This window comes from Salvia miltiorrhiza, chromosome 3 (genome assembly GCF_028751815.1).
Source record: "Salvia miltiorrhiza cultivar Shanhuang (shh) chromosome 3, IMPLAD_Smil_shh, whole genome shotgun sequence".
Lineage (NCBI taxonomy): Eukaryota > Viridiplantae > Streptophyta > Magnoliopsida > Lamiales > Lamiaceae > Salvia > Salvia miltiorrhiza.
Window position 1 is genome coordinate 8,990,374 of NC_080389.1, and position 55,843 is coordinate 9,046,216.

The 55,843-nt window shown below is 35.7% G+C and overlaps 6 protein-coding genes across 11 annotated transcripts; 3 read left to right on the forward strand and 3 right to left on the reverse strand.

Moving 5' to 3' along the window:
- Positions 1 to 2,212: 2,212 nt before the first annotated feature.
- Positions 2,213 to 7,729, reverse strand: LOC131017403 (probable disease resistance protein At1g58602). Its single transcript, XM_057946148.1, has 3 exons — positions 7,390 to 7,729; positions 4,346 to 5,108; positions 2,213 to 4,144 (listed from the first exon to the last, which is right to left on the reverse strand). Exons 2-3 carry the CDS (start codon positions 5,097 to 5,099, stop codon positions 2,415 to 2,417), a joined length of 2,484 nt encoding a protein of 827 aa, XP_057802131.1. The 5' UTR covers positions 5,100 to 5,108; positions 7,390 to 7,729; the 3' UTR covers positions 2,213 to 2,414.
- Positions 7,730 to 16,299: 8,570 nt separating this feature from the next.
- On the forward strand, positions 16,300 to 16,895 carry LOC131018269 (protein WHAT'S THIS FACTOR 1, chloroplastic-like). Its single transcript, XM_057946992.1, has 2 exons — positions 16,300 to 16,463; positions 16,523 to 16,895. The coding sequence occupies exons 1-2, from the start codon at positions 16,300 to 16,302 to the stop codon at positions 16,893 to 16,895; spliced, it is 537 nt and encodes a 178-aa protein (XP_057802975.1).
- A 1,318-nt stretch (positions 16,896 to 18,213) lies between these two features.
- Positions 18,214 to 23,288, reverse strand: LOC131017404 (putative disease resistance RPP13-like protein 2). 4 transcript variants are annotated; one of them, XM_057946152.1, is made up of 3 exons: positions 22,774 to 23,288; positions 20,162 to 20,941; positions 18,214 to 20,083 (listed from the first exon to the last, which is right to left on the reverse strand). In XM_057946152.1, the coding sequence occupies exons 2-3, from the start codon at positions 20,916 to 20,918 to the stop codon at positions 19,053 to 19,055; spliced, it is 1,788 nt and encodes a 595-aa protein (XP_057802135.1). In that variant the 5' UTR covers positions 20,919 to 20,941; positions 22,774 to 23,288; the 3' UTR covers positions 18,214 to 19,052. The 4 variants fall into 4 exon arrangements, with proteins under 4 accessions (XP_057802135.1, XP_057802133.1, XP_057802132.1 ...); XM_057946150.1 differs by having other exon boundaries at positions 20,162 to 20,936; positions 22,774 to 23,287; XM_057946149.1 differs by lacking the exon at positions 22,774 to 23,288 and adding an exon at positions 22,212 to 22,761 and having other exon boundaries at positions 20,162 to 20,936.
- On the reverse strand, positions 18,346 to 18,954 carry LOC131018270 (probable disease resistance protein RF9). Its single transcript, XM_057946993.1, has one exon. It carries the CDS (start codon positions 18,952 to 18,954, stop codon positions 18,346 to 18,348), a length of 609 nt encoding a protein of 202 aa, XP_057802976.1.
- Positions 23,289 to 25,891: 2,603 nt separating the features above from the next.
- On the forward strand, positions 25,892 to 31,207 carry LOC131017405 (putative late blight resistance protein homolog R1B-14). 2 transcript variants are annotated; one of them, XM_057946155.1, is made up of 6 exons: positions 25,892 to 26,021; positions 26,182 to 27,191; positions 28,194 to 28,663; positions 29,160 to 29,745; positions 29,945 to 30,837; positions 30,923 to 31,207. In XM_057946155.1, the coding sequence occupies exons 2-5, from the start codon at positions 26,584 to 26,586 to the stop codon at positions 30,834 to 30,836; spliced, it is 2,556 nt and encodes an 851-aa protein (XP_057802138.1). In that variant the 5' UTR covers positions 25,892 to 26,021; positions 26,182 to 26,583; the 3' UTR covers position 30,837; positions 30,923 to 31,207. The 2 variants fall into 2 exon arrangements, with proteins under 2 accessions (XP_057802138.1, XP_057802137.1); XM_057946154.1 differs by lacking the exon at positions 25,892 to 26,021 and having other exon boundaries at positions 26,361 to 27,191; positions 29,945 to 31,207.
- A 15,812-nt stretch (positions 31,208 to 47,019) lies between these two features.
- LOC131017406 (probable disease resistance RPP8-like protein 2) lies at positions 47,020 to 53,821 on the forward strand. Of its 2 annotated transcripts, XM_057946156.1 has the most exons (4): positions 47,020 to 47,617; positions 50,690 to 52,903; positions 52,998 to 53,024; positions 53,593 to 53,821. In XM_057946156.1, exons 1-2 carry the CDS (start codon positions 47,210 to 47,212, stop codon positions 52,892 to 52,894), a joined length of 2,613 nt encoding a protein of 870 aa, XP_057802139.1. In that variant the 5' UTR covers positions 47,020 to 47,209; the 3' UTR covers positions 52,895 to 52,903; positions 52,998 to 53,024; positions 53,593 to 53,821. The 2 variants fall into 2 exon arrangements, with proteins under 2 accessions (XP_057802139.1, XP_057802140.1); XM_057946157.1 differs by lacking the exon at positions 53,593 to 53,821 and having other exon boundaries at positions 47,033 to 47,617; positions 52,998 to 53,158.
- The last annotated feature ends 2,022 nt before the right edge of the window (positions 53,822 to 55,843 follow it).

Genomic DNA, 55,843 nt, shown 5'->3' on the forward strand with positions numbered 1-55,843 from the left:
TCAAATGAGTTTAATGTTACATTTGAACAAGTTATTTCGTTACAAAATTTTTGAACTAAAAATTATTCCAATTATTGTCTTGCCATAAATGTTTCAATTTTAGTATGACATCTATCTGATGTGGCATTGCCAATTATGTAATCGAATTCGGGTCTTGAGCAGTTGATAGCTATCCTGCCAGGGCTAGTGTACACGTGTGACCGTGAGTCATCGAGCGGGTTGGCCGGTCAAGTGTCCGTGAGAGGTGGCCACCTCTCCGGCACACAGCTCCAGATATGATAGAATACGAAAGAAGTTAAACTACAGTCGAACTTTAAAAATCACAAATGAACTTAGTAAGCTTGGGCCTATTTGACGAAAACTCCCTTGCTGTACTGTTTATGATGGCATGACAATTCACTGTTTCACAATGCAAGTATTTATAGGCATATGTGTCCACTGAGTACCTTTGTACTCAACCCTGCATGTATTTCTAAATGTGCAGGTTGAGCAGTAGCCGGTGGTGATGAAGTGATGAGCGGGATCTCCTTTTTGTCTTAATATTATATGTATTGAAAAACTCTTGGGTATATATCTCCATACATGTAATCAGAACCCCTATTCCGCTGCGTACTCAAAGGAGTCTTATGTTATTTTGGCTAAGTCGGAGATATTCGAACTTACTAGTTTAATTGAATCATTGCGACTAAACTTCTGTTATATTATAAATGCTTCCTTCATTGTCGATGATTAAGTACGATTCTTCACTATTTATTTACCCTTTTTCTACTCCCACTCCTTATCTCACTCCCTTAGTCATGGTTTCCCGGTTTAATTATCCTTAATTAAGTCTGATCGAGACATCTGCAATTAAAGCAATCGATTCTTGCGTCCTCCGCTGCATTTTCTCTCTCATTTGAACTGCTGCAACACTTTCTCTTCTCTGACGCGCAGCCGCTACGCCCTTCGATCGCGGGGCAAATTCGCGCAAAGAATGAAAATTGTTTTTATCTTTACACACTTTCACGCTTACACAAAATGCGACCAAAACACGTTTACACGCTAGGTCGTGAGAGCGTGTAAACGTGCATTAATTAAAATTAATCTAATGCACGCTTACATGTTAGGTCATGCGTCGTGCGAACGTGTAAGTGTGCATTAGTTAAAATTGGCCTAATGCACGCCTACACGCTAAAGAGTAAAATGGTAAGAGTTAATACCTTTTATACTCCCTCTGTCCCAGTTTTTTGTATCCACTTTTAGTAGTATTTACTACTAAAAGTGGATACAAAAAGCTGGGACGAAGGGAGTATATTTTTATAAGTGTGGGTATTATTTGTTTTTGTTATCTCAAACTGAATATTTTTCATTTTGCCTCATATATCATCATCATTTCTAATACACTTAACAATTTCATCTTAAAACTCGTACTCTTTCTTATTAAAAAGTTATTTGGGAAAGTGAGTATTATTTTTATATTTTATATAAAAGGGCTATTAAGAATTAATAAAATAATGGCTATGGATAGAATATCCCACTATCAAACTTTTAATACTAACTTAAGGCCCAACTCATTCTTTGAATAAATCTCAAGCAAAACTTTTAATGTCACCATTATGCAATTTTTTTTTGTTAAATTATTATTACCAAAAAAAGAAAATACACACCGATACTCGAGCTTTCTAGGTGACTCAAACCTGCCTTATCGATTGGAGGAGAAGCGTCTTACCAACACAGACTGCGCTTCATCGTCACCATTATTTAAATTAATATCAATACTCAAATACTATAAAATTAATCTATGTCTTCACATAATACAATTTAATATAATATGCAATGTATAAAAATTAAACTTGAATTTACAAAAAGGTTTTTTTTGTAAATCATTTGTGGAACTAAGCCCCAAATTTATTTTCTTTCATTGGGGCGAAACATCTTAATTATGCTTCAAAGTTGAAAAATTATTCTAAAATTTAGTGGGGAATAACAGGTTATTACAATTAGAAACAATATTGTGATGATAGATTATTGCATTGTTCGTACTTGGATTTTGTTGCACAATATGATGACCAGTATTGCCAAGCCTAATTGAAAGGCAAAACGTGAAATGAGATTTACGAGCTTTTAATGCAACCAGCTTTGTAGCACAACCAACTTATACAGTCCATCTTCGACACTGCCCTCCACCGAAATTGATTGGTTGATATGATTCTCCTAATTATCAACACAATGATAACCATGAAATCCAATATATTCCAACATCAAGGGAGAAACAGAGGATAATTTTTACAAACCTCAATTGTCACAAACCAAATGTCATTTACAAACACACAACCTCCAAGGGAGAAGACAAGGAAGAAAATCTAACAAGAAGCTTTTAAATTAACGCCAACAAACAAAATGCACGTAACAATAATGCAGATTACTACGCTAGCTCATGGATTGATATTCGCGATAATTCTTTTGGAGATTAAGTCTGAATTCCTGATCTTTGCTGCAATGTTTTTGGTTGTCATCATCTTTAACTCCTTCAGATAATAAATCGACACAATCGCTTTTGGGAGGGTATCCAGATATGGACAATTGTGGATTTCTAATTTCTGGAGCATACACATTGCACCTTCTCCAACTTGTACATTTCTCAGATTCCACAACTCTTCCATGCACAAGACTTTGAGACGAGGGAAGCCGTAGCGCAAGCTCACCATTTGTTGACCAGTGAATGCATTCCGCAATTTGAGGTGTTTTAGCCAGGGTAGCTTCTCTAGCATTGGCATGGGGTCTTCATCAAGACAGCTATTAACCAACTTCAAGTGCTCAATATATGGAGGGAGATCATTTGGTAACTTGGCAAGGAGTCCATCCAATTTGAGCGTACGGAGTCTTTGTAGAATAGCAAGCTCATCCAAACAAGGCATGCTTCTGAAACGATACCCTCTTAACATTAGATAATCAAGATACTCCAAGTCAGCCAATGACACAAAGAGCTTGCTTACATCTGAGTTTCCATCCAATCCTTCTATGCCCAATTTCTTAAGAAAAGTTAACATTTTTAAGCCCAATAGCCCATACGTCCAATTATCAATTGAGACGTAGGTTAAGGTCTCTAGAAACAGTAGCGCGTCTATCTTCAGAGGCTTTCGGCAAATAACATCAGACAAGTAGAGGTGGCGAAGGCTACGCATTTCCCATATAATATCTGGCACATCCACCATAAAGTTTAGAGCTATATCAAGAACCTCGAGGTTTTTCAAGCACCCCAACGAGTTTGGCAGCTCTTGTATGTGATTGTTTCTCAATCCCAAGTATCTTAATTCCATCAATGTGCCAATACTTTCCGGTAAATTCTTCAGCCCAAAATCTTCCAAGTCAAGTATCTTAAGTAGTTCAAAACTCTTCCAATAAGATGGACTAGTGTCGAAGTAGCCACCTCCATGGAAGAAGAGAGAAACAAGATGTTTATCTTGATTCGTGGAGTAGTTGAACTTGTCTCTGCTACAAATGATAACACGATGATGACGAGGACTCTGAGAGGGTTGATTATTTCCATTGTTCCTAAGGATCTCAAAACCTAATTCCTTCTCTGCTTTTTGGATGGATAGCATGTGTAGCAAAGCATTCATTTGATACTTGGTGCCCTTGTTCTTGACTTCAATAACTGATTCATTAATTAAACCATATAAATATGAGCAACATTGATGTACATAATCCACTACTCCTGCAACCCAAATCTGTGTCAACTTTTCTGCCCTCAAAGTTGTACTTTTCTTAAAGAAGCACATAGACATGAAACATAGCTCCAGTTTGGGATCCAATTTATGATAAAACGATTCCAATAACTTCAATGTTGAACCAAAATCAACTGATTCAAGAAGTTGTTCCCATTCATTACTCCCTGATAATTTCCTTTCCGCTAACTGCTTTCCCACCTCTTTTATAGCTAATGGCAGACCGTCACATTTTCTCAACATTTCTTTTCCCATATGCTCCAAGGACTTTGGGAATTTGTGCTCACCCGTCAACTTATTGCCATGGTTTATTGTTTTCAAAAACAATAGCCAGCTCTTTTTAGAATCCAAAGGTTTCATCTGATGAACATCTTCTTCGCCTACACGTATGTTGATATGGGTGGTGTGACTTGTGAGCAGCAATCTACTTCCATTCCCTGCTTACATAAGAACAAATTTAAATTGTTTGATTACTTGATTCAGTCATAAATTTTAAACAAAAAACAAAAAACCATTGGACACTAATAATATTTGGAACTTTTATTTTAAATTTAATAACAAAAACTTTAAATTTTGAACCAACGCTAACTTAAAATCAAAGAAAGCGCAACACAGCTAGATCATAAGCAAAAACATACATCCTCGTGGAAGAGCTTTCAAGAAAGACACCAAGTGCGTTTGTTTGGGCAAATCGTCGAGAACTATAAAATATCGCGTTCCTTGCAGGTGTTGGCAAAGCATATCTCGGAGCCTTCGGTTGTCCATATTCTTCAATAGCGAAGATGTATGGAGATTCTGAGGAACTACCTGTTGTATTAGTTTGATAAGTAGCTCTTTAAGAGTGAAGTCAGGAGAATTAGATACCCAAGCACGACGCTTGAATCGCTCAATGACGGTTGGATGGTTGTATATCTCTCTGGCAAGAGTTGTCTTTCCAGTACCACACATCCCTTTGATAAGAACAGTCTTCCGGTATCCTGTCCCACCAATAATCCTTGTGCGAAGCAACATTTCCACGTCTTCCTCCAATCCCACCACATCTTCATCATCAACATTTTTTGATGATCTCATGTTGGACTCCATCTCTGCCCCGTTATCTCCCAGTTTAAGCATGCGCTCTTTGATCTCTCCAATCCAACTATGGATGGAATCATAGTGGAAATGATGGAGTTCGTGTCGTTTGCAAAGTTCGAGGCCATCGTCAGCCACGTCGACGAGGTCACTTACAAAAAAATTTAGGCTTCTCCCGTCTTCTAATTTCTTATCCCTCACCATATCTAGAATCTCTATCATCTCCGTAATTACCCTTTCCATTTGCTCATTTGTTGCCTTGTGCTCTCGATAATTAATGTCCAGCTTCTGTATCACTGATAAGAGGAGGGCCTCCGACATGTTTTTGCCCTAATAGGCAGTTTAACAGCATTAGTAGCGAATAGTGATGACTATATGGATCCATGAGGTCCTTCCCCGTTTGGTGGCTTAGACAATTATAATATTGGTACTATAATTATTTCTTAAAGAGGAGTAACAAACATGACTACAATACCAAAAAATAAAAATAAAAAAAATAACAAGAATGTAAGTTTATTCGGGCATCCAAATGATTCTGGGTTTAAAGAAATCTCCTGAAGTGTAAGATTGCAAAAAAATAATTATTTTGAATTAAAGAAAAAGAAAAAAAAAACACCTTTATGAAAATATTCTGGGTTTAAAAAAATATACTTCTGAATGAATCCTCCCTTTTCCATAGTTTCATCTTTCGTTTTTTGATATAGGATTCTAAAAGTCCTCTGTTACAATAGAAAATAGAAAAAGATTGATTTGGTGGCTTAGACCATTGAAATCTTTCTATTATATAAATTCATTATTTCCCGCATCCTGCTTTTGTCGAGAAACAATTTGTTGACTAATTGTTTCTGACATAAGATTGTAAAAAAAAAAAGTTAAGAGAAATCCAAATAGTAGATCCAATATCGATCCTAGCACCAAAACAAATTAATATTGCTTCTACTTATTAAATATTGAAGGTTCGCAAGCAATGACGCATTTTCTGTCCAACTTAGCGACTTGATTAGGAAATGCATACCTACATGTCAAAAGATTACTTAATTGTATTTACTAAAATGATTGTTGCAGATGAGATCCTTTGTCCCATCTCTTAGCTTTAAGTAGTATTGTAGATCTCCTAAAAATCCATAATGTTGAACACAAAAGTGCATATATAAATTCAAAAATGCATAACTGCATTAACTCTAAAAATACATTATATATATAATGCAATATCAATTGATGCATATATATAATAATGCATTGTTGCATCACCGCACGCAGGCGAGAACGCCGGGCATGTGGGACCAACAAACAATCAAACAAACAATAATACATCACCACCTAAAAGTGGGAAAACATCACCGCCAAGCGGGATCGAACCCAAGACAAAGTGGGAAAACATCACCGCCAAGCGAGATCGAACCTAAGACCTCTCACAGAGGAGAGTCTTTGGATGCCTCAGCTTTGCCACTAGAACAAGGCCTCATCGGCAATCCTATCCCTATTTCTATATATTCATTTTTCACATTACTATTTTTTTTCTTTTTCTTAGGCAAGTATATTACTATAGCCTCTATATTCATTGCTCAGGCCAGCACCCACACCGGGTAATTCTTTCTTTCTTTTATTATTTTTTCTTTTCTCATCTAGCACATATATTTAAGTTATTGTGCATCATCTAAGTGCTGAAACATCTTATAAACTGTTGAAGCTTCACTACAACGTATTTTGCCAAACACCCCTAAATCTATCTTGACAAGTTGAATGCTCGATTCTGGATATTTATAGACTTTTAAGACTTTTATTTTAATTATTTTAAGACTTTTAAACCCATAATTTATATATTTTTTAAATTTATTTGGTGTAATTATCTGTTGTTTAAAATTATTATGAGGTTTTTTTTTTGTGTTCAGTGTGAGGCTTACGCCTCGAGGCTTACCGCCTCAATCTCGCCTTAAGCTTTTCACAACATTGACTATCAAGTATCAATACTCTCGTGGGACTCTTTCTATACTATCAATATCAATACTCTCGATGTGGGACTCATTTTGCACTATCAATATCATTTGTCCATTATCAATACCTTTAACAACCTTTTCAATAACTTTTTATTATAATCCATGTCAAAATATTCCATGCATAAATATGGAAGACAAAAGGAGTAAATTGTTATTGGCGCTTATTAAAAAGTAGTTGAAACAACCCTATTACAGCCAAACTTGGTGGCGCTTGTTCAGGGCGTTGGACTTTCGGTTCGATATTTGACTAATCGGAAAACTAAAAAAAAAAAAAAAAATTTGAATTTCAAATGCTCAAACACAAACCGAACAGTTCAAAAAGCAGCTCAATTAGTAAGACATTTCTCCCTCCGATCATTAGGTTGGAGATTCAAGTCACCACGGAAGGCATAATGAGGAAGGATTATTGATCCTTGAAAACAAACACAAACAGAACAGTACAACACAATCACACTCTCATAGACTCATAAACATCTTCTTATCTTATGATATTTTCAATTGATACAACTAATTTTTTCAATTTTGATAATAGCAAATAAGCAAGCATTGTAAATTTGTCGAAAAGAAAAAGAACACAGGCTGGGTATTGGATTTCCAGAGTGAAGATAACATACCTGGGCTGCTGGCGGCGAAAGGAGGTGTGGTGGCGCCGAGCGAGCAGCTAAGGAGCTGTAGCGAGGAACGGCTGGGGCGGCGCGGCGAAATCCGGCGGTGTTTACTGTGATTAGATTTGGGGGTCTGAATAGTGAATTTCGTTTGTGTAGAACTAGGGATTTTGAATGTTAGAAAGTTGTGAATAATTATATCTACTGAAAGTCCGGTTGAAGAAGCCAAATAATTATGTGCATATTAATAAGATAATAAGATCACCAGCTTATATCGAGCCACCTGAAGAGTTGACTTATTATATAGGCACATGAAGGTCTGTTAAACATACTAAAAACTGAGAGAAAAGTAGAGAAGAGATTTGGAGAGAATGATTTTCTGTATTCAAAGACTTAACCAAATACAAAGTATTTACAAAATATATAAGCGAGCAGAGTAACCGCTCCTAACTACTCTAACTGCTTCAGCTAACAATCTAACAAACTAACAAACTTGCTGACTGGACTGCTGACTAGACTGCTGACTCATAGCTGACTCAGCTATGCTGACTCGTACTCTTAACATACTCCCAAAAAGATTTATCTATATGTAATCAGCCTGGTTGTACAAGTTTTAACTTTGAACGAAGTAAACAAAAACGAGACTCCGGGAGTGGTTTGGTGAAGATATCGGCGACTTGATCTTCAGTTGGAACATGTCCTACTTCAATGATTTTCTCCATTACTTTTTCCCGAACGAAGTGGATGTCGACCTCAACATGTTTTGTGCGCGAGTGGAAAACAGGATTGGCTGAGAGGGCAACTGCTGCTGTGTTGTCACACCAAACTTGATGAGGATGAGTAAATGGAAGTCCCAACTCTTGACAAAGCGACTGAAGCCACATGAGTTCAGTGGCAACATTTGCAAGGGAGCGATACTCCGATTCAGCACTACTCCTAGAAACTACAGGCTGTTTCTTTGAGCTCCAAAGCAATAAATTGTCACCTAAGAAGACACAGTGACCTCCGGTAGAACGACGATCATCGGGACAACTGGCGTAGTCCGCATCCGAAAAACCAGTAAACTTGACTGCAGAGGAAGAGGTGAACTGAAGAGCAAGTTGAGAAGTACCCTTGAGATAGCGCAAAACTCTTTTGCAAGCAGCCCAATGCTGATCACATGGAGATGATAAGAATTGACTCAGTTTGTTGATGGAGAAAGCTATATCTGGACGAGTTAAAGTGAGATATTGCAATGCTCCAACAGTGCTGCGATACAGCGATGGATCAGAAAAAGGTGTACCATCAGTTTTAGAGAGCTTTGGAGAAGTTACCATAGGTGTGGGACATGGTTTACAGGAGGTCATACTGGTTTTGGCAAGAAGATCATGCAGATACTTTAACTGACCGAGATTGTAAGTGGAGGAGTTTGGCTTGGCTACCTCTATGCCAAGAAAATAATGTACCTCACCAAGATGTTTGAGAGCAAAAGTATCATGAAGTTGCTTGATCAGTTGGAGTACATAAGCCGAATCATCCCCTGTGACAAGTATATCATCCACATAGACAAGAATTAAAGTGAGAGCACCACCTGAATTTTTGTAGAATAGAGAGAAATCCGAGCTAGAACGTTTGAAACCAAGTTCATAGAGGTAACCCCTGAGCTTATCATACCAAGCACGAGGAGCCTGTTTGAGACCATACAAGGACTTCTGTAATTTGCAAACATAATCAGGATGAATGGGATCCTCAAAGCCTTGTGGCTGCTTCATATAAATGACATCTTCTAAATCACCATTCAAGAAGGCATTGTTAATGTCTATTTGTTGCACAGACCAACCTTTGGAGGCAGCAATACTGAACATAAATCTGATAGTAGATGCCTTCACAACAGGGCTTAAAGTTTGCAAATAGTCAACACCCGCAATTTGCTCAAACCCCCTGGCTACTAATCGAGCTTTTAGCTGATCTAGAGTGCCATCAGATAAGGTTTTGACACGAAAAACCCATTTATTGCTTATAACTTTGTAGCTGGGATCAGAGGGTAAGAGGATCCATGTTTGGCAGAGAGCCATCCAGGATGAGCAAGTGCCTCCTCCACAGACTGCGGTAGAGAGGGAAGAGAACTGGAATCCTGTTTAGAACTGTCAGGTAGAAACTCATGGACAATGAGATCAGTAGAGTTAGACTCATTATTCACTTCAACATAAAAAACTTGAGCTATAAAGCTTTTTGGTTTGAAAATCCCATGTTTGGCTCTGGTAATCATACGATGAGCATTTGTATGTGGTGGATGATGAGTGACAGTAGGTGATGGTGAATGGGAAGTGACAGTAGGAGGAGTTGGATGAGCAGATGGTGGTGAGGAGGAAAAGTCAGGGGAAGATGTTATGGCATCGGAGGATGTAGATGATGAAGTAGTATGATGTGTGGAAGGAGAGGCTGAAGAGCCTTGAGTGGAAGGTGGAGACGAGACAGGAGATGGAATTTGTGGAAGGTGAGGGAGCTCTGGAAAAATGAAGGAGGAAGAAGGGCTGGGAGATGGGGTGGGAATAAAGGATGGAAAAAGTGTAGAGTAGGGAAACTCAGACTCATTAAAACTCATTGTATCTGTAATATAAATTCTGTTATCAGCACCAATGCATTTGTACCCTTTATGTGACTCACTATAACCCAAAAATACACACTTAGATGATCTATATTGGAGTTTATGCTGTCTATATGGTCGTAAGTAAGGAAAGCAGGCACAGCCGAATACTTTTAAGAGGCTATAGTCAGGTGGTTTATGAAATAGGAGTTCAAAAGGAGTACTGTGATTAAGAGTTGGTGAAGGAAGCCTATTGATGAGATAAACAGAGGCTGAGAAGGCATCCCACCAGTATGTAGATGGAAGTGCAGCTTGAGCTAAGAGAGTAAGACCGGTATCTACAATGTGTTGGTGTTTTCTTTCAACTTTTCCATTTTGTTGATGGATATGAGGGCAAGGATGTTGAAAATGAATGCCTAAAGTTTTGAGATGTTGAACTAAGGGTCTGAATTCACCCCCCCAATCAGTTTGTAAGGCTTTAATGGTAACACCAAATTGACATTTGACTAAGGCTATGAAGTTTTTGACAATTTCAGCAGTTTGAGATTTGACAGTGAGAGGATAGATCCAAGAGTATCTACTGTAGTCATCAACAAACACAATATAGTATTTATACCCATGTAGAGAAGAAACATAAGAGGGACCCCATAAGTCAGAGTGAACTAGCTCAAAAGGTGAAGATGTTTTAATGGGCTGTGTAATGTGAGACTTTTGATGTAGCTTTCCCATTTTACAAGCATCACAGAAGGTTAGTTTAGATGAGCTAAAAGGTATTTTTAATGTAGCACATACTTTTGCTAGGGTATGGGGGGCAGGGTGTCCAAGACTTCGATGCAAAATATCCAGATTTTGGGTACAAACACCAGCAAATTGAGAAGTTTTATTACAGATTACAAGAGCTTGATCAGAGTGCAGAAGATTCCTACCTCTAGATTCTCATACAGAACAGATGTTATCAGAATGATTACATGAGATTGAAGTAGATGAGTTACAAGGCTTAATGGAAGAACTCTTGCAAAGAGAGGAGAGATCAAGCTGATACAGCCCTTTATGCAGATGGCCCTTCAAGAGAATCTTGCCGGTTTGGAGATCCTTGACAAAACAGCAAGTGTGATTAAATTCAATTGAAACTTGATTATCTTTGGTAAATTGTGAAATGCTAAGCAAGTTTTTGGTGATTTGGGGAACATAGAGGATGTTGTTGAGTAATAAGGACTGTTTTGTGAAGGTAGGAGAAGGAAGAGAAGTGCAGCCTATAGAAGAGATAGGGAGAGAATTACCATTGCCAACCACAAGATGTTCTTGTCCAATGTAGTCTTTGCTTATAGCCAAGTTTTGCATGTTGTTGGTGATATGAGCAGTAGCTCCACTGTCCATATACCAGTGAGGATCTCCCTGCATATCATCTTGAGGAAGATTAGATTCATTAGACAATCCAGTAGCATCAGAGTAAAAAACTTGAGGAGATGTAACAGTGTTATCAGTGAAGTGTATGTCAAATTTTTTGAAACACTTTATAGCAACGTGGCCATTGCGACCACACAATTGGCAGGTGATGATTTTTCTTGTGGCTGATGATCTGCCACCTCGATTTGCCATGCCTCCACGGCCAGAACTTGGACCTCTACCTCCTTTGTAGGCAATGTGGGCAGTAGGTTCTAATAGAGAGGTGAGTGGAGAGTGTTGTTGCAGCAGCCGAAGTTCATAAGCCTGAAATGCAAATTGAACTTCCTGCAAGTTCTGTGTGTCAGAGTTATTCATGATGTTTACCACTAATGCTTCATATTCTGGACCAAAACCAGCCAGAATGTACATGATTAACTCCTCATCATTCACAATTTGCCCAACCGCAGAGAGTTGATCATCATATCCACGCATCTTTAAGAAGAATTCTTCAACAGTGAGGTCGCCTTTTTTTGTAGATTGAAGAAGGAGACGCAGTTGCATTATGCGCGCCTTAGACTGAGACATGAACAAGCGTTCTAGAGTATGCTAGAGCTCACGAGCGTGGGAGCAGCGAACGACATGTCCAAGCATGGACTCACTGACTGAGGAGAGAAGCCAGCTGAGTAGAAACTGATCTTTGCGGTGCCAAAGAGCATACTCTAGATTAGGAGCTCCAGAGGAAGACGGAAGAGAGCGCGATGGAGAAGTAGCAGTAGATGAGATCAGGTTGTCGAAACCGTGAGCATAGATGGTGGCGATAGCTTGAGCTCGCCAGAAAACATAGTTCGTGCGATCTAGCTTGATGATTGTAGGTAGATGTGGTAGATTTGCAGCGGAATTGCGATTTTCCATGGTGAGTGAGAGAAAAATCGGATCGAAAACTAGAAAACTTGAAGGAGAAGAAAGCTCGATCTAGAATTGATCGAGAGGATTCTGCAGATTTGCTGCAAGGAGCGGTTTAACTGGCGATTGATACCATGTTAAACATACTAAAAACTGAGAGAAAAGTAGAGAAGAGATTTGGAGAGAATGATTTTCTGTATTCAAAGACTTAACCAAATACAAAGTATTTACAAAATATATAAGCGAGCAGAGTAACCGCTCCTAACTACTCTAACTTGCTTCAGCTAACAATCTAACAAACTAACAAACTTGCTGACTGGACTACTGACTAGACTGCTGACTCATAGCTGACTCAGCTATACTCAGCTATGCTGACTCATACTCTTAACAAGGTCGTATCCACAAGGATGGATGAATTTAAAATTTTAAATACTATTAATAAGTTGTTTTCAATATATTTAGACAACCAAAATCAAGAGATGTTGATAACTAAAACAAAACTAAATTAAAACAAGTAAACTAAATAGCAATAACATAAACTTAGTTAATAAGTTGAGGAATGACTCGAATGAAAGTTATCCTAGGGACTAGATTTCGATAGATCGTAATGAATTTCAATCTAAATCAATATTAATCTTGATATAGTCTACTTATCTAGGGCCATCTCCCCACTAGTTTTAGCCTTCTCCCGGACGACTAAAACAGTAGATTACGAGTCATAATTGTCGTCCCCTATCAATTTCTAACCTATAACTCCCAAGAGCACAAAAGATCAACAAGCCCTCACCTAACTCTCAACCTCCCGGTTATTGAGATGATATGTATCAAACTCCTAATCTATTGTAATTATCCTCTCCTGATTCAAATCACAAATTAGAAATGCACAAAAGGTGGTCAACCAATCATACAAGAGATAAATCTAGGGCTTGAAAAGATAACAATAAGTACAATCAAGATATATGTTAAACAAATAAATCAATCCATTTCAAATTCATCTAATCTAATCCCTAAGATAAGGGTTTTAGCCAAGTATATTCATAATAAAAATAAATCCCAAGTCATAAGAAAACATAAACAAAGATATAAAGAAATAGAGATTCATAGACAAATCTTATAATCTTGATCTTCAATCATGTAGTCTTGATGAGCTCCTTTCCAAGTCTTCCCCTTCTTTCTATGATTTTAGTGTTGTTTAGTGTGTGGAAGAGAGAAAAATGATAGAAGATGGAGGCTAGGGTTTGAGATGGATTGTTGGGGAAGATGAAATTGGGTGTGTGGTGAATGATATGAAAAGTGAGGGAATAAGGGGTATTTGGGGCTGAAAATCTCGTCTGGGCCCACAAAAGCGCACAATTCCACCTTTTGGTCGCGGTCACGGCCGTGACCGCGGTACAGGATCATGGGGAAGCTGTTGGAAGGGCCCGACCGTGGCCCGGACAGCGGGTGCCGTCTGGCGATCTGGAGGATTTTGGAGCAGAGGCCCGCGGTCGGGCCCATGACCGCGACCCGGGACCGCGAGGTACTGGGATCAGTGCGCAGTCCGCTTGTTCGGCTTCATTCTCCATTGTCCGAACTCCGATTTGGTCACCGTTTGCACTCATGAATTCCTCTCGAGACGTACTTCAATCTCATGTCTTAAAAATCCTCCAATTAATCCTTGAGTTTCCTTGAAATTACTCCAAAACTACACCAAGGCATCAAATCTTCATAAAACTAAACATTCTGCCACAAACAAGCATTCACAAGCAAAACATGATGGGAAATGACAATAAATCATGTGAAATTAAGGTACAAAAACTATGTTTGTAAACCCCCCAAACTTAAAGCGTTGTTTGTCCCCAAACAACAAAGAGAAGAGAAATAAAAGATAGCAAACATGTGAGAATGAATTGGTGTCATTTCAAGGGCTTCAAATTTTTTCAATAATCTTTCAAAAGTGTATCACAAGTAGAAATGCATTTCAAAAAGTCACAAGTGATAATAAGATCAACATTATAGCCTCCAAGCGTGAATTCTCACAAGGTGGATGTTCCAATGATGCACTCAACTCTCAAATGTTTAAAATGAACGTGTTTGCACTCAAATTGAAACAATGTATGCAATCTACCAAAAGCTTGCCATTTATCCTAACTCTCTAATGTGTTACAAATAAAGATCAAAAAGAGCTTCTATTTAGGTTGCAATGAGAGCTCTTTGGTGAGGTGAGGTGTTTATAGGCAAAGTGACTCATATCTCATACAATTCCCAAATTGAATAAGTCATATTCACCATTGTTCTTTTCTAATCAATCAACCAATATCCCCACATTTCTTCTTTTTCACCCTATGAATACTTATCAAGACCATGATTAAAAAGACAAATCACTCCCCTCTATACTATTTTATTTCAACATTTCTTTTTGCTTTCTTTTTCTTTTCTTTTCTTTTCTTTTGGAGCTCAGAGGAGACTAGTGATTTTCACTCAATCAAAGTTAGACAAGTAATTTCAATCATTTTCCAAACATTTTCGTCAAAGCAACTACTAACAATCTAAATTCTATCCCTTTATCATTGGTTAATTCAAAGAAAGGCTATAAGGCACAAAGAGAGAAACTATGATCATATGAGAATTTGGACACAATTTAAGTCAAGTGGCTAACAAGAATGGCCTTAAATCACTTCAATATTAACAACACATCTACTTTTATTTTCAAGAGAGGACTCATGACAAGTCCTAGAGATCAACAAACATGCCCAAATGATTTACACTCAAAAATAAAATGAGATTGTGAATGTATTACAATCAATGGCTCAAATCTTACAATCTCATTTTCAAGTTCTTAGAGGCAAAACATTTAGCTCATTAATCAAAAGTTTAAACTTTTCATGCAAAAATCCACATGTGAAACAGAACAATTTCTCCAAAAACAAATATTATCATAAGCTCATCACACACTTCATCCAACTCATGTTTTTGAACAATCAAGCTCAAACATAAAAGACATGGAAATTTTCAAAAATAGAGACAAAATCTCATTATTATAACAAAACTAAAATAACTACTCCTTCCGTCCGCCAAGATTATGTCACAATTACTATATCGGGCGTCCGCCAAGATTATGTCACTTTCCTTTTAAGGCAATGGTCCCACCATCCTCTTTAATATTTTTATCCTTACTAACACTCTTTATTTATAAAAAATCCACCCAAAATTCAATCTCAACCACACATCTCATAAAGTGGTGGGACCCTTTCTCCACTACATCAATATCATCATCAATTTTATTAAATCCCGTGCCCAACCAATTTGACATAATCTTGGCGGACGGAGGAAGTAAATAACTAAATAAAAAAAATAAATAAAAGATAAACAACGGGTAAACGTAAGTAACCCATCTTCACCATCCCCCCAAACTTATTTCACAGAAAGAAAAAATAAGTTTGGAGGAAGAAGAAAATGGTTACTAGTCTCGTACTCACAAGTAAGGTGGAGGCTTAGGCGGTGGCCATTTTTCATCAAATTTGTATGCTCCATCTGTTGCCACCCAAAAATATGGTGGCTTAGCAATTTTTGAGACATCACGAGAGTCATAGTAATCTCATTCACCATCTAGAGTATCACCACACTCAAATAATTCATTATTAGACAAACCAAAGTGAAAATGAAAAGATGAAGATAAATAAAAGTGAAAAAAGCAAGCCTTCGTAGAATCGCCCGTGTCGAGGTAAGGATCGATCAAATTTTTGACTTTGCATTCTTTAAAGCATATGAAGTCTTCATCTTTTTGGAATTGTAGAGGTTGTGTTGGAAAAGTTGGGCTCTCAACTTCAAGGGGTTTGGAAAATTGATCATCATCTCTCGTTTCTTCATACTCTTCTTCAACTTCTTGATGCTCTTTACTTAGCATTGGCATTGGTTGCTCAAACAAGGTTTCATTTTGTAGGCTAATGGCCATGCACAAATCATCAATTCATCATTTTGTAGGCTAATGGCCATATCTCCTCCGTGGCTGCTCGATACACCTACTTCTGTTTCTCTAGGATCCCATTTACTCGTCTCTACCCACCCCCCGGTCTGTCCTAGCCATGATCCGCCGCTATCCCACTATCTTCAAGCTCTTCTCTATCCCCAATCCTCCTACTCCGTACGTTCCAAGTTCCACGCTGCCAGCCCTCTCTCTCAGCTTTGCGTCCCTCACCCCTCCTGCTGTAGCCCTTGCTAAAAAGGAGTCTGCTCTTAAGAAATCTATGTCTATTTCTTTGGCAGCTGAACTCCAAAAACTGTTAATGCTTGCCTCCCTTATCACAGCCCTGCCTGTCAACTTCTGCTCCCCCGCCTCTGCAATGACCATCTGGATAAGTTTAAAGTTGTGGAAGCTTCTTATGGGCGCGCTCTTGAGCTTGTTTCGTGGGACAACAGTTTGGCCAAAGCTTTGCCATGGCATGATGAGGACGAGTCTCTGGAGCTGATAGTTGACAGGCCGTTGAAATTCAAACATCTAAGACTGAGGAAAGAGCTGAATATTAAGAAGTGGCATCATGATTATCTGATAAAGTTTAAGGAATTTTTGGATGTGTGCCCGTACATTAGTAATCTGAAAGAATTGGTGAAAGAATTGATAAGGGCGGGGAAGACAGCTTGTGGTGTGGTGAGGGAGGTGTTAGGGATGACTATGGAGTAGAGGACATTAGTGGACCATTTGACACATTTTAGGAAGGAGTTTGGGTTGTCGAACAAGGCGAGACGAGTGTTGGTGAGGCACCCGGAGTTGTTCTACATAAGCTTTGATACGCTAACCATGGAGAAATTTATGCAACCAGCTTTGAAGACTGACCTTAACAACATAATGATGACCATGAAATTCAAGAAAAACACCATTCTCAGCTGTAAACATAGAAATACTTAACAAACTCTTAGAAATCTAAGAGACGAGAATAATATTGTCTGCAGTAGCTTGGGCAGGTGCAGCCAGGGACGGAGCCAGGGGGGGCTAGAGCCCCCTCCCAAATTTTGAGTTTTTAAAAAATATATATATATATATATATATATATATATATATATATATATATATATATATAGGGAGCGGTTCAATTGAGAAGCTATATATTGTTGAGAAGTTGAGAAGTAATCTAATAGATGAACATGTCAATTAATTTTTGTGAACGCGGGTTTGATCTGGGGTTCGATCCTTGGCGATGGCGTATTTTTTAACAAATTAAATAGATTCGTATGTTCGTTAGTTATATTTGGTATGTTCAAAGAATTTATTGATCTGGGGTCTAATTGCCATGTTCATCAAAATGTATTGACATGTTCATCTATTAGATTGCTTCTTAACTTCTCAACAATATATAGCTTCTCAATATAACCACTCCCTATATATATATATATATAGATATATGTTTATACCTATTATAAAATAATTTTGTTTTATAAAAGAGTATTTGGTTATTATATTCTCTCATATATACTTAATTTAAGGATAATTTTGTTATTTAAAACTATATAATCTATGAAATATTGTTTGTTATTATTACTATTATACTTGTCTTTTAATAAAAAATGCCTAATATGTATGAAATGCTAAAAAAAATTATAATGTATTGAAACTAATTTGTAATATATAGAAAATATATAATCTATGAACATGTTGTTTGTTATTATTATTATTATTATGCTTGCCTTTTAATAAAAAATGTCTTAAATATACGGAATGTCCAAAAAAAGTTTTGTGATATATTGAAACTATATAATCTATGAAAATATTGTTCGTTATTATTAGTATTATGTTCGTATTTTAATAAAAAAATACCTTAAATATACAGAATGCCCAAAAAAAAATTCTCGGGGGCTACCGGCATACCGCCCCTGAACCCCCGTACAAGTTCAGGCCCCCCGAACTTAATTCCTGGCTCCGTCCCTGGGTGCAGCGACCAATATATCCCAACATCGAGAGGATACTAAATTTCGCACCCAAGCAAGATATGAAGAAACCACGATTGCCGCAACTAAATTTCATAATTTCATTTATAAAAACACAACCAACAAGGGTAAAAAAAAAAGGAAGAAACTATTCAAATAAATCCAACAAACAAAACGTACACAACAATAATGCAGACAACTGCGCTAGCTCAAGGGTTGATATTCACCTTCCATATCTTGGAGATTAAATCTGAATTTCTGATCTTGGTTGCAATGCTTTTGATTGTCACCATCTTTAACTCCTTGAGAAGAGTCATAGACCCAATCTCTTCAGGGAGGCTCTCCAGACTTGGACAATTCTTGATTTCTAGTTTCTCAAGCGAACTCATTCCACCTTTTTCAATTTGCACGTTTTTCAGATTCCACATCTCTTCGATGCACAAGACTTTGAGATCAGGAAAGCCGTCATGCAAGATCACCATTTCTCGACCGGTAAATGCATTCCGCAATTTGAGGTGGGTTAGACTGCCTAGCTCCCCTAGTAATGGCATGGGGTCTTCATCAAGACTGTTGTTAACCAACGTCAATGATTCAATATCTGAAGGGAAATTTGGTAAGCTGGCAAGGAGTCCATCCAATTTGAGTATACGGATTTGTAGATTATGAAGCCCATCCAAACAAGGCATACTTCTGAAACGAAACCCTCTTAAGATCAGATGATTAATAAACCTCAATTTAACCAATTCCATAAAGAGCTTGCTTATATCTGCGTTTCCATCCAATCCTTCTATCCCCAATTTCCTAAGATAAGACGGCATGTTTGACCTCTCTTGCACATATGCCAAATTATCAACCGAGATGTAGGTTAAGGTATACACGTTGTATAGCGGGCATGTGTTCAAAGGCTTCCAGAAAATCAGATCAAAATCAGATCAGAGATGTAGAGATGGCGAAGGCTACGCAATTCCCATATAATATCCGGCACCTCCACCATAAAGTTTTGAGCTATGTCAAGAACCTCAAGCTTTTTCAAGCACCCCAACGACTGTGGCAGCTCTTTTATGTAATTATTTCTCAATCCCAAGTATATTAGTTTTACCAATGTGCCAATACTTTCTGGTAAACTCTTCAACCCAAAATCTTCCAAGTCAAGAATCTTAAGCTTCTTAAAACTGTTCCAGTAAGATGGACTAGTGTCGAAGTAGCCACCTCCATGGAAGAAGAGAGAAACAAGACGTTTATCGTGATCCGTGGAGTAGTTGAACTTGTCTCTGCTGCAAATGATAACACGATGATGACGAGGACTCTCAAAAGGTCGATTATTTCCATTGTTCCTTAGGATCTCAAAACCTAGTTTCTCCTCTGCCTTTTGGATGGATATCATATGTAGCAGAGGATTCAAGCTATACTCTGTGCTCTTGTCCTTGACTGAAATAACAGATTCATTGATTAAACCATCTAAAGAATGTCGACAGTCAGGTTGTGAACCAGCTCCTCCTGCAACCCAAATCTGCATCAACTTTTCTTTCCTCAAAGTTGCATTTTCCTTAAAGAAGGCCATACACAAGAAACATGACTCCAATTCAGGATCCAATTTATGATAAAATGGTTCCAATAACTTCAATGTTGAAGTGAAATCAACTGATTCAAGAAGTTGTTCCCATTCACTCCCTTCAGAGACTTTCTTTTCCGCTAACTGCTTTCCCACCTCTTTTATACCTAATGGCAGACCGCCGCATTTCGTCAACATTTGTTTTCCTCTTTGCTCCAAGTACATTGGGAATTTGTGTTCACCCGTCAATTTATTGCCATGGTTGATTGTTTTCAAAAACAATTGCCAGCTCTCTTTAGAATCCAAAGGTTTCATCTCATGAACATCTTCGACTTCTAGAGTTAAGTTCGTATGCTTCATGTGACTTGTGAACAGCAATCTACTTCCATTGACTGCTTACATAAGAATAATACAAAAAGGAACAGTTAGCCCAACACGACTAGATCATAAACAGAAAGATTGATCATACATACATTCTTGTGAAAGAGCTTCCAAGAAAGACTTCAAGTGCACTTGTCTGGGCATGTCATCGAGAACTATAAAATATCGCGTTCCTTGCAGGTGTTGAGAAAGCATATCTCGGAGGCTTCGATTGTCCATATTCTCCAATGAGGAAGATGTATGGAGATTCTGAGGATCTTCTACCTGTTGTATTAGTTTGATAAGTAGCTCTTTCATAGTGAAGTAAGTAGAATTAGATACCCAAGCACGACGCTCGAAATGCTCAATGACGGTTGGATGGTTGTATATCTCTCTCGCAAGAGTTGTCTTTCCAATACCAGCCATCCCTTTGATAAGAGTAGTCCAACTGTTGTATCCTTCCCTACCAATAATCCTTGTGCGAAGCAGCATTTCCACATCTTCATCCAAGCCCACCACATATTTGTCATCAACATTATCTGACGATCTCATGTTCGACTCCGTCTCCGTCTCCGCTCCATCATCTCCCAGTTTAAGCAAGTACTGTTTGATCTCTCCGATCCAACTAAGGACGGACTCAAAGTAGTAAAAATAGATTTTGCGTTGCTTGAAAAGGTCGAGGGCATCGCCGGCCACGTCGACTAGGTCAGATACCAAAAAATTTAGCCTTCTCCCCTCTTCCAATTTCTTATCCTTCACAATATCCAAAATCTCTTTCATATCTTTGATTACGACTTCCTCATTTATCATGCCCCTTTGATGATTGATTTCCAGCTTCTCTATCACCGATAAGAGGAGGGCCTCTAACATGTTTCTGCTTCCACCAAACTGCCCTAATAGGAAATTTAACTGTATTAGTAGCTAGCTAAGAAATGGAGTAATAAATTCCAACAAAATCGATAAATAAAGGTGTTTGGTTTGGTGGATGAGATAGATAAGATTGATAGGATTGTGGGGGAGTGATTAAATAATCCACCCACCTTTTTGGCCTGATAAACAATCACTCGTTTGGGTAATTAGGGTGGATTATTTTATCAATCATGTCTTATCACGTAAACCAAACGCCTAAAAAATGTAACTATATAAGAACGTCATAATATATGTGAATTCAAAAACGATTCAAATCTAAGTAGAATGAAATTAGCTTTTTGTGATTCTTCTTATCTTTCATACTCAATCCTCCCTTTTTCTCAACTTTGCCAGCGTGTGTGCTTTGTATCGTAGAGTGAAATTGAAAATTAACTTATCAACTAATAAAATTGAAATTAAATGCTAATTAATTAAAATACAATTATACTACTGTGTTGAATATATTGTTCGATATGAAAGTATTGAAGTATTTTCCAAAAAGTTGGAAGGCAAATTTAGCATAACTAGCAGAGAAAGTGTGCAATGCACATAATTAGCATTTGCACCCTGTGCAATACACGAAAAATATTTTTATATCTCTATATTTATATAAAATTGATACCAATCCAATTATCATTTTTATAAATTTAATAAAAAATAAATTTTAATTGAATATATTTGAGCTTAATATTGATAAAATAAAAAAATAAAGAAGAATTCACAATAAAAATTGATATTATGAAAAGGCGAAAAAAAGTTAAAAAAGTTAAAAATAAAAATAAAAAAGAATAGAAAATAGATTTATTCAAAGAAAGACGAGAGATGAGAGAGATTTTTTTAAAATATTTTAATCTTTAGATAAGTATAACTTTTACATTTTAAATCAAATATTTCCATAAAATATAATAAAATAAAGCTCTTATTGTGATCTTTAATTTGATATGCATATTAAATATTTTATAATTAGTTGAATTTCAAAATTATATAAAGAAATAGACAAAAAATAAGAAGATAAAAAAAAGAAAATAAAAAGAGAACATAATTTACAAGTAAATATTCAATTTTATTAAAAAAATTATTATCAATAATGAATTTTCTTAAATTACAATATAATATTATGATAGCCTACACAAGTTTGTTTGTTTTATTTTTTATTTTATTTTATTTTATTTTATTTTTCTTGATTTTCGATATAAAAAATCCGCATGTGAGTTTTCATATTATTCAAATCTAATTAAGGAATATGAAAATTACCTTTTTCTGAATTTTCCTCTTATCTTTGCTCGTCTTGATTAAGTTTCCTATTCAATCTCCCTCTTTCCTTATCTTCGCTTGCATATTTGAACAAAGCCAAAACAGAGTTGGGAGGGATATTGAACCAAACTCAACAAGTTATATAGTATTTCATTTAGTAGGTTAAATAGAAACAATAAATACTTAATTTTCAACAAATATAGTGTAGCTTGTAATAGATAGCAGAAAGGGGCCGGGAGAAAATTAACTGATGCAACTACCTGATATCCATTTTATTACTACTTTTATCCAGTTACAAAAAAAATGTAATTTTCTTAAATTATCTTTTATTTTAAACATTATTTACACTCAATATTTATAAAATATTCAAACATTTAACACATCAATTATGATAAGTCATTTTATTCGCTCAATTTTAGTGGACTCCCTTCTACACTTTATGCACAAGATTCATTATTCTGATTCTATTTTGACAATAGATAATAAGCAAGCATCATGTATATTTGTATTCGAGAAGAAAAAGAATACACGTATTGGATTCAGTAAACCAGAGATAACATACCGGGGCTGCCGTCGACGGACCAATGATGGGAGGAGGTGGTGGCGCTGAGTGAGCAGCGAAGGAGCGGTGGCGAGCAACGGCTTACTGTGATTAGATTTAGGGCTTCGAATAGTGAGTTCCGTTTGAGTAGAATTTGTGATTTAGAATGTTATAAAGTTGTGATTCATTATGTTGAATGTCCAGTTGAAGAAGACAAATAATGTGCATTAAATTATTCATATATATTATGTGTATTCACAAAGCTACAATTACACTTTATGGTCAAACTCAACAAGTTATATATTTCAAGGGGGACAATGAAATGCTTAAATTTCTACAAATATAACTTAAACAATTGTAATAGAAGCCAGAAAGGGGAGACAAACAGATGCAGCCACTTTCTCAAAAAGTTGTTGAAACAACCTTATTACAGCCAAATTAATTAGGGGTCTCGCTAATTTCATTTTTCAGTTCTTCTTTGCGTAAACATTAATGCGTTATTCTTAGCTTCGGTGAATCCTTTAGTAGGTGATAATTGGTATGATGGAATGGAATGAGGGTGGAATGCAGTGGAATTAGAAATGGAATGAGATGGGAAATGAATGACAAACCATAGGTGATTCATATGCTTGGTATGTACAAGGAATACCAAAGGAATGAAATTGTGGGTTCTCAAAAAAATAAAAAGGGAATGGAATTGTAATTCTTTGTTTGATTCCATTTTATGATTGGTAGGTAGAAATAAAGTTTATGAATTAACTGAAATTATTTTATTTTAGTAATTTACCTTTTACATCATTTTAAAAGTATAAAAATTATAATTATAATTGAGTCGATAAATATTTTATTGATGTATTTCACGAATAACATTTGCAAAAATTTAAATTAAAATTGTAATTTTGTGGATGTAAGTTACGAATCAGTTACGAATATTTTAGTGAACAATTTTCAAACTGAGTGAGATAAAGTTATGAATCAGTTCCTTCTGCTGAGTGATGAGATACCATAGCCCTTATAATTAGGCAGAGAAAAAAAAATGATTACTGGAAGAGAATTTCAGTTCTTCATTGTGGGCTGATATGCAGGAGCATAATTTTTTAGGTGAACTGGTAAGTTAGCAGACAATGGTTTGAGCAGTTCTCCGGTTGAAGCAAGAATGCATATCAATTTAGGGATATGAATTATAGGGTAAAAATGTAAATGTACAATTACTTATTATTATTATTATTAGTATTATTATTATTATTTTAAATGTAGGGTTATAAGGAGTAAAATGTGGACTATGAATAGAACCAAAGACTTAATCTACCAAATTGAAAAAATTGAGTGGGCCAAAAAGCCTAAAGACCTTGATGGGTTTTTAGCCTCGAAGTCCAATCGGTGCGGTGGACCGTTCGCGCGGGCATTTTAGATCTGATTTTTTTTCGAGCTTCTATTTTATCAAGCTCAACCCAATCCTAAATCTTGGCGGGCTAGCTCTAGCCACAAGTCATTAATTATTTCTAACATATGTAAACTATATTTTAATTTCCAAAATCACCCTTCGATCTTTTTTTTTTTTTTTCTGTATAATTTGTTGATTGATAATGAAGTAGTAAAACAACCTATGCTTTAGGGGCTAAATAGTACAGTTTCCTCAACTCAAAACTTATCACACCAGCTTAGTAAATAAATGGACTTTAATGTGAATATGGTATTACTCCACCACCTTTGGAGTTTTTATGATTGTCAAGCGTAGAATCGATCACCTACTCACCGTGGGCAATGATAACATGCCCATCACTGATATGTCAATTTTAATTAGGAAAAAGAATTAATATATTTTACTATAATTAGAATCAGTGTTGGGCAGCATGTTAATCTTGTCCAGGTGATCGTTTTTATTGTCAAGTGATAATCATGATGTTCCACCTAATACTATTTCCCAATAGTAATCTATATTTTAGCAATATCAAAATATGGACTATATATTTTAGCTTCAAGTACTGTATCATAATTTCAACTTAGCTGTCTCCGCGTAATCATTTTCTATATGTATTTTATCAAAAAGTAGTTAAATATTTAGTAGAGATCGAAGGGTTAACAACCCACCACTATTACAGCCGAATTAAGGGTCAACTTGGGGCGGCTCATTATTTTAACTGTGCTATGGATATTTAAGTAAGGGAATTTAATTCATTCCTTGAGAAACGGAGGATGCAAGTGGCTAGTACAAGAAACTTAGCATAGAGTATCAACAATACATATAATAATCGGTTGAACAGTAACTTTATATTTTCTTAAACAAGTTAACACAATAATATTTTTTATCCTCCCCATAAAATATGTAAACACAAAAACTTGGGTACAATCTAGTTTACCGTACAATCGGATTGAACCGCACTCAAACCCGAACTCGCATTCTGACCCAAATCGTATAAACGACACTATTCAGTTATATAAATTACACTGCTTATAATTGACTCTATTCGGTTATATAAATGACATTGTAACATTTTAACATGTTATATAATGTCATTTTCAATCTTATAGTGCCGTTAAAATATTATAGTGTCAATTACAGAAAGTGTCATTTCTATTTATGAATAGTGTCAATTATACACAATGTCATTTATAATGTTATAGTATCATTTATACGCAATGTTATTTATATAAAAGAATAGTGTCATTTCTATAATCGAATAATGTCATTTATACGATTTGTGTCAGGATGTGGGTTCGGATCAAGACACAAGTCAGAATCTATCAATCCGATTGTACGATACATCCGGTTGTATCCAAGACCACCTCACATGTCAATCGTAGATCAATGCACCCTTATCACAGGTATAATTTTTAATTCGTTTTGTTAGTTTCTAGATCCACATCATTAATATAATTATGCACTAATTTGATGGAATGGAAAACTGAGCAATATATTAAAAAAAATGCAACTCGCCATGTTTCTTAACGTAAGATGCAACTTGTTTATTAAACAATTCGCATTGCATTACCAATTAAATTTTGTGGCGCTTACATATAATAACAAAATACAAGGTGTAAGTGTGTAAACTAACCCAATATGGTGGTTAGATATAATATAAAGTATTACGTGATAGGGATTTTTTATATAAATACATGTGACAACTCATTTTTATGTGCATATACGAGTCAATGGCTGTAAATACGTCTAACAACTATCTATTACTATTATAAAAGTTCGCATTAGTACACATATCATATATCTATATAATATTTATATTATTTTTTAATGCCTAAAAATATACTCCGTCCCAATATAAATGTCTTATTCATTTTTTGACAATATATTTTCTCTCTATACTTAATATTTAAATAATTTCCACCAACCCTCTTTATCTACATTCTACACATTTCTTTATTTTTTTAGTGCCCAAAAATTATGAGACATTTATATTGAGACGGAGGGAGTAATAATTTATTATATATACTCCATCTGCTCAATTATATATGCTTATTTTCCTTTTAACCCATATTTGATTGACTGTTTTTAGAGATTGAAAAGTGATTCAATTAATTGAATTCATTACTTGTTAATTATTTGGTTTGAGTTATCAGTTAACTATTATCCTTACTTGAGAGTGATCCAATAACCTGCGTTCATTTATTGTATCGTGTTGACTAATTACATGTTATATTTACTCTAAAAGTTGAGGTGATGCTACAAAAACTTGCGTGCAAGTGCAAGTATGCTCCAATACAGTTCATCACTTCCAAATTAAATCGTTCTACATCTTCCATCCTTACTCATCAACACCAAATTGTTACTTTGAGATCTTCAAATCTTCCTTCTCAAAACAGTGAAAATAAGAGATGGCTTACGCAGTTCTGCTTTCACTAACCCAAACAATCACCCAAATCCTGAGGCACGACGACCACCCCATCTCCGTCAACGGCAAACAACAGATGGAAAAGCTCCGCGAACAAGCCATCCACCTCCAAGGATTCCTCAAAATGTTCCCCAAGGAATCCCTGAGTTTGGAAACAAGAATCAGAGACACCGCGAATCAAGCAGAAGACGTGATGGAGCATTTCATGTACGAGCACACCCGGTCGAGCCTCAAAGCGAAGAGATTGGAAGAGGTCGGACGAGCCGTGAGGCGTACGGAGGATATCGAGTATGATTTCCGCGAGCTGGAATATGTGACGAACGAGATTAACTCCATCGCCGAACAGGCAGCGGCCATCGAGAAAGAAGCCGGAGGCCGTCCAGCGACGCAGCCTCTGGCGGCCAGCTCGGCGCCGAAGCCAGCGCCGGTCATCGACACCGTCACCATCGGCCTCGAGAAGAAAGTGGAGGATATAAAAGGGTTGCTCTGCAAGGGGCAACCCGAACGCCAGGTCATCCCGATCACGGGGATGGGGGGCATTGGGAAGACCACGCTCGCCAGGGTGCTTTACAACCATGACGAGGTGACAAGGTGAATCTACCAATAATTTGACTCCATAAATTGCAAACCAAATTTCGCATACAATAAATGGATTGGAATGAGATCCAGTGGAGTATATTTTATGTCTCACTTTATGTTCCACTTTGAATTTTATTTAGTTTCTTATGTATATTTTCTTCAATTTAAGCTTTATATGCTTTAGTTTAATTTTGTGAATATTAACTAGGGTTTATTCGGTCAATATAGGGTATATAATTATTTTTTATCATTTAATTTTATTTTTATTAGCTAATAATAGGTTGATAAATTCAAAGTCATGGTATATACTTTTAAAAAAAATAATTTTTTGAAATAAAACTTCAATATAATTCATAGTATTATAATAAATTTTATTTTTATAAAAAATATTTTAAAATAATAGATATAAGCATGAGACACAGTGACACATATAAGATTGTGGGACACTGGACATGCAGCGACATTGTGGTCATCCATAAATTATTTAAATTGATATTTTTTTGATTTATTTAATTTATTTTCTTGAAATAAAAATAGGATTTAGTTTTTTTTATTGTATTTTCTACATTATACTCCCTCCGGCCACTTCACTTGGCCTATTTTCCTTTTCGGGTCGTCCCACTTGACTTGGCCTATTTATTTTTTAGTAATAAATTTTCACTACAAAAGACACGAGTCTACATACTTTACTTTACGCTACAATCTTACTCTTCTTGATAATCGTGCAAAAAAGAACTAGGCCAAGTAAAGTGGGACGGTGGAAGTACTTATTTTTTTAATTTTTTTTGCATTTTTATTTCATTTTTTAATAAAAATAAAAAAAGTTACAAAAAAATAACTGCAACGTATAGATTACAATGAAATAACCAAACTTTATTTTCATTTTAAAAAATAAGTTACAAAATTAATATTTTTTCAATTTTAAATAATTTGTGGATGATCACAATGTGGCTGTTTAGCATCACTCTTGGTCAAAACTATCTGATTATGCTCATGCTTTGTCATGTTTTGTAGGGCGTTTCCGCTTCGCGCTTGGATTGCTGTGTCACAGAATTACAAACCTGAAAACATCTTTGCGGATCTGCTGTTTTCGTTGGAAAATAAAAACACGAAAGCACTTGTGCAAGATGGCGACACAACGGAAGACAAACTCCACAAGATCTTGACGACAATGAAGTACCTTATTGTATTGGATGATCTGTGGAGTGAGAAGGCTTGGGACGACATCAAGAAAGTATTTGGCAACCCTCGTAAGCGTGATGGAAGTCGAATCGTGATAACCACAAGGAATGAGAAAGTGGCCTCTCATGCCGACTCTACGAGCCGTCTTCAGAAGATGGATCTCATGGATGAGGCCAATAGTTGGGCTCTGCTCAAGCACAAGGTGTTTCCAAAAGAAGAGTTCCCATCCGATTTGGAGGCCATCGGAAAGGATGTTTCCAAGAACTGTGGAGGATTGCCCCTTGCAATTGTGCTTATTGCAGGTATTTTTATGCTTCCTACTTTCCTTTCTCCTATCCTATGGTGACTTGAATAGCCATTCTTAATTACATGAGTTCAAAATAGACTGAATGGATTAATTAAATATATTATGAATTGAGACTGATATATTGAAACATTTATATTATACTCCTTTCGTCCACAAAGATTGTGTGTTTATTACTATTTTCGTCCGTCCACAAAGATTGTGTGTTTTCCCATTCACACTCAATATTTATAAAATACGCACCCTTTAACACTAAAATCACATCTTCCAATTTTTTTATTAAAACTTGTGCCCTCCACTCTCCAGCACACACTCTTTGTGGACGGAGGGAGTAGAAAAAAATTAAATACTATTGTAGCCAATAAAACATGAAAAATGAAATGAATTTTTGTAAATTAAAAATAAAATTATATGCACTTCTTTTTCTTTTCGCCTCAACCCCAAGTTCTCTTGGTCTTACAATTGAGCTGCCCTTCGTTGTCTTGTTGTCGCAGGTATCTTGTTCAACGTGGACAAGACTCGGACTGCGTGGGAGGAAATTGCGAAAGACGTCCGTGCTGCTGTTGAAGGAAAAGAGGAGTTCGGGAAGAGAATCTCCTTGAGTTACACCCACTTGCCTCTTAATTTGAGGCCTTCTTTCTTATACATGGGTGGTTTCCCAGAAGATCACGAGATTCGAATCTCCAAGCTTATGAAGCTGTGGATAGCTGAAGGATTCGTTAAAAATGAAGTGGAGGCTGAAGAGTATCTGAACAATCTTGTGACGAGGAATCTGCCAACCGTCACCACCAGCAAGTCCGACGGAAAATTTAAAAGCTGCAATGTCCATGATCTGGTGCGTGACATGAGCAAAAGGAATGCTCTAGATGAGAACTACGAGCGGCGGCTGAGCATCGCTCATCGTGATCTAACGCGCCTGGCTAGATCTTACGCCTCAACAATCCGTACTGTTTTGAGCTTCCAGCCCAATGAGAGCTCATTGAGCGGCCTGCGAAAGTTCAAGCTGTTGAGGGTGTTGGATGTGGTGGATACCGATGCCTACTCGCTCCCGGCTCCCGTGTTTGAGCTCTTTCATCTGAGGTACTATCGTTGATATGTCTTGAATCTCAGTACTATATATATATGGTTTTGAGATTAGTAATCTGTAACCTAACCGCATAATAAAATCTATTCTCCTCTCTGTCCGTGGATGTAACCAATTTGGTGAACCACGTAAATCTGTGTCTTCTTTACATTTTCTGTTTGTTTATTGCTCTGTAATCCTATTCTGTCACAACAGGTACCTAGCCTTCGGCTGCCCCATGGAGGTGCCGTATGCCATATCCAGGCTTCAGAACCTTCGTGCTCTGATCATCCGTCCCAGCAAGAGGCTGAGGCACCACTCAACGGATGAGGTGTATCTACCTCTGGAGATCTGGACGCTGCCGCTTCTGAAGCATCTTGTCTCCTTTTTTGATCTTCTACCAAATCCAGAAGAAGCAGCTTCTGCTCTAAAAGAGCTGGCGACGCTGATTGTGGTGAAGAAGCTGATATGTACAGAAGAGATGATGAAGATGATTTCCAATGTGAAGAAGCTGGGAATCACTTATTTTGGAGATAGATACAAAGAAGACTATCAGCTCCAGAATCTTGTTCTTCTGCAGAATCTTGAGAAGCTGACATTAATTGTGAACAAAGAGTCTCCTCTTGATCAGCAGAAAGCTAAGCCTGTTTTCCCAAAGACGTTGAGAAAGTTAACCTTGAGCGGCTGGCGATTCCCCTGGAGATATATGAAAGCTGTTGCCTCTCTGCCCCATCTTCAAGTGCTCAAATTGAAAGATCATGCCTGCGAAGGCGACAAGTGGGACATTGATGAAAAGATCGACGGCGAAGAGAGTGATGAAGAGAGTGATGGAGAGGCAGATGTGTTTCCTGAACTCGAATATTTGCTAATTGAAGAATCTGATTTAAAGGTGTGCGTGATGAAAAAAGGCAACTTCCCAAAACTGAAGCGCCTAGTGTTCAATGATTGTGATAAGCTGAGTAAGATTCCAGATGACGTTGGAAATATAGCAACACTTGGGCTGATTGAGGTTGATCGTGACAACACTTCTCTTGTGGCTTGTGTCCAAGGGATCCGCGAGAAACAGAAAAAGGAATATGACAGGACACTAAAGATTCGTGAATTATAAGGTTAGCCGATTCTGCTAGTTGAGTTCATTTAGTTGATAATGAGCCAAATTTGTTGGATGATTATCTTTTTTGTTCTACCTTTCAGGGCTGTTAAGGAAGTATTGGGATAATTAAGCTTGATTTGATGATCCAGATTTGAAATCAAGTGTTCTGGAGAAGCATCACCCTTTGTGTTTTATTTACTAAACTTTGATTTACTTATCTGTTTTTGAAAACCCTGTTTATTCAGTATCTTATTTATGTATTTCTTGATTCGGATGCGTATTTTAGTAGACAAAAAGCTTTGTTCTACAAACTCTGAAAAGTTCCATTGTAATCTGCAGACATGCGTTGGATTAATTAAGTTACATGGAGCACAACTTTGTTATTATTATGTTGAGTTTTCACGTTTACTTAATTGCTATGTTATATACTTCCACCGTCCACGAAACATATCTCTAATGGTAGTGGATGCAAATTTTAAGAAAAATAAGTTGTGTATTTGATGAGTAGAGAAGGGTTTCTAAAAATTATAGAAAATTATGATTAGTAGGATGATAGTTAATGGGGTTGTTTACCAAAATAAATTAGAAAGATGTTTCGTGGACGGGAAGGAGTGTTACAAATATAATTTCTAGTCTTCGTTGTGGTTGTCGAATCTCTAGACGACTTATGCAAATGAAGATTATTGCAATGACCTATGTGAAGATACAGAACCGATCACCTACCCACCGTAAGCAGGCATAATGTGCCCACTACTGATGTGATAATCTTAATTAGAGTAAGATAATTTTAATTAGAGTAAGATATGTTAATTTTCTTTCCAAATTAAAATTATCACATCAGTGGTGAACACATTATGTTTGTCCACGGTGGGTAGGTGATCGGTTCTGTGTGAAGATATTTTAGAGAGGTCTGACAGTTATTGATGTTCTAATGTGTTTGTGAATGTTGGCAAAACATAAATATGATATTGAGATGTGATGTCTTAATAAGTTTGTGTGACTATCTATTGGAACAGAATCCACTCTACATTTGTATATACTTGGGAAATGTAAAGAATTCAAGTTTAATTCGAAGATTAATTGTTGAGAAAAAGTGCCTCCATCGTACGTTCTATGCTCGGAAGCTCAGCTGAGAAAGCTCGAAAGCATTCAATTTCTTAAAGATTAAGTTTGGTGTAGCCACCACATCTTAAACTGAAGAGGTTAATCACTAACTAAGAAAACGATAACTAAACTAAAATAGCAAACAAAATAAATCAATAATAAAACAGATTCAGTTTCAAATAAATCCACACTAGTCACTATTTTAATCATAGACGCAAAGATAAATCAATTCCCATGGACCAACTAGTTATACCGTATCATAGACGCAAAGATAAATCAATTCCCATGAACCAACCACTTATACCGTGAATGCAGCGAACGTACCACAATTCTACTTACTTTATCGATAGTTAGCTGTAGACGCCATACCTAACTATTTCCCTTATCAAAACACAACCTAGTTGTAGACGTCAGATCTAGATTTAATGTTTCAATAGCATTAAGGTGGAGGAACCCAATTTAGACAAATTATCCAAAAACACAAGTAATAATTTGTCTACCAATTTATTCTCTACTAACGATACGATAGCTTTGTCACTAATTGACACTAATCTGAATTAACCTAAGATAATCAAGCTCAAAAAAAATAGATTAAAGCACTCTGCTCAGGGGACAAATCAAAATCTAATTAAATCAATTAACAAAAATTAGGTCTCACAGATTTTGAACTAGTACTGTTTCATTATTCTCACCGAATCAAGAAATTTAGTTGCTCATGCGAATGAAATAAAACACAATGAAAAAACATAAGTAACAATTGAATGACGAAATAAATAAAATTGTTACAAGAAACTGAAGAACAAATCTTGGAAACTCAAAATAAGTCTAAACTAGGAAAAGAAAATAAAACCAAGAAAGAAAACTTCTACTGCCACCCCCAATGCGCTACTGCCCGTCCCAAACTCCAGCCGCCAAGATCAACCTCCAAAGTCAAACTTGCCTCTAATCTCCTAACACCTAATCGTCTTCTAATGGCCAAGGAAATATAAAACAACGTCTTCCTAATTTCTAATGGTCCACGGCCTTAAATCTAATGGTTAGACAAATAACTAATTTAAATATAAGCCCAACAACTAATGTTTCGTCACTCATGTGCCTTAATATTTAAATAACAATAATCTTCAAATTTTGCATCAAAAATCTCTTCCTTTCCATCATTCTTCTATTCGACTCCAACCACATCAAATTCTTCAATTGTTACATTAAAAATTACCTAATTGTGTATATTAAATTCCATTAAAACACAAATAATTCAAGAATATGAACAACTAAAATACACATCAGGATAATAAAAATAAAAAATAGGAGACACATATTTTGATTTCTGAAACAATCATGTTTATTTTATTTTTTTACTTATTGTGTAATTTAAATGATATTTTATCTGTCCACAAAAGAACTTCCTAGAAGAGAGTGACACGAGTTTTAAGAAAAAAAATTGTTAAATGTATTGAGAGTGGAGAAAATATTGTTGAGTGTATTGGGAATGGTGAACAAAAAAAATGTGTTTTAATTAGTATTGAAAGTGATGAAAATGTGAAAAGTAAGGGTAAATGAGATGACTATATGTGGTGGGATATAGTTCAAAAATAGGTAGTAAGTTACTTTGTGGATGTCTCAAAAATGAAAAGTTTGAAGTTATTTTGTGAACGGAAGGAATATTATAATTATGTTAACAATATTTTTTATTTGATTTAATTTTTTTTTACTGAAAACAAAATTTGAATTAATATAAGCTCCCTTTCCCTTTCAATAAAATAAAAAAACAAAATTTGAATTCCCTGCATTGAAAGTTTGGCTCGGCTACGATTTATATTCTAATAAAAATTAATTCCCACTATCATGGCTAAACAAAACCATGCGGATAGTTTATTAATTATTACTAATAAAAATTAATTGTCAGTATCATGGCAAAACAAAACCATATGGATAGTTTATTAATTATTACTTGACTTCACCACCACTAGCAGTCCGTAGGTCATGTGATACAATATTAATTGGCAAGTTGGTGTTTGTTTATTTACATAAAACAATGTTGATGTCACTAATACTTTTTTTAATCGAAATCATATAATACTTCGAAATTACAAAATTGCACCTTAGCACTTGATTTTTTTTTAATACAATCATTCGTTGATAGCCAGGCTATCCAAACATAAAATGTCAAACGTTCGGTAGAACGTCTATCCATATATTACATAAAAATGAAAGCAAATATCTTTGCACATTCAGATGTATGAAGCATCCACTTAATTAATAATTAGGGTTCATAAATCCTCAATCAAAAGTTATTAATTTTAGTGTCAATATATAAAAGTATCCACTTTCATATTGTAAAATTAAAATCTAGCCTATGAAATAAAAACATAAAATTTTAGCCAGTTTTTGCGTGAAAAGACTAAAATGCCCCTCCTTAAATATTTGCAATTTCTCTTTCTCTGTCATTAGCACTCTCTTCTCTCTTCTCTCTCTCTCTCTCGGCGATTCACCGGCTTCTCTCTTCTCTCTCTCTCTCGGCGATTCACCGCCAGATTTCCGCCCATTCCTTCACCGCCATTCACCTCCGTGAAGACTATGGTTATTTGCGCCCCGCCGCCGCCTTCGTCTTCATCGTCGTCCGCAACAGAGTTGGCGATTCCGGCGGCGTGGTGGTCGCAACACCACCGCTGGCGAAGATCTCCCATTTTCTCTCTCTGGCGGACAGATCGAAGTTGCACCGATCTGTTGGACGGATAGCAAGCCCCTCCCCAGCCGAAGTGCCTCTATGGCAAGGAGGCGGCGGCGGACGAGGGTACGGCGGCGTGGTGGCCGCAGCACCACCGCTGGCGAAGCTAGATCTAGCTCCTCCGCCTTGGTCTCTCTCTTCACCCTCTGCCGCGAAAGCGCCGCCGCCCCCAGCCTCGTCGCCTTTGCCATCTTCTGCTTCACCCCCCACCGCGAAGCGCCGCCGCCCAGGCCTCGTCGTCTCTGCCCCGGCCTCGTCGCCTCCGCCATCTCCGACGTCAGGTAGGGGCGGCGCTCCTTCGGCTTCTTCTTCTCCTCCTCTTTCACGGTACAACATCGACTGCAATTTCTCTTCGTTTTGAGCCATTGCCGAGTAATTTTGGGGATTTTTCAGGCAAAAAAAACCCTAGTTCCATATCTGAGTAATTTTGGGAATTTTTGTTTTAATTCCTTGAAAAAAAAGTTTAGATCTGATACGTCTGTGAATGATTTTCGTTCTAAGATCTGTTGATTCGGAGATTGAATGTTGAGATTGTTGATTCGAAGGAATTGTTGTATTTTAATTGTAGATTGAATTGATTTGAATAATATTTTGTTGTATTTTTATTGTTGATTTAGAGGAATTGATGTATTTTGATGGTAGATTGAGTTGTTGTATTTTGGTGTTGTACAGCAATTTGATTGAGCTGTATAATTATTTTTTTAATATTCTTAAATTCACAACCAAATTTATGAATTCACAATTTAATGTTCTTGAATTCACGACCATATTTATGAATTCACAACTAGATTTAAGAATTCACAACTAGATTTAAGAATTCACAATCAGGTCGATGAATTCACAACTTAATGTTCTTGAATTCACAACTAGCTCGATGAATTCACAACTTAATATTCTTGAATTTACAACCAAATCTATAAATTCACAATCAAAATAAATTACAGTTTTAATTGTGAATTCAAACTTTAAAAACTCAAATTCACAACTACTTTAATTAACAATCAAAATAAATTCTAATTGTGAATTAAATTCAGGTTGTGAATTCGACTGATTGTGAATTCACAACCAACATAAATCTGGTTGTGAATTAAATTTTGGTTGTGAATTCGTTTGTTGTGAATTCACAACCAAAAAATTCTAGTTGTGAATTAATTTTTTGTTGTGAATTCGACTGGTTGTGAATTAAAATTTGGCTGTGAATTCGACTAGTTGTGAATTCACAAACAAAAAATTCTGGTTGTGAATTCGACTGGTTGTGAATTCTCAATTCACAACCAGTGTGAATTCACAACCAAAAAATTTTGGTTGTGAATTCACACTGGTTGTGAATTGCGGGATTTTTTAAAGGGGTGATGTAAAGTGGCCATTTTTTTAATTTTTAATGTGGAAGGGTATTTTGGTAACAGTGGCCATTTTTTTATGTTTTTATTTCATAGGCTAGATTTTAATTTTACAATATGAAAGTGGCCATTTTCAAAATCCACTCTTAATTTTAAATAAAATTATTAATTACAATTAAAATGGCTGCATCAGAGTGTACCCCCAAAATAATATAGAGGATTTGATCCAGCCTAAATAATTATATGATGGAGTGGATGGCACGAATTTTAACAAATAAAATGAAGATATGTATAGTGTAAAAAACGATCCACTAAAATTGAGTGGAGAAAGGAATTCATTAAAATAGATGTTTTAAATAGTTGAGTTTTTTTGTAAACATTAGGTGCATGTGAATTGAGTTTAAATTACAAGGGATAGTTTCCAAAAAATAAAGCATGCAATCTTTGTGACGGACGAAACAGTAAAAAATCACTACTACAAAAATACACATACATAACACTGCATACATAACGGTTTTTTTAAAAAACCGTTATGTATGAGCGCATTTTTATAAAAGACAACGGTTTTTACAGAAATCCGTTATCTATGTAGTGTTACTCATAAGCATAGATAACGGTACGAAGTAATTCGTTATGAATAAGCGTTATCTATTAGGTGTATACATAACGGTGTTATCGAACCGTTAAGATAACCGTTATCTATGAGTATATTTTTATAACGGTTGTTTTAACCGTTATGTATGAGCGCTTAAATACTGTTATGATTACTTTTTATATTTATTTTTAATTTTAACTTTAATAATATTATAAAAAATAAAAACCCTAATTACATAATTCACCTTCTTCTCCCAAGTTTGAAGTCTCACCCACCACTCTCTCTCTCTCTCTCGCCGTACTTCTATCTTCTTCTTCTCTCTGCCACCGCCTTACTCCCTTCAAACCCTGGCTGAAATCTTCCAGAAACTGCTATTGTATGTCACTGTGGTATAATTTTTAGTATAGGTTTTGTTAGATTTGCTTTATTAGCTGCAGTTTATAATAGTACGAGAAATCCAATTGCTTACAATTATCTTGCCACCATATGAAGCAGGGATCTGGACATTTGTAGTTAACTTTTTAATAATTTGATATGTGAAGTGTTTAACATTCTGTTATATTACTATGCATCAATATTTGATATAACTCACATGTTGCCGGATTTTTTTAATTCTCCAGCTCATTAGTGTAATTGAGTTTATCATCTTGGCAGATCAAGTAGATGGGAGTCGATGAGCTATGAGGACTACTACAAAAGAGAAGGCTGAAGCAGAGAACGTCGTTTCAAATGTCTAGCAAGTTGCGCGCATTTGTAATATTTTTTAATTAATCATATAGCTAACTAGAATATTTGTGTTGTTTTCATTATATTTGGATGATAATGTATGAATATTTCGGATGTTATATAATATATGTTATCGATGGCAATGCCATTTGTTGTTTTAAAATTATTAATTTAATTTTTTAGATAAATAATAGGAAAATAAAAAAAATATATATTACAGTTATAAAAAGTGTAAAAAACTGTTATAAAAAATGCGAAAAACCGTTATGTATTTCTATCAAAGATAACGGTTAAAACCGTTATAAAAAGTGCAAAAAACTGTTAACTATGATGGAAAAAAAAATATATATATATCAATACATAACGGTAAAAAACAATAATACATAACGGTAAGAACCGTTATGTATCACTTGTAAAGATAACGGATATTAACCGTTATGTATGAGCGCAGAATACCGTTATCTATACGACTATACATAACGGTAAAAACAATAATACATAACGGTAAGAACCGTTATGTATCACTTGTAAAGATAACGGATATTAACCGTTATGTATGAGCGCAGATACCGTTATCTATACGACTATACATAACGGTTTTTTTACCGTTATGTATGACTGTATCATAGATATCACCACTATACTTATCGGTTTTTTGGGGTCATAGATAACGGATTTTATCCGTTATCTATGAGCGTTTTTGTAGTAGTGAATATACAATCTTCATAAATAGAGGGGGTATTGATTTCAAATTTAACATCGACTTTTTAATATAATACTTCTTTTATCCCCGAAATAATTTCCTAACTTTACCTTTTGATTCGTCCCCAAAAAAACTTTCCTTTCAATTTTTGAACATTATACCACTACAATTAATTCCCAATTTACTCTTATTATTCATATTTTCACCACTTTCAATATTAATTACTTTAACATATTTCACCCTCTCAATATATTCAACAATTTTGTTTTATTAAAGCTGATCATGACCCTTCCTCCTAAACATTATTTGAGGGAAAAAGATAGTATATATTCGCATAATTTTGATATAATATTCTTAAGGATTCATCATAAAAAGGTAACAAAATATAACAATTTCACAAAACAAATAATACTCAGACAAGGTGTAAACTGAGCATGTCCAAACAAATCCAACTTGGTATTAAACAAATCCGATTGATCCCTAAAATCAGCCAACACAGCTGGCCTCTCACATTCAGAAACAATAAAAAGAAGAAAAAATCAGTACTATTCTGAGCTCAGCCGACGCTTCCGACTGACTAATTCAAATATACTTATTGTAATTGATTAATTAATAATCATATTTAAAAGTGAATTCACACATAACCACTAGCCGTTGAATACGGTACATCTGTAGACAAATTAATTAATAATCATATTTAAAAGTGAATTCACACATAACCACTAGCCGTTGAATATGGTTCATCTATAGACAGATTAATTAATAATTAATAATCATATTTAAAAGTGAATTCACACAAAACTACTAGCCGTTGAATATGGTACTTCTATAGACAAGTAGGGTGTTTGATTGAGGTTATAAGTTGTTTATGAACTTATAAGCATTTTCAAAGTGTTTGACAAAATAAATGTTTAAAGAGCTTATAAGTTTATTCACCCCAATTTATTTTCTCATAATCTTATAAGCAACATCTATTTTACAAAAATAATTCAATTATAATTTTTTATTTTCATCATATATCATTTTAATTTTATTTTTCTTCAATTTTCTCTCTCTAACTTATAAACTCAATTACCCAAAAACTTTGACAACTTATAAGCTCTTGAGAAACTACATCTTATAAGCTCTTTAAAATAAGTTTAGCCAAATACCCTCTAATTAATGCTGGAAGAACACACGTTTATATTTTTTTAAAGCTCACTTGCATGATACCGCTGCAGGCACAAGCTTGACTCAACTAGTGCAAAATAAATTGAATAATAAAAATATTGATCCAAGTGAATGTATAAATGTTATAAACCTAGTCATTCAACTTATTGACTAAATTACTAACATAATCTAGTCCTGGTGAAATATCAAAATCCTATTCATATATAATCTTTACTTTTTTTTATTAGTAAAAATACTTTATTGACATAAAGGAAAAAATCATAGGTACCAGAGATACCTAAAACATTACAAAATAGAAAGTTTGTGTTTGCATGAACACCAAGAACAGAAGCGAACATTCACATCAACAATTTGGTATATCTTGTTCCAACTTCAAAGTCTACCCTTAATCTCCAAAACAAGTTGCTTAGCATCCCACACCCTGCCCTCAAACCTGCTCCCGTTTTTGCACTTCCAGATCAGCCAAACAGTCCCGACCCATAGTGCAAGAAGCAATTTTCTCCCTTTTTTCCTTCTAACTCCAAGGACAAAAGACTTAAAGTGTTGTAAAATACCTTTGGGTTTGGCCGTTTTTATGTCGAACCATTGGTAAATTTGGTCCCAAACCATCTCGACTTTGGGGCAATGAGGAAAGTGATGTTCCGTCGTTTCTTCTCGCATCACACATGAGTTACACCACCTATCTTCGAAGCCAATTGAGACATTTCTTCTAAGCAAGTTATCACATGTAGGAAATCTATCGATCAAACCTCGCCACGCCGTCACCTTATGTGGTGTCTGAGCCTTCCAGACTTGAGCTGCCTCGACCTCCTCCTTCGGCACCTGCCCGCTTTTTGATGCCGCAATGGTATCATATGCCACCTTTGTTGAAAAACTACCGTCTTTTCCGGATTTCCAGCGCCAGTCATCTTCCTTACCTGCGCAATGAGTAACTTGAGATATTAAAGTCCTCAAAGCCTCCCACATCCCTCTTTCCCTCTCTCTCAACTCCCTTCTCCATCCGATCTCCCAAACCCAATCTCCACTCTCCCCAATAGCCCGATTCCCCCACCAAACCTCTTTTATTAAGACATAAATTGAATAATCTTGGAAAAACAAATTTCAGAGGTTTACACCCTACCCAAACCTCCTCCCAAAAGCTCACCCTCATCCCATCACCCACCCGACGACAAATGTTACTCGAGAACCATCTCTCATCAATCTCCCCTCCCTTCGCAATTATTTTCGCCCACCATCCCTTCCCGCTACCCATGTTCTCCAGCCTACACTCTCCCTCTTCCCCCCAACTCACCTCACCGTAAACAGATTTGACCACCCTCGCCCAAAGAACTTCGCCCCCCATCAAATATCTCCAAAGCCATTTAAATACCAACACCTCGTTAAACCACTCTAGATTCCTAAACCCTAGCCCCGTCTCTCGCTTCTTGTTACAAAGAACACTCCATTTGACCCAAGCAATAAAACCCGACTCCCCATTTCCCCCCCCCCCCCAAAGAAATTTACAAAAAAAAAGAATTAAGCCTACTCAACACAGCTTTTGGGATAAAGGAGAAAGAAAGTTGAAACACCGGAATGGCTTGCAATACCAATTTGACCAAAGTAATTCGCCCAGCTAGCGACAAAGTTCTTTTCTTCCAACCTCCAATTTTCTTAGCTACTTTGTCAACCAAGAAATTCCAATCCCCAATGCTATTACATCGGTCGCCCACTTGATACCAAGGTAGTTGCAAGGTCCGCGCATTCCCTTGCATTGTAGGATTGTTGCCCATCTCAAAACTTTTTCTTCGTTCACCGAAACTCCCATGATGCTACTCTTATCAAAATTGACCGCCAACCCTGACAAGTACTGGAAGAGTAATAATAGATTCTTGATTGCCATCACATTCCTCTCATCTTCATCGTGAATAAAGATTGTGTCATCTGCATCTTGCAAATGAGATACTAACGAACAACTATAAAAGTAGATTAATTAATTCTCTATCACATTCAAGTCTCAAGAGAATAAATTAACTCTCAAAAGCATGTAAAGAATAGTTTCACATAGTCCAGCTATCATGTTCAAGTCTCCAGGTAAAATTATACTCCCTCCATCCCTCAAACATCTTCATCTCTTTCTATTTGGGATGTCCTGTAAACATCTTCCTAATTTACTTTTAGAAATAATTGCATTTACTATTACTCTTACAATCTCTACTTTTTGTGGGACACATTCTTCACTTATCAAATACATAATTAACTTTTATTAAAACTCGTGTCACCTTCTCTTAGAAAGATGTTTGGGGGACGGAGGGAGTATGATAAAAAATGATAAAAAAAAAATAATTAAAAAGAAAGTACTCGAAATAAATAAAATTGATAGAACAAGAAAATAATTCGGAATGAACACTTGAATCTTCAATCTTGTAGAAAATAAATCTAAGACCGAAAAACTGTGAACCAAATAAATTCTAAAAAAAACTAAAAAAATAGAAAAAAGTTGGAGAAAAGATGTGTCTAATAAGCTAATAAAAGTATCTATATATCGGCACAGGGGATAAATACAATGCAAAACTCGAAAATACTGATAATATTCCGAAGTCTCGCAAAAACCCAGAAACTCGACGATCACTATTCACTACTTTGTACAACTTTCTTATTTTGATCATATCTCCCTCATCTTTTTCGATAAAATGAACAAATCGATACATTTTACGAACAAATCAACATAATTAATGAATAGACGTATTTAGTAAAAGTAGAGAAAAACTTGTCACCATCAGAATTTGAACCCATGGCAAAATATTTTTCATGCGGTACATTGATTTGTTTATCAAAATTATAGACCTGTTCGTTTTTATTTCACGAATTCTCTATTATCTAAATATTTAGCATTGTCTGTTGAACCTTTCTATATATATATATGATGTGAAAAAAGTGGGTATTATGACAGTGAGACCCATGAAATAATTTTTCTTTCTTTTTTGATAAATTTATAATATTACATAAAGAAATTAAATGATCGCGCCATAGGGGACTTGAACCCAAGACCTTTGGCATTGTGCATTAACGCTTTACCGCTTGGCCAACACACACACGCATGCACGAAAGTAGGATTGTGAACAAAATTTAAGAAAAATTGAAATTAAGAAAAATGTTAATGTAGTAGTGACGTGGCACTACAGTAGAAAAGCACCACCGTGGATGTTTTTAGATAACTGATCCGATCCAGAATGCATTCAATAAATTAAATTCATACTAATAACCCTCGTCATGCTCATTAGGTCATGACAATGAGCTAATGTAGGACCAGTTAGTTACGCATAATAACGTTTGAATTCGAAATTTAAAATTGACAAAATATTCAAGTCGGCCAGAGGTTTCTGCCAAAAGTTTGACATTTTATATGTTTGGATAGCCTGGCTACCAATGAATGATTGTAAAAAAAATTCAAATTCTAACGTGCAATTGTGTAATTTCAAAGTACTATATGATTGAATAGTCATGTGGTAGGTTCATTTTTTCATGTAAATAAACAAACATCAACTTTCCATTGTATCACATGACCTACAGATTGCCGGTGGTGGTCAAGTTAAATACTCTCTTTGTAGTGTTCCACTACAAGTATCATATTTTTTTTAATATATTTATTTAAGAGAAAGTTAATTAGATTATTAAATGATGTAAGATAGATTTAAAAATTAAAGAGATGTTGACCTCAAATATTCTCACTTATTGAGCTTAATTTTTATCATAAAATATAAATTAAACATTTAGGGTGCGTTCACTTTGATGGATGAGAAAAGGAGGGATAATACAAATTTATGCCTTTAAATATCTTCTTTTTTATCCACATTTTACACAAAAGAGAAGCTCACAAATTTTCCTTCCGTATTTTCACTTCAATGAGGGATAATATTATCCCTTCATTTTTTAAGGTATAATATTATCCCTCCTTGAAGTGAAAATAAGGAAGGATAAATGGTGAGCTTCTCTTTTGAGAAGACATTTAAAGCTATAAATTTTGGTTATCCCTCCATTTAGAGGAATAAAAAGCAAACACACCCTTAGAGTAGAACAATCTAAAAAGGAAACAAGATATATATTTGAAGTGGAATAAAGAGAATAATAGTTAATAAACTATCCACATGGTTTTGTTTTGTCATGATAAACTGGCAATTGATTATTATTAGGCCATAGAATTGGTTGACATTATAGACAATTTGGAAGAATTGGTCGATATTATGAGTGTGATCTGGCCGGGTGTAATGGCTAAATTTAAGGATCAATGCGATTTTTTTAATAACAACTTGCATTTCTTTTCATACATTGAGTTTACACTCGTCAGATTACTATATAGATAATGATAATGCTTCGGAGTTCTGACAGGAATTAATTAAACGAATAAAAAAGAGGGGTGATCTAAAATAAATTAAAAATACCTCTTACAATATAAATATGAACTCATCAAGATCTACGGTTGATCCATCACTTTGTTGAATGAATTCATGGTCCCGAGTTCGAATCTCATAGGTAGCGAATACTTTGTTTTTCGCAATTAAGATATTTACACAGAGAATTCATAAGTGTTTTACATAGAATTCATACATTTTAGTTAGTTTGTAGTTTATATATTAAGAAGTGTTTATACCGTAGTCCTCCCTAAAAAGAGAAATTTTTTTTATATAAGTTTGCTTCTTCCTTGAAACTACCAAAACAACCCAACAAAAGTATCTATATACATGCTTCTTCATTAAAATTATATATATTTTAATTAAAAATTACCTGTAATGAGATAAAACGATAAGAAAGTTTAAGTGAGAGTTACATTAATAGAGAGTTACAACTGACAAATTCGAATATAAAACCTCCGGGTACATATATAATGATTATTCAACTACCGCAAAAACTTGCTTGCGGCCGGTTTGAAAGTTTACATTTCTTCACATTAATAATGTTTACTTTTATTCATAAGAACTTATACTTTTAGTTATTTTCACTCATTAATATTTATATTCTTAACTATTTGTCGTAATAAAAAGTAATTATTGCTACAATGAAATATAATATTCTTAAAGTATTACATTTATTCACGATAAGTGTTACTTTTATTCATGAGAACTTGTACTATTACATAAGTATACATTCGTGCGAACAAATGTATATCTTATGCTCATTAAAAGTAACCGACTGCATATTATGCGGCCGGCCGCATGCAAGACCAACCCTTCAACTAATACGGGTTTTTCTCTCTTTTTTCTATATATTTTTTAATGTTATTTAAGTATTGTCCCTTATTCTATTTGATTAAGATGCAGACAAGAATCATGCATATTATGAAACTTTACGCCTCACATCTAACTACCGTATTACGAAACTCTAATTCTGGTAATTAAATGATTATTTAATTAAAATTTGTCATAATTCAAACCACTGTGACTACCGCTTATTTAGGAAGGAAACAATTATAAACACTTAGGGTGTGTTCTCTTTGGTTATAAAATTATCATAGGAAAATGAGGGATAACCAAAATTTCACTTTTTAAGTCCTTCTTTTCTTTTCCCTCATTTCCTATTTGGAGGATAATATTATCACACCATTTTTTGAGGGATAATATTATCCCTCATTTGTAGTGTAAAGGGGGAATAAGTAAGGGTCAAGTAGGAAATGAGGAAAAAGATTGGAATGATTTAAATGGTGAAATTTTGTTTATCCCTTATTTTCCCATGATAAATTTACAACCAAAGAGAACGCACCCTTAATCATAATTCTTATGATAAATCAGTAGCAGGGTCTCAAAAATCAACGATTTTGATGGGTATGATGGGTTCTTAGTTTTCACACATATTTATAAATCTCATATAGGAGAGAGCTATTGTATAAACAGTACTTCTTAACATATAAAATACGAACTATCTAAAATGTATGAATTCTATATAGAACATGTATGAATTTGTTGTGTAAATGTATGAATTGTGAAAAATAAATTTTTTACTACTTATGGAATTCGAACTGGGGACCTTGAATTCATACAAGGCACGATCTCACTATATCTATACATGTGTGTGTGTATATATATATATATATATATATATATATATAGGGTTAGTTCTATTGAGAAATTTGATTTTTAAGAGAAATGAGAATAATGAACAATTTAATAAATTCTACGAATAAACTAATATAATTGATGAAATAGACATATCAATCTAATATGTTAAAAATATCGCCTTCTTTAAGATTTGAACCCTAGATCAATATGCTTGTTAAAAAATATTATGGACTATTCATAAAAATTATCGATCTGTGTAAATGCATTCTAAATTTCGCAAAATATTTAATTTTTCAATAAATATTTTCTATATAAAATTCAAACATTTATATAACGAATTCAGACGTATTCTACATAACCTCAACCGTCCTCTATGGTGTAACCTTCTACCTTGTGGTAAATACTGTGTGTTAAAATTAACGAGATATAAATTGGTATTGATTTTAGCTATTTCATAACTAAAGATAGGCTTTTTTTTTCACATGCTTAATGTAACCATGGATGAGCATGTGCATCGATATTGCAAATTACATCACATGCTAAGATGCTTAATTTCTAAAAGTCAATTTGTTAGTAATTTGGGTTTGTGCAAGTTATGCAACCACTTGCCATTGAATATTGCGTCACATCTATAGACTAATTTTATTGCGGAATCCCCATCGATACGGTCAATGAGCTGGTAATAGGGGTGAGCAAAATCGGACCAAAATGGATGGATCGAATCGAATCGATCGGTTTTGGTCCATGTATTGGTCCGGTTCGATCCTATTTTCTTGGACCGAAAATATTTAGGTTCCGTCCCGGTCTCGGGGAGGCCAAAACCGACGAAAATCGGATCAAACCGAATATATATATTTTAAATATATATTTAATATTTTTATTAATTTCTAATATCTTTATTAATATTTTTATTATTTTTATTAATTTTTAATATTTTAAAAATGGTCGATTTTGGACCGAACCGGACCGAGAACCGATGGCGATTTCGGTTCGGTCCTAGGGTTTCAGCTGATCCGATTCGATCCAAAAAATATTGAAAATTCGAAAATCGGACCGCTCACCCCAAGCTTCGGACCGACCGCTCACCCCTAGCTGGTAATAATAATGAAAGTTATCAATCCATTGAAAAAATGGAAGTAAGACAAAAACTATCGGTGACGAGGATTCAAAATTTTCTGAAAATATCTATTGTTTATCTTTTCGTGAATTGAGATTTTTTTGGGGGCATATATAGTTAGTTAGTAGGTATAGGAATGAAACAATGAATCAATTCCCAAATTTATGAATGATAAGCTTTTTGCAGTAAAATTCATCACTGTTATGAATATAAAATTAGTCATTCCTTTCCTCCCCATACTATTGCAGTATTGCTCATTCTCATTCTATGTTTATTGCATTTATTCTCGTCATCATTTTATTGCTAAATTCATTTTAATCCTACCTAAATCTATATCTATAATATATTAAAAATGCAACTTTCAATTTAAAATCAATTTCAAAATTCAAGGTTTATTTGGGCCGTACCAAACTCGAAATTAAAAAAAAAATGTTTATATGTCGGGTCAGACCGCACTAAAAAAAAAAAAAAAATTGGGTCGGGTCGGACCGGATTCGAAACAAACGGGTCGAATTGGGTCTGGGCCGATTAGGTTCTGAGTCTGAGCGGGTCGGGTCTAGAACCGGAATCAGAACCAGAACTATTATTTGATAGCTCAACAGATAATGAACGGTTTCGGATCGGTCCGAGTAAAACCCGCCCATTGACGTCCGTAGACTACCAGCATATAGTTTTTCAATACTTGTGACAACTAAGTGGCACGTGAGCATATATACAAGTGGATGGGTATATGAGCATTAATTCTGCGGCAACCATGTCTATTTAACATATTACTCATCCCTCCATCCCATTCTGCGCAAACAGAAAGATACAGAGAGAGCAAACAAAGAGAGTGTTAACCACAACGTCGGAGGTTCAACCCCTCTTCTTCTGAGAGAGATGGCGGATGCTGCGACTGAGTTCCTGCTCAACAACCTGGCGGACCTAGTGAAGGAACACTACAACAAAATCAAGGACGCCAAGGGCAACATCGAGAAGCTGCAGAGGGATCTCGGCCTCTTCCAAGCCTTCCTGAGGGACACGGTGAAGAGGCGGAAAGAGGAAGATGTTGTAAAGAATATGGTGAAGGAGATTCACGATATTGTTTATGAAATCGAAGATATCATCGACGTCTACGTTACCAAGACCGTCGATACAAACCACAAGCGTTTCCTTAGATTCTTTAAGAAATCGGCCGATCTGCACAACGTCGCCACGAGGGTCGAGGGGATCAGCGGAAGGGTCGCGGACCTGAGGGCAGAAATCAAGCTCCCCAGCATCACCCAAGACGCAGATGAAAAACCTGAGGTTAGCTCTCCATGCTTTTTATCTCATCTTTGCTTATATTCACAAAACAGAGAAAATCTTCAAAAAAATAAATAAAATACTTTTAGATTTCGAGCGATGATTTCAATAAACAGGAAAAATAAGAGAAAGAAATGTTCTTCAACATCAAAGTCAAATAAAAAAGATTTTATGTGAATATAGAGTCATATATCGAAATAGTTTAAACTCTTAATAATGCTGATTTAATTTGTTTTTAATATTTTTACTAAAATTAATGACATAGCTGATTTTGTTTTTAGTCTCTCTTTTTTTTATTATTAACATTTGACATTTCGTAAATAAAATGGGTATTTGGACAAATTTTATTCACAATTATTTTCTCATGATATTTTGAATGTTGCAATGTGATGGCTCCAAGTGGTCTTAAAAGTTAGTTTTCAAAAGAGTTTTGAATCCATTGGCTAATAATCTGCAAACAAGTGCAACACACTTGTACTATGCAAGTTACAAAAAAAGTACTCCCTCCGTCTTCGATTTAAAGCCATATTTGCACTTAAATTTTTGTCCACCAATTAAAGCCCTATTTCTTCTTTTTCAATATTATTACCATTTGTCACTGATGGACCACCTTACAATAATTTTATTATTTTTATATTCTATATTTATTACACTTTATCACTGATGGACCCACCACACAATACCTTTAACACTTTAGTCAAAATACTTTATCACTTTAGTCAATTATCCTTATATTTCATCCACAACACCATTTTCAGCTTTTTTAGTCTCCGTGCCCACCCTCAAATAGGGCTTTAATTGGTGGATGAAGGGAGTATATATTTATCATGAGAAAATGATGGATATATAAATAATTTTATCACTTAATTAATTTTTAAAAAACATGTGAAAAGAGTATAAAATTGGTGAAAATATATATTTTCAACCTTTTTTTTCATTAAAGAGAACGCTACGTAACAAGTCGTCGTTTACATAAATATATCATATGGTATTGGTGTTAGATTAAATATTGACACTATTATATACTCTCTCCGTCCATTAAAAAATATCTCTTCATAATTACACAAATTTTAATATATTGATTGTGTGTATTGTGAGTGGAATAAGGGTCTCACTCGCACTTTTATTGAAGTTTTAAATCGGTTAATTGTTTTTAATATTCACACGGATTTTAATAATTAATTATGTGTATTGTGTGTGGATTAAAGATTCCACTTTTATAATAATTTTAAATTGATTAATTTGGTTGAGTGGTGTGTCCATTATTGTAATCCATACCTATTATACAAATAAATAGGGTACATATTACGTATTCACTAAATTATATATTGATGTTATCCTACCTTGATATGTATGTGTTTGAAAATTCAGTATGAATGTTAGATTTCTCAAAAAATATAGTAAAACATGTATAAATTAATAATGTTGGGACCTAAGGATTTTTATTAATTTAGAGAGATATCAATATATTAATTTTTCAAGTTTATACACAATGCTTTTTTTTGTTCAAAAATTTTAAATTTAAATCATGTTGTAATGTGTAAAAACAAATTAGAGATAATATTTAAATTGAATAAATATTTTGTATGTATTAATTCATTGTGGTTGATATTAGTGGAGATCATAACGAGGATGATTCAATACTAGGTTCATATTTTAACAAGTTACCATAATATTCATAATTTAATATTTTAAGAATTATTAGTTTATAATATGACATGACCTATATATTTGTGAAGGGTTCTCTAAAAATTAGTACTCCCTCCGTCCATGATTTAATGCCCTATTTGGGTGTGGGCACGGAGACTAAGAAAACTGAAAAAGGTGATGTGGATAAAATATAAGGGTAGTTGACTAAAGTGATAAAGATAGTTGACTAAAGTGATAAAGGTGTTGTGAGTGGGTCCACTAGTGATAAAATGTAGTAAATATAGAATATAAAAATGATAAAAATGTTTTAAGGTAGGTCCATTAGTGACAAAGGGTAGTAAATATAGGAAAAGAAGAAGAGTAAAAGGGTACAAAAAGCAGAATAGGGCATTAAATTTTGGACAGATTTTTAAAGGCAAGTAGGGCATTAAATTGTGAACGGAGGGAGTATTATTTTATTATTTTTTGAAAATAAATGAGTCTTGCTTTTAAGATAATGAGAAAATAGGTTACCGGTTAGGTTGGGTAGATGAACTTATATTTTGAGAGCTTATAACCTCTTAAAGCTTATTTTTTACAACTAATTAGCTTTTTATGAGCTTATTTTACCAAACACTTTGAAGAAGCCTATAAGATCCTAAACAGTTTATAAGTTGTTTTAAAACCCGACACTTTCTAAATTCCTTCATTCTGGAACCATACGATGGTGAAGTGATTAATTATTTTTGTAACCAATTGTCTTAAGTTTCAATCCCACCTTGGGTATCACAACCCGGCGGACAAAATTCAAAAATTCATATTTTTTTCGCACCAGTCTTCTTCTTTTAAGATCCATTCAATGCCGAAGAAGATTCTTCTTCTTCTTCTTCTTTTAAGATCCTTTCAATGCGGAAGATTCTTCTTAATTCTTCTTCTTCTTCTTCTTCTTCTTTTAAGATCCATTCAATGCCGAAGATTCTTCTTCTGCTTTTAAGATCCATTCAATGCTGAACAATCTTCTTCTTAAGATATCCATTCAATGTCTGAATCATCATCATCATCTTCTTCTTCTAAAATCCATTCAACATGGAACCACCATCATAACAAACATAACAACTCCTCCTACTCCTCTTGCTCCTCTTCTTGAAAATTTTTGCTTAGAGGCTCAAAGCACGAATCAACATATAATATTCATTCCCCAGCTTTTGTTCGTCTCATAAATTTTAGGAGCTGATGGTCAGCACCGTACGTGCACAAGCACAATGGCATGCATCGTTGGGATTTTAGCCTTTTAGGTTCTTGCACTAGAATTTCACGTTTGGCCAAGGAATTAATCGTGCCATATATATTATATTTGAACTTTAAGGAGATTGAGTCTTAGACGTTCTTGTACTTTCTTCCGATATCTCTTTGAATGCGTGCCCTGAAATCAAACTTTTCAATCAGCCTCGGCCACCAAGATTGAAAGACGTGGTTGGCTTCGAAGATGTGATGGAAGAACTCAAAGATCGCTTGAAGCAAGACACCGACTATTTTGATGTGATTTCTCTGATTGGTATGTTTGGGCTGGGCAAGACGACGCTGGCATGGAAGGTTTTTAATGATCCAGATATCAGCTTCAAGTTCACCACTCGTATATGGCTTACTGTCTCGCAAAAGTTCACACAGAGAGAATTATTTCTAAACATTCTCAAACATTTAAATGGGACTCTAGACGAGAGAACACTTTCCAAAGAGGTCCATGAATTAGCTGAGATAGTCACTGAGTATCTCAAAAGAGGAAGATTCCTGATCGTCATCGACGATGTATGGACGGCTGAAGATTGGAGAAAACTTAGTGAGGCTCTTCCATCTGACAATGCAAGTGGTAAAGTCCTCATCACCAGTCGTCATGAGGAAGTGGGGAAGGTCGCTAGTAAGCCCAGACGTCACTACAACCTGCGTAACTTTAAATTCGAAGAAAGCTGGGAGCTCTTCCGGTTGGAGGCACTCGGCACGCTGGTGTGCCCAACTGAGTTGGTAGATGTGGGAAAAATTATCGCAAGGAACTGTGATGGACTGCCACTTGCGATAGTTGTCATAGGAGGCATCCTTGCCAAGTCTTCGAGCACGAACATAAACACAAAAAGGAAAGAGTGGGATAAAGTGTCCAAAGACGTGATCTCATATCTCTCTGAGAAAGACAAATCACAACGGATGCAGAAATTCATATCTTTGAGTTATGACAATTTACCTTACCACTTGCGCGCGTGCTTTCTCTATCTGGGGTTGTTCCCAGAAGACTATGAAATTCCAGTGTCGAGATTGATCCGCATGTGGATTGCTGAAGGGTTCATACCACAGAAGGTTGACACCTTGGAGGAAACTGGAGAAGGGTATTTGGAGGATCTCATCAGCAGAAACTTAGTGAAGAGTGTCAAGTTTAAACCTGATGGTAAGGTTAAAACTTGCCAGATTCATGATACCTTGCGCGATTTCTGCCGCACTGAAGCTGAAGCTGAGAATTTCCTCCAGGAGATCAAGTACCAGAGCGAAGGAGAGTTTGTACCTTCAGTTTCCCAGATTAAAACATTCCGCCGTCTTTCTATTCATTCCAATTGCTTGGAGTTTATCCAATCCAAACCTTTTGGCCCTCGTGTCCGCTCATTTGTTTGTTTCTCGAAAGATAAATGTGTGGTGTCGGCTGAAAACAGTACAAAAATCACTGCCGCCTTCACACTGTTGAGAGTTTTAGATGTTCTACCTTTCAAATACGACACCATTGATAGTGACCTCTACAAATTGATTCATATGAGGTACATTGCCTTGTCTTTCAAGTTGTCAATTCTTCCTTCAGACTTCAACCAGCTTTCAAACATACAAACTCTCATCATTGCCACTGAATCCGATACCCTTGATGTGAAAGCTGATATATGGAAGATGAAACACTTGAGGCATTTTAAGACGAACGCCTCCGCTACCCTCAAGCCACCTAAAAGTGAGAAAGATTGTGCACACGAGCTTCAAACACTCGGCTTAATCTCGGTGGAGAGTTGCACGGAGGAACTTCCTAAACGGGCGCCCAATTTGAAGAAATTGGGCATCCGTGGGAAGCTATCCCTGCTGTTCGAAACAAGGAATGTATCTTTTGATAATTTGGGGAACATGAAACATCTTGGAAAGATGAAGCTAGTAAACGATGCAACACAAGAAGCAGAGCGACTGCATTGCCTTCCTAGATATGATCGGTTCCCATCCGGACTTACCAGCCTCACTCTATGTGCCACTTCCCTCAGTTGGGACCATATCTCAACCCTTGGATCGCTCAAGAAAATCGAGGTGCTCAAGCTAAAAAGTCGGGCATTTACGGGTGACATCTGGAAGGTAGAAGATGGAGGTTTTCCCACTCTTCAGTTTCTGCACATTGAAGAGACGGATTTGGTGTTTTGGAAGGCCTCGTCGCGTAACTTCCCCAAGCTCAGAAGCCTTGTGCTGAAGAACTGCGACAAGCTCCGTGAAATTCCAATTGAGCTTGCTGACATACCAAGCCTCCAAATGTTGGAGTTGTCTACTTGCATACTGGCGAACAAATTTGGCAAGATGATTGCGGCTGCAAAGACAAAGACGAAGGACTCTGAGTTCAAGCTCGCCATCTACCCTCCTGTTGAATGATCATGCTTGGTAACTTATCTTTCAAATGCTTACTTCTACATATTATCTCAGTGTTTTCATGCTAATTTTAGTTATCGTTATTAATCTCACTTGTCTTTTGCAGCATCGCACGTTTCAAGCTTCTTATCAGGTACACTTTTCTTCTTTCCATATTTGGAAGCCGTAATTGATCAATATATGTTTTTAGAGTTGTACTCTTTTCTATCAGCATGAATTTCATTAGTATTCTGAGGAAAACTTAGATGAATTTCTTTGCCATCCAAACTGTAGTATTTTTATTTTTTGAATGTTTAATTATTTTTTCGTTTTCATTTGCAGCCTAAACTTTTTGCGAAAGATATGTACTTTAATTGTCGTATAACTTTGTTTAATTAATTTTCTTCTTGCTTCTCTGTTAAAAATAACTATAGTTACTATTGTTGTTTTAATTGGTTGATTGATATATAGTTGCATTTGGTTTTGGCGTACTTCAAAGAATCATAGTAATTAAACATAATAGTCTATAAAAGTTCTTGTTGTAAATATCAACAAAACAAAAGGTTCAAGTCGCAAAGCATAGCAAATGACTCAAACTAAATATTGTTTCTCCTTGCTAAAGGCTCAATTGTTTTGATTGTGAAATTAAGTTATGAATATATCTGTGTTTGTGCTTTAGCTTAAAGATTCGAACTAACAACTCATGATGTTTACAATTGCAGAGGTGTATATGGCTGGTGCAGTGTGGCTTGCTTGAATAACTGCTGCATTTCAATTTGTTCTTCTCATTATGCTTGACTTTGTTATGTTGAACTATTTCCTTTCTTCAAATAATCCAGCTTCGTGCGTTTGGATTAGAATAAACAGTGCATTTGATTCGGTTTTTTATGTTGAACTAGCAAGACATTGTGTAGTTAATGTGTTGAATGATCATTTGTTTATTTCGCAGTATGAGGATTAGATTAGATAATTTATTTTACATCTTAATTCGTTTTGTCATTGATGAGGTGGTGAAAAAACAAAAAGATTGATTATGTGAGTAAAGTATCTACATACAATTAGTCTACACGTTTTCTCTGACCTCGCCAGAGAAATGGGTCGCCAGCGGAATAGTGATTTCGCTGCTCTGGATTTGATTTCTCTGACGATGCTTTTCACGGCTCTGGACTTGATTCCTCTGAACCTGATTTCTCTGGTGAAGCATTTCGCTGCTCTGACATATTGATTCCTCTGGCGTCTTGATTTCTCTACTCTGGCATTCGATTCCTCTGACTGGTAAAATATGCACGGGTGTTTAGTCTATAGCTGAGGGATCTGTTAGCAAATATGCAAGAGTTAAGGGAGTTCAGTTTTAGGTTAGTTACAACAGATCCAACGGATCTGTTCCTTCATTCCAGAAGTCGGCGCGTAGCTCAAATCTTCTCAACTGCTATTTCTTTTGTTTAAATACCTAGATTAGTTGTTGAGTTGTAGCTTAAGAATTTTCATTACTGTAAATTAGTTGAGAGTGAGGAATTATAGCAATCTTGATAGATTTGTAGGCTATACACTTCTTCTAGTGTTGAGTGTTCTCAATTATAATTGTAAAGTTCTTGAGTGTTCATAGTGAAATAGAATTGATTGTTTCTGCACCGTGAATGTAGGATTGAAAAATCCGAACCACGTAAATCGTCTTCGTGTTATTTTCTTTTATGTTCTTGCTGCGTTGATTCTTTCCAAGCAATTCCACAACAAGTGGCGCCGTCTGTGGGAAACGGAAGATCGACGCACACCAACTGTTCGAGATTTGAATCGGAGGAAATCTGAATCGGAGGAGTTCTTGATCGGTGGAGGAATCGCCATTCTTTTCACTACCAAATGTCGATTGCTAAATTCGACACCGAGAAATTCACAGGGAATAATGATTTCTCCTTGTGGAGAATGAAGATGAGGGTCGTTCTCATCCAACAGGGCCTTGATGATGTTCTGACCACAGAGAAGGCACCTAAAGAAGGAGATGAGAAGGTGAAGTTCGCTGAAATGCAAAAGAAGGCTCATAGCACTATCATCCTGCATCTGGGAGATAAAGTGCTGAGAGAGGTGTCAAAAGAAGACACTGCAGCTGCAGTATGGGCTAAACTGGAGAGCCTTTACATGACTAAGTCTCTGGCAAATCGGCTCTTCTTGAAGAAGAGGCTGTATTCCTTTAGAGTTTCAGAGGAGAAGAATCTATCTGATCAACTGGATGAATTCAATAAAGCCGTTGATGATTTGGTTGATATTGATGTAAAGCTAGAAGATGAAGACAAGGCAATCCAGCTCCTTAGTGCCCTGCCCAAATCCTATGACAACATGAGGGATGCTATGCTGTATGGGAGGGAGACTGCTATCTCCCTGGATGAAGTCATGAATTCCTTGAAATCTAGGGAGTTGCAAAAGGCATCTGATGGCAGGCAAGAAACCGCAAGTGAAAGCCTAAATGTCAAAGCTAAGTACAACAAAGGAAAATCCAAGAAGCCATTCAAAGATAAGAAGGCTGGATCTGGCAAGAAAGAGGATGATGATAAGGAAAACAAGAAATGTCACTACTGCAAGAAGCCGGGGCATATCAAGAAAGACTGCTACAGCTGGAAAAGAAAACAAGCTCAAAAGGGCTCCTCAGATGCAGCAGACATTGCTGAAGAATTTAAAGAAGCTGAAGCTTTAAACATTATATCCTCTAAAACTGAAAATAAGTGGATTTTAGACTCAGGTTGTTCCTTTCATATGTGCCCTAACCAATCTTGGTTTTCTGAATTACAGATGAAGGAGATGGGATCAATAGTCCTGGGAAATGATCAAGTATGCTCAGTAAAAGGCATTGGATCAATCAAGTTAAAGCTCCATGACAATTCTGTAAGGCTTCTAACTGAAGTGAGATATATTCATAGTCTAAAAAGAAACTTAATCTCTCTTGGATCATTACAGTTGAAAGGTTATGAGTTTAAATCATGT

Excerpts from the sequence above, each read along its gene's own strand:
- LOC131017403 (XM_057946148.1), bottom strand. The coding sequence starts at position 5,099 with ATGTCGGAGGCCCTCCTCTTATCAGTGATACAGAAGCTGGACATTAAT. Across the intron at positions 4,145-4,345 it reads GAAAGCTCTTCCACGAGGAT|GGAATGGAAGTAGATTGCTG; the intron begins GTATGTTTTTGC and ends TTATGTAAGCAG.
- LOC131018269 (XM_057946992.1), top strand. The coding sequence starts at position 16,300 with ATGATCCGCCGCTATCCCACTATCTTCAAGCTCTTCTCTATCCCCAAT. Across the intron at positions 16,464-16,522 it reads TCTGCTCTTAAGAAATCTAT|CCCTGCCTGTCAACTTCTGC; the intron begins GTCTATTTCTTT and ends CCCTTATCACAG.
- LOC131018270 (XM_057946993.1), bottom strand. The coding sequence starts at position 18,954 with ATGCCGTCTTATCTTAGGAAATTGGGGATAGAAGGATTGGATGGAAAC.
- LOC131017404 (XM_057946152.1), bottom strand. The coding sequence starts at position 20,918 with ATGTTAGAGGCCCTCCTCTTATCGGTGATAGAGAAGCTGGAAATCAAT. Across the intron at positions 20,084-20,161 it reads GGAAGCTCTTTCACAAGAAT|CAGTCAATGGAAGTAGATTG; the intron begins GTATGTATGATC and ends TTCTTATGTAAG.
- LOC131017405 (XM_057946155.1), top strand. The coding sequence starts at position 26,584 with ATGGCTTACGCAGTTCTGCTTTCACTAACCCAAACAATCACCCAAATC. Across the intron at positions 27,192-28,193 it reads AACCATGACGAGGTGACAAG|GGCGTTTCCGCTTCGCGCTT; the intron begins GTGAATCTACCA and ends CATGTTTTGTAG. Across the intron at positions 29,746-29,944 it reads TTTGAGCTCTTTCATCTGAG|GTACCTAGCCTTCGGCTGCC; the intron begins GTACTATCGTTG and ends CTGTCACAACAG.
- LOC131017406 (XM_057946156.1), top strand. The coding sequence starts at position 47,210 with ATGGCGGATGCTGCGACTGAGTTCCTGCTCAACAACCTGGCGGACCTA. Across the intron at positions 47,618-50,689 it reads ACGCAGATGAAAAACCTGAG|CCTCGGCCACCAAGATTGAA; the intron begins GTTAGCTCTCCA and ends CTTTTCAATCAG.